At 41.0% G+C, this 72089-nt stretch overlaps 2 protein-coding genes across 7 annotated transcripts in view; both read left to right on the top strand.

Moving 5' to 3' along the window:
* SYNM (synemin) overlaps positions 1–1447 on the top strand; it is a 22032-nt gene extending 20585 nt beyond the window's left edge. For both annotated transcript variants that reach the window (XM_035130831.3, XM_088656719.1), the window contains one exon: positions 1–1447. This exon is cut by the window's left edge and continues 6888 nt beyond it. The gene's annotated coding sequence lies outside the window, so the exon portion shown is untranslated.
* A 15417-nt stretch (positions 1448–16864) lies between these two features.
* Positions 16865–68886, top strand: LRRC28 (leucine rich repeat containing 28). 5 transcript variants are annotated; one of them, XM_035130813.3, is made up of 10 exons: positions 16865–16934; positions 19541–19764; positions 22342–22382; positions 27218–27255; positions 28645–28782; positions 47569–47775; positions 54450–54552; positions 57786–57961; positions 59866–60025; positions 65644–68886. In XM_035130813.3, the coding sequence occupies exons 2-10, from the start codon at positions 19573–19575 to the stop codon at positions 65714–65716; spliced, it is 1128 nt and encodes a 375-aa protein (XP_034986704.3). In that variant the 5' UTR covers positions 16865–16934; positions 19541–19572; the 3' UTR covers positions 65717–68886. The 5 variants fall into 5 exon arrangements, with proteins under 5 accessions (XP_034986704.3, XP_060138654.2, XP_088512844.1 ...); XM_060282671.2 differs by having other exon boundaries at positions 16865–17145; XM_088656718.1 differs by lacking the exon at positions 22342–22382.
* Positions 68887–72089: the final 3203 nt, after the last annotated feature.

Raw genomic sequence — 72089 nt, 5'->3', positions numbered from 1 at the left:
CCACTGTACATTTAAAGCACTATTGTACCACTTGCAACAGTCATGGCTTCCCCACAAAGTATTCTGGGAGTTGTAGTTTGATAAGCATGCTGAGAGTTGTTAGGAGACCCCTAGTGGCCTCATGAAGTTGCAAGTCTCAGAGTGATTTAATTGCAGCTTTGTTGGGGGAATACGGTAGCAAGTCTCTCAATGACTCTCAGCACCCTGAACAAACTACACTTCCTTTGGGGGAAGCCATGCCTTTTGAAAGCGGCACGATACTGCTTTAACTGTATTTATTTCATAAGTTTTATATACTGTTCGATGGTAATAAAACTTCAAAGCTGTTTACAAAGCAAAGAATAAAACAGTAAAATTAACAGTAAAAAGCAATTAAAAACAATTGTCCAAAATATTAAAAATAATTGAAATCTATTTATTTCATTTGTATACTACAGATGAGGCCCCAGATATTTTCTGCATTCAAAACAGTTGTGGCTTCTGCCAGATGAATTTTGCAACTGGATGCTTAAGGCTGGACATGCACTTACAGATTCAAACTTAGAATCTTAAGCATATTTCATTACTGGTTTTCTACACCTAAAACTGAACCTTCACTTAGCACAAGCTGCTGTTTTGCTTGTTTTTATCCAGAGAGGATCTAACCTGTCACATATATGCCAATCTGTCCTATTTAATAGTTGTGTTTCAATAGCATCAAGCTAGAAAGATTATTAACATTGCCTCAGGCAATGTTTCTACTCACAGGCAGAGCTTATTCAAACATTTTTTTAAATTGAATATGAACTGTGGGAAGTTGGGAGCAGGGATAATGTTATGCAGTAGAATATATGCTTGTGGTAGTTTACCTCAGAAGCGGGGCACTTTTCTCCTTAATGCTGCAATCTTAAGCACACTTGGGAAGTGAATTCTGTTTCAAGTGACACTTTCTTCCAGTGCTTTTTAATACCCATTAATATAATAACCCAGGCCCCGATCCAGCTTATTCAGGACTTAATTCCATCTAAAGCAAAAGGAGTCAAGTTAGCAGTAACTGACTTTTTCCATTGGCTTCAACTGTAGCAGGATTCGGGCCAAAGTCATGGGAGTATCTGTGTCACTTGCAATATCTGTGCAAATGAAGTGGAAAGGGCATTGGAGTTCCAGTGTGAGAACTGTAGCTCTAGGTCACCCACCCCTAACCTGGTGCCAGGGGCTGCTGAGAGTTGGAGTTCAAAATGTCTGGAGGGTACCAGGTTGCAGAAGGCTGCCATAGGCAAAAGATTGCTACAGTAGGTGTTTTCAGAGGTCGTAGACATGTTGAAATTGGGTGGATTAATGTCAGGTGGGATTTTGTACGCCATTTTTGTATTTGTTGGTTAAAATGCGGTGTGTGTTTCTGTGATGGTTTAAAGCTATTGTGACTTTGCACTTTTTTCTTTATTAAGTATTAAACATTAAAAATGAATGTGTCTTCCTCTTTTATAAACATGTTTTATATTATTTTTAGAAATAACTTTTAAAAATACATATGAAATGAACAGGTTTTATCTAGGCCAGTTTCCCAAACTTGGGTTTCCAGCTGTTTTGGGACTACAATTCCCATCATTCCTGTCCACTGGTTCTGCTGGGAGTTGTAGTCGAAACACAGGTGGAGACCCAAGTTTGGGAAACCCTGATCTAGGCTCTGAGGCATCTTTATTTGGACCAGTGGACACAATTCTGCAAGCACTTAAAGGACACAGTTCAGCACAGGTATATAAAAAGCAGCATGCCTTCTTTAACTGTTGGATTGCGGCCAGAAATGCATTCAACATTATTAATTACCTTTTTCTTAAATCCTGCCTTCTGTCCAAGGGGCACAGGATGGCAGGTATGGTTTTTCATCCTCTCTCTTTATCTTGACAACAGTCCTGTGAAGTTGGCTAAGAAGAGAGGTGATGACTTTATCAAGGTTGCCCAGGGGGCTATGTGACAGAATTTGAACCTGTGTCTCACTGGTCAGACATACTTAACCGCTACACCATACTGGCTCTCATCGGGATACAAAAGCAAAAAAATTGTTCTGTATACCATTGTGATATTTTTCCTATCATTATTCATACCTGTTCATTTTTCATCTGGGTTGTATCCTGCCATATGCTGCACATGAAGAAAAGGAGAGCTGGCAGTTAGGAAAAAAAATGTTTTTAGGAGGGTTTGGAGTGCTTTCAATGTTATCACAGGTAACGACAAAAGAAGTACAAGTGGGTTGTGTGCCTCCTCTTTGCTGGCTTGTTTTATGTTTGAAAAGTGAAAAATCTGTTCTCTGACTCCATGTGACCTGCTTTGATTTGGCCTCCCCCAAACCTAGGCTGTGTACACATAACCATTTATTCTGGTTCCAGTGCTCTCCCACTGCTGTTGTTCGAAGCCCTGTACACTTGGTGTTAACCACAATCCAGATCTAGCCTATAGTTTCTTGAGAAACATGGCAGTTTGAGACATTTTCCCTGAAAACAGCTTCCATCCAATTTGAAAATGCCCTTTGCAGTAAAGTGGAGGTATATACATTTGAGATAGCCACTGCACATGCACACACGACAGCTTCATGAATAGAAGGGGGTTGGGGGGTGTTTTGCACATGCAGGGAAATCAAAAAGGTAATAATGCACATTGGTGAAGACACCTACCCCCTCTCCAGTGTGTGTAGCCATGTACAAATGCTACTTGAAATGCAATGTTGGGGAGAGGACCTTGCTGTGTCTTAAGTCAAATATGTGTACATAGTGCTAGAGCGCAGAAGAGAGAGAATGAATGGAAGAGAGTGAAAGGATGGAAGAAAGGGGTGAGATGTGCCTTTGAGTGAATAGATGTGTTTGTGTGAATGAGAGGGATGAATGCAGAGGAGAGAAGGGGCTGTTACCTATTGGTTGGCCCTGCCTGCCACCACTGGTATGTATAGTATGTAGTCCTTGACGTCAAGAAAGGTGGTCCCCTTTTGGAGCACATGCATCTTCTCAAAGGATGGGGAACATGTGGCCCACCAGATTTTGGCCATTTAACGGGCTGATGGGAGTCCAAAAACATCTGAGGAGCCACAGGTTCCCCCATCCCTGTGCCAAAAGGTTGGATGCTTAAGCTTACATTTCAAATGCAGAAGTACAAATATAGGCTGTCCCTTAAATAATTGTAGCTCTCAGGACCTCAGGAAGGGCTCTTTCCCATCCCTACTACCTGAGACCCTATAACTTGCCAGGGATTGAACCTGAGGCTTTTATACATGCAGAGTCATTTGCTATGGTCCTGCTCTTGTAAGTGGATTGTGGTTTAAACTGCCAGTACAAAGTCTAATGTAGCAGAAGAACAGATAACAGAAGGTCACAGTTCTGCTAGTCATCTTGTCTTCCTTTCCCTTTTAAGGAGTCCATGCAGTTTACTGAATAAACCATCTGATTATCTCTGACAGCTTATTGTTTTTAAATAGTGAGGTGAAGTGAACTGAGTCCCACTTGTTTGTGTTGCAGATTTCTGTGAGATGGGAAGGAAAGGACAATCTCTATGCTCATACTTCCAAAAACCTTTTTCAGTAACTGTCATGCTCAGCAAAATATAAAACTGCATTGTGAAGTATCCTCCTGCAGTGGTCAGTGATGTTCAAGACAGAGGTCACTACCAGAGAAGGACAAAAGTCCAAAAGCTTGTACTAGTGTGCTAATGTATGGAGTAGTGACCTTGGGATCTTTTTGACAATGACTCATCTGTATTTTCCAGGAGGCACTTTTGTGACATACGCTGTCTACCAAGCTTGCTAGGGGGCATGTAACTTAAAATAACAAGAGCAGCTGCAGAGAGGTCAGGATGAAAAATTATTGGATAACACACATCGTCCATAAACACCTCTCCTGTTAATTATTCAGTTAATGGGATTATATGCATGATGAAACAGAAGTATTTTATAATTCACAGACTCTGAAATACATCCTGTCTGGCCAGCATCTTAGAGAGCTCTGTAACTTGGTCTCTCACGTTCCTATTTGTAGGTGAGAGAACTTAATAGCACTGAAGTACTGAGTTGACACTGACTGCAACCTACATTGAAACTCGAAAGCCAGCTCAGTTGAGAAAAGGAGCGACCTCATATGAATTCTTGGGGTTCCATCCACACACTCTGTACCATAAGTTCTCAAACTGTGGTCTACAAATCCCCATTCATCTGATCCATGGAAAGCTTTTGGAACAGTTGAGAATATCCACTTGGCTCTTCTAAAACTGGGGGGCGGGGTGGGAATTGCACCAGACTTCACAGAACTTTCCATCACTTTAGAAAGTCAGGGCTATTATACTACAGTTTATGTATGTGCTGTGTACATTAGAACAAGGACAATGAATGTTGATTAAGTGGTACACCCAAGAACCCCAGCAATTTTCAAGTGGTCGATGATAGGAGGAGAGTTTGAGAGCTATTGCTCTAGTCCATACAAATGGAAGTGGAACCCCAATGGAGTAAATGGCATTGTGGGAATGGCTGTGATGTGACATACCTTTGCTATACCGGGGTGGCATTATTCAGATTAGGGGTAGGCAACTCTCAGGAGTCTGTGAAATCCTATGGGACAAAGTAAAAGAATAGCAATAGTTAAAGGAGGGACAAGAGGTAGGTTTACCCTTGTGGTGCTCTTCAAATTTTGCCTTTTACTTGTCTCATGTAACTGAACTGTTGCCATTCATCATATGGAGGGAAAGTGTAGTGCTGCCGTTGTGGGAAGTGGCATTGGGAACAAAATGTCCATCCATTGTTGGTGATTCAGCTTTCCGCTGAGGTGGACTACATGGGGTGGTGGAGTAATGCCCCTTCTCAGAAAATGCTTTAATCAGACATAGTAAACTTGGCAAATGGTGAGGCCTCAGCATCTTGGCAGGACCCCAGGCTGAAGGCTTCGGTGGTAGTGGTGGGCAAACATACAAATTTCCCACAATGATACAGCATGGCCAGTGCAGCATAACCCCAGGACATTGTAGAAAATTAAAATGGTGCATGCACACACACCCTGTAGGGACATTTAAATTTCCCACAGTGCACTGCAGCAATGATAATTCAGGCAATTTGGAGCATTGTGGGAAATTGAATCGGCCATCTGTCAAATGTTGGACAGGGGGGGCACAACCACAGGGCACTTTGCCAAAGGCCTCCTCAAATATGGAGATAGCCTTGACTGTGATGTATAGGTCCCTTGCTGCTACTACTGCACCTGCCTCATGCTGGTGTGTTGCTACTTTAATACTAAGGAAGCATACTGTAAAAATAAACACACACAAAAATCTCAGCATATCACCTTTCTACAAAGCAATGTAAGACAGGAAGAATGTGGCTTCCTCCAGAGATCCCTCCCAAGTGCATAGGAGTCAAACTTTTGAGAACTGAGATAGCCAACAGGCGTGTGGGTGACACTTGGGCCCTCCTCCACTCAGTCAAACCTATCTTCAGAAATGTTCCAGCAGCTTCATGTGTAATGAAGATAATATAGTGTGGCTGTTAAAAATAGGGCTGCTTGTAAATTCCTTCAAGAAATGTTTGACAGGGCTAACAAGGGATGCAGCAAAATAAATACATAAACCTCTTCTATTTCAGCCGCAGTCCTTTTTGAGCTGTTGAAAAACAGTTCTTATAGACCAGCTTTAAACTGGTGGTAAAATGTGTGGAAAAGATGGTATCACAAGAAGGGACCTGAAAAGCTACCACTATCATGTTTAAGGTTTTTGTTGAAGTTCTCCTACTTATGTTGCTGGGTGGCCCCACTTCCCAAGTCTGTAGAAATTCCAGAAGCAGTACTATCCCAGTGTGGCTTGCTCTGAATGTGGGCAAACTCACAGCATTTTTTGTATAATTTGCTTTACTTGCAAACATACAATGAAAATGTTTTTCACAAAGAGAAGAGGGCATTATTTATGTATGCTACTACGGCGGCGAGAATTCTGATAGCACAAAAGTGGAAGACTGGAGAAATTCCAACCAAAGAACAATGGCAAGAGAAATTGATGAACTATGCAGAACTGGAAAAATTGACGGACAGGCTTCAAGAAAAAGACAACAATGACTTTGAAAAAGAGTGAGAACCATTTATAACATACTTGCAGAAACAAAGGAAGACTATTGACTTGATGGCAGGATTTAAGTAAACACTCACACCTTTATTAACAAACAACCCGCTCCCTAGAAGTATATATACTGGTATATAAGTATATATTTTACGTTAGTATATAAGTACACTTGTATAAATAATAATTTGTGGGACTTGATGCCACAAGACTGGGGTGATGGCCCAAAGTTCTATCTATCAATGCCTGTATATATGTCATGGGAATCTATAAAGAACCTCCAGATTCAGAAGTAGTATGCCCTGCCCTTCCTGCCATTGGGGAGCAACAGGGGGCTGTTGCTTTCAAGGCCTGCTGGTGTATTTCCTGGAGGCACCTGGCTGGCCATTGTGGGAAGGATGCTGCTGGAATAACTTTGGTCTGATCCATCAGAGTTCTTTTTAGGACAAGTGGAGGCAAAGAAGCACCTCTACAAGTCAGCAAATTTGCTATGTCTTGAGCTCACCAACCTTAGGCCTGTGGGCACATTTGGATTTTAAGAAAGTACTGTGGGTGCCACTCCCTCTGGTCTCTTCCTTCCAGTTTTGTGGGCTGCGGCTTTTGTGGGCCACAGGGGGAAATATCAACTGCACTGTTGTGCCTACAGGTGTGACTTTGGTGACACCTGCTATATCAGTTATCCACAGACAGAGCGCCTGCACCCTCAAGTCCACAGCTTTCAATCAGTCCACAGCTTGCTGCTAAGAAAGAGGTGGGGTGGTGGTGGAGAGAAAATGCTCCCCCAAGTTCTGATGGGTGTCTCTTATTTGGAAACGTAAGATTTCTTACTATCCTTGGCTTCCACTAAGGAAGAATTAACCAATAATTCTGTACTGTTAATCAGCACTCCAATCAACAAAAGTTTGGGCCAGCATAATCCTAATGTTAGACCATAAAATGATAAAAAGACATGATAAACCAATTCCTTTCCCTCTCCCTCCTATTTCTTTTAAACAAATAGAAAGGAAACTGGAGGGGGGTATTTAGTTTGAAAAATCAGAATGACTTATCTGAAAGTTGATCAGAGTTCTCCTATTCCATGTCCATGGGAGTTCTTACCCTGAAAATACATATGCCACTAATAATCCCCATAGACTTCAGCATGTTGCAGAGATTTCAGGATGTGAGCCCAGGAGGGGAATATAAAAATAGTCATGTTAGCTGTAGAACAACAAACTTTGACAAGGAGTTCCAGGGACAGCTGTAATACTTAAAAAGGCTTCATGGGCAAGAGAGTTTACTCTGCTTTGGGCAAACTGCCTTGTGAGCGTCACTCTCTCTTTTGTCATGAGAAGGTTTAGAAAGGAACGCAGCAACTAATAGTTGTAAAGCTAAATATTCAGAAAACTTCAAGGGAATTACACCCCCCTGCCCTGCACCATTGTAGCTCAGGATATGTTCACATTACTACTTATTCTGCATGCAGTGCACTCCCACTGCTAATTTTTTAAGACACATTCACACCACATTAGCCATAATCCAGATCAATCCTGTAGTTTCTTGACAAATACCAGTGTTTGGTGCTGTGTCCCCCCCCCCAAAAAAAAACAAGCTTCAGTTGTGACATTTCTCCATGAAGCTTGCAGTAGAGTATGCATGGTTACCAGGAGGCCTCGCATCCAGGCTCTGGCCAAATCCAGATCTGCTCATCTTCAGTACTGCTACGGCATCACATGGCTAAAGATCATAGTATCTCAAGAAGGCACCTTTATGGAGGTTATCATAATATGTAACTTCATTTAAATTCAAAGAAGGCAGCAGACTAACCAAGTAAATAGCCTTTTGTTAGTTGTCAGCCCTGTTGTTTGGAATGACAGCATAAAAGATGAGAGGTCCAAATAAGGATACAGCTGACTGGGTGTCTCTTGTTCCAGTTCTAGCTTGCCCTCATTTTCCACTGAAGCACCGAAGTTCCTTTTTGAGTGTTTGCTGTGCACTTTCTCATCCCAAAATTTAAGTGTTTTTTTGTTTTTTGACTTAATGGATGAAAAGAAAACCTAAGAACAGCTGCTTGTGTGTTCTACCAACAGTGATGGATGAATCTGTCAATTTCAGTTTCTTAATTTTCCAGTTTTAAGTTCAGTTCTCCACATGTCCACACCAGTTTGCATTAAAAAAGAAAAGCCCTCATGAAAATTCTTAAGCATTTTAGTGCAAATTTCTCCTGATAGGCATCTTTACAAAGCAATTTCCCTAAACATACTGCACTTTTGTATATTATATTCATTAACACGTGTATTTTTATGTACATTTTATCCTAGTCTGTGGATTTTTGTACATATTACTTGGCTAAAAAACTGCATTGCAAAACTCAGAGAAGTGCCAATTTTGAAGAATGGGTGCATTTTGGGTTTCATTTTGTTTTGGAAAGTGCAAATTACCAGATTTGTCATTGAATGTGAACTAAATTGAATTTATTTCCCATCCCTACCTACCAACCTGTGGGTGCACCAAACAAATAAAAAGAATGTGACCTTGGAACATATCCATGAATTAGCAAAGAAGCGGATAACTGAACACAACAACCACAAACAAACAAAAGGTGTATTGGATTTTTGCATAGGTAGATGTACCTTAAATTGTAAATAGGTATGTCCTTCAGCAGGGGAGGAATAGTGGGGAAACAATTCAGCCCAAGGACATCCATTATGTTTGGGTGAACAAAGATGAAGAGTGTTGTGGTTGATGTTAGTTTTTCTTTTTGGATATTCTCTGTGTATGAGAATCATTTGTTCCAGAAACAGAGAACAGAGAAGTTTCAAGAAGCAGCAGAAGGCTGAGACTGTTTTATCTATGCAATGACGTTTTCTGTGGGAACTGTTCTATGGACATGTGCTATGTGACAGGAAGTACTGATAACAATGGTTCTGTGTCACTTGTGTAATTTGTGGTGAGTCTCTGGCTTGCATCTTGCGGTGAGAGCAGAGAGAGAGGCTTGAACCCTTGTTGGATTCTAAGCATGCCTTGACCACTGCAGTGGTGAGTGTCTGTATATATTTGCTACCAATATGCTTTTATGCCTGTCAAGTTAACCTCTACACTTGACTGAATCTTTATGGCGTCCATGAGTGTTAATTGCCTACTGTGTGTACCTTCAACCCCCGAAGACAATAATTCCAAGGAAGGAGCTGCGTTGAGATGTAACTCTGCTGAGTATGGATACTGGCACAAAACACACAGCGAAAGTGATGCCAGAACCAATCCTTCTAAATCATCCACCAGAGGTTGATGGATTGATCCAACACTTATTTCGAAGGACTATTAACTTTCACATGAAGAAATACAGAACTAATTTCATAATTAGGGACAAGATTTGGGATGAGATGCAATCAACTAAACTGGCTAGTTGTTTACACACGGAAATAAAGCAGCTGGTGTAAAGGGAGTGTCCAGGCTGTTGCTATTTTTGAGTGGCATTCAGTCACCAGCAAATTCAGGTGGTGTCATTAAATTTGTTTTGGAACTCTTGCACAACAAACCCACTTTTCTGCAACCCTAGGCTCTTTGCAATAAAGAAAGTGAGGGGGGAATGCCCTAGAAAGTGTGTCATAAGAACTGCTTGATGCAATTACAGTATATATCAACTCTCTGCAAACAAATAACAGTGAATACTCAGTAAATAGTTGCCATCATCTACTCCCCCCCACCCCCGGCCAAAAAAAGAAAACCCTTTGTGTAAACAAATCAATAAACTGTTCAATAAACAGTTCATCTGGAAGCAATCAGAGAATGTCCTACAGTATTTTATATGAGGAGTGGAGAGGGGAATTTCAGTAACAGTGTGCTTAAATGTTATCATTTGTATAACCTTGGGAGTTCAGTAGCATTCCACAGTTCAGTTCTGCTGCTCTGTTGATTTATTCACTCATATCATTTTACAAAACTGTTTTAGCTCAGCAAAGCAATCTCTATTAAGGTGTAACTTACCTATGTGCAAAATGTTCCTGTGCCAGCTCTGTTGTTAAGCAAATTGAGCATGTTAATGTCTTACATATATTAAATGCTAAATATGCACCTCTCTGCCAGATTTCCATCCCTCAGCCTGGAGCCAGTATGTCTCTGCCTCTTTAGGGCTGAAGTCCTTACACAACAACGTTTTTGTGGCCAGTGACTCCATCAGCATTTATACAGAGAGCCGTGTCCAAAAGAAGAGAACACGGTCCAAAAAGTTAAAAGCAGAGGTCTGAAAGTGCCAGCTGTTTAAGCCATTGACAATAGTCCGGATTTGTTTTTAAGCAGAGGAGTGGAAGTGATTCCTTATTAGAGAATAGCCAATATTCATCCTGAAATTAGTCAAGATTCAGGCTCACAACTCAGCCAACTGTGCAACACTATGATATACTATCATTACCTATTACATGTTTACCTTTCCGTTTCTTCAAAGAGCTCAGGATGACATAAATGACACACCCCTAATTGACACAACTCTGTGAAGCAGGTGAAGCTGAGAGTTACTGGGTCTAGGACACCCAACAAGCTTGGGTGTCCTAGACCCAGTAACTTGCCAAGTACAGATTTCAGCCTAGATTTACTCATTCTGAAGTTCGACACCCTATGCCAGGCATCCCCAAACTGCGGCCCTCCAGATGTTTTAGCCTACAACTCCCATGATCCCTAGCTAACAGGACCAGTGGTCAGAGATGATGGGAATTGTAGTCCAAAACATCTGGAGGGCCGAAGTTTGGGGATGCCTGCCCTATGCCATACTGGCACTTGGTATTCCACTCCTACAGCAGGTATGCAGAAACAGGGATGTCAGCAGTTCACCAGGATCTCTTTGATTATGCAACCCACAGTTTAATGTTGCCTTGAGCTTTTTATGAGAGAAGGGATATAAATTATTTTATTTAAATAAATAAAATGCTGATTAAACAAGATAGTTATTATCTTTAGTTTGTGGATTGATGTGAAATAAGTACTATGTTTGGACCTGGTCCTTGGGGCCATTTCATTTAAGGAACTTGCACCTGTTGTCCCAGAGCTTCTCTAAAGGTCCCAGGTTAATTTAGCACCACAAAGTTCCAAGCAAGGACAATTAGCACATTTCTAAAAGTACATGTACACAGAGTATCCCATTTAATAAAAAGCTGGCAGCCCAGTCCTCAAAAAGGGACTGTAGTGCCACAGTTATATGTTTCATCGGCTCCCATGGCACAAGCACAGCCAGGAACCATCAAATCTGCATGTATTTTGCACGTGCTTTACTGTCCATTCTCTTTTGTATTGTAAATAGGAATGAGCCTTTCCATCTGCTGTGCCAGACTTTAGATATTTGCACATCACACTTTCTTGCACATGACTTTTTTGGATTGGGGCCACTAAAAATGAAACTGCCATTTTAATATATTCTATGCAAGGATGTTATATAAGGATTTATGTTGGAGTGAATCAAATTTACAGTCTAATCCACTCAATGAATCTCCAATCTCGCTCTTCAGGGCTTCTGGTAGATTTCTTTCCCTGTATGGTTCTCACAGCTGGGACCTCATATAGCCATAGCAAGTGCCCCAGTAGAGGGGGCTTCCCCACCTGTTAATTATTCTTTTTTATACCATTATGTGGATAAATAATATTAGAATGGAGCTTATATAAGTGTTTTGCTTCACAAGAACTAACTAGAAAACTGGAAATGGTAGGTGAGGGGTAGATCCAACAGTTTGTTTGTTAAAAAACCTCTCTCACACTCTCTCTATATATATTTCTATAACAGACACAGTAAATGTAGGAGCACATTGTCACACTGCTGTGTTGGAGAACATAAGTTCAAAGAAAAATAAAACAAGAATTATCCCAAAGTATTCCTCCAGAGATTTCCATGTATGGATGGGGAATGAATCTAACCATCACTTTTGTTTATTTATAAAGTCAAATAAAATCCTACAATGTTGCAAAAAAGGTGTTTGGCTCTGTTTGAGTTTTTGTTGCCCATATTTGTTTAGTTTTCCTGATAAGGCTATATTCCAGATTTGTTGATGCCACCATTCAGTAGATATGCCGGCCCTGCTTTTTCAGTTTCTTGCTATCTGAATACTGTATATTCCTGCGTATAAGACTACTTTTCAACCCAGGAAAATCTTCTCAAAAGTTGGGGGTCGTCTTATACACTGAGTTGTATTTCTTATACGGTGAGTATATCCCAAACTCTATATTTTAACTGGAAAAGTTGGGGGTCGTCTTATACGCCCAGTCGTCTTATACGCCGGACATGCTTAAAATGTTAATTGTTCTTAGTATGATCTATTTCCATCAAAAATAGACAGCAGATCTAAATGTGCATCTTGCTATAAAGTTTGTCCAATTAATGTCTCACATTCCTTAAAAACTTTCACCAGAACCATACTATCACGTCACATTCCCACTACATATGTAAAATTGTGTCCATCTCTTCACATCCACTCCTCTATTAAACATAACGAAGTTCTTTCTTAGACTCATAGGTTGGGATCCACAAGGGGGTACATAACTCTCTTACCTTGGCTAGCATCATCACCACTTTCTTTTTGTTGTACAGCTTAAAACAACAACATGGAAGTGTAGCATTGCAAAGTAGCATATGTATTTCAGATTTGTGGCAAATTGGATATTGGAAGGTTCATCTTTTCTCCCTCTGTAAGGGAAGCTGTCCCTACGCAATGTAAAAGGTGAAGGCACTCTGTGGTCTTCCTTTGCATCTGGGTATCATGGAATCATAGTTGGAAGGGAGCCTGAGAATCATCTCTAAATGCAGGAATATGCAGTTGTCCCTTACATCAGACATAAAAGGAGAAAAATGGACATGTGCAGAAAATAAACTGGGTCCTATGTCACATGGTTGGGATTAATCAAGGTTGAAGACTACTGTTGAAAATCACACCTGGACTGGGTAATTATTGTAGCTATAGGAGACCGTTCTGAAGAACACTGTTTTTCCCTAAATCTCTGTTGCAGTTGCTGCTGACTGTGGCAGGAAAGGTAGCTAAATAAAGGTCTTTACAATATCTGTTGTGTGACATGCAGACATCTGCATACTTTAAAAAGCACACAACCTTGAAATGGTTCAGCGGTGGCCTGCAGAGAGCGAAACAATTCCTAACAAGGCTGCCTGTCTCCACCTTCTGTTTTACATTTTGGCCTTTAAAGGTTTATACTGAAGTACACTTTGCCCCCCCAAGAGATTCCATCTGAATATCATTTATGTAAATGCTGTAAACAAAAAGGAAATGTCTTGGATACTTTTTTTATACTGGGGAGAAGTGTTAGCATAAAGTTTGACAGTGGCTGTCCTTTCAGGCATGCCAAGCTTGGATTATTTTCATACCGCAACACAAGTTGTATGCAAGTTTATTCACAGTATTCAGTCAAATCCATGGCATTTGTTCTCAGGAAAGGCCTGAACTGGAGCAGTTTTGACACCCTATTTTAAAAGGGTAACTATGTATACGCGTAACACAGAAAACTGAACTCCAATTTCCTGTTTTTTAACTGTGTCTGTCTCTGTCATGAGTTTGTATGCAATGGGCATTGTTTAAAATATTCTTATGTATGAGTAAGTTTTCAAATGTACTTCTTTGTGAACTTGGGAATTGTGGAAACATCAGAAGCAGTGTAGTTGGAGAAATCCAGGTTGAAGTTTATCAATAATGTTACATTATATGCCAGGAAGAGGCCAGGCATATTCCTTTTGGGAAATCTCATCACTCACTTTTCATACTGTATATAACTGGCCTGCTTTTAAAGGACAGTCAGGGTTTGAAGCTGTTCCTGATCTAACCAGAGTCTTCCATGAACAAGCATCCATACAACATCTGTATGTTTCCCTCCATAAGGCAAGTAGCAATTGTGGGATAATTTTCTAGCATTATAATCTCAACCAAACTGAGGAGCCTCTATGACTCTTGATGAACACACACACACACACAAGAGCCTAATTACATCGAGTTATGCCACCTAGTTCATTATACCACCGTATATATATATATATATATATATATATATATATATATATATAAGTATGGTGTTCTACCTCTTCAAATTGGACAATAAATATGCAACAGCGCCACCTGCTCTTCAGTGTAGAGTACTGTTCAAAACACAGAAAGTGACTTTAAAACTGGTCAGTGTAAACATTGACAGTTCACTGTTCTTAACGCTCAGTTAAGCACTGCTGCATCAACAACAAAAAATTAACAACATAATCTAGGCATTACTGTATTAAGTTAAAATAAAGAGGCACTTGCTCTTCTGTTATATAGGGCTTCTATCCAAATGTAAAACTACAGTATTATGTGTTACTGTAAAAAAATGTATTAGAAAAAGGGAACTGGGTACTTTATTTCTAGCTCAAAGAATAAACTTTAAGCGTTGTTCTGGGGTTTTGAGCCATTCTACTTTATTGATCTACAATTTGTATTGAGATGGAAGGAAGAAAAAACAACAACACACACATACACGATGTAAACCCTATTTTAAAAGTCTTGGTAAAAGGTATTTAACAAGAGCTGTGAAGTAAAAACTTCACTATCATGACAGTCTTGAATTGCAAAGTAACTTCAGGGAAAAGGAAAGGAAAGTATTACAAGGTGGATTTTAAAATGGTAGATGAGATAATGGAAAACTCCATATAGTATTTCAGAAAAAATATGTGGCATTAGCCCTGTTCATTCCTAGTGACCTAGCATATTAGGATTCAACTCTAAAACTAGATGTTGTGATAATGTATTTTTAATCATCTGCATCTGTAGAACTGAAGGCAAATCTTATTTCACTTCTTTTATCTATTTCTCCTTTTCAGAATACAGTTACTAAAGAATTACTACAAAATACAGTTTATTACAGATTTTATAAAGTCATTGGAACTTTTCTCAAGCTTTCTCCATTCCAAACCTGAAATTTACCTATCTTACCGGTAGGTACATATAGGTTCAATTCTAGTAAAATCAGTGAACATCATTTACACAATTAGTTGAATATTAAATGAGGTAGAAATGAAAGTAATTACAGTGGTACCTTGGTTTTCGAATAGCTTAGTTCACAAACAACTTGGAACCCAAACACTGAAAAACTGGAAGTAGGTGTTCCGATTTTCAAACTTATTTACATTTTGCATTATGTTCTTTCTATGGAAAAGTGCACCTTGGTTTTGGAACGCTTTGGTTTTGGAACAGACTTCCGGAATGGATTAAGTTTGAGAACCAAGGTACCACTGTATTAGTTTGATTATTTAAAATGATAAAATTTTATTTGATTGTGGTTACGACGACCCAGATAAATATGAAAAAAGTTCAGGCGATAAGAGCATGAAACTCTTAAACTCAGGTCGTGGGTGTGAGCCCCATGTTAGGTAAAAGATTCCTGCATTGCAGGGGGTTGGACTAGATGACCCTTATGATCCCTTCCAACTCTACAATTCTATAATTCTCAATGAGAAGGTTCAAGCTGCCTCAGTTCTCCTGGTTCGTATAAACAGAGAGACCAGCAAAGATGATGGCATGCTTAGCATGAAGTTGCATTATGGCTTCACTCCAGGTACTAAACGAAACAGAAATAACTCGTCATCCACGTGGTACTTGCAAGATCAAATTTCCTGCTACTCAACCTTACATGTAGTTTATGTGAGTGTATATAAAGCACAATAAATCCAGTGTAACTGTCCTGTGGGCAGCTAATTGAGAATGGATGGTGAGGCAGTCCTGTGGGGCTATGGTGATATAAAAACAATAAGGAAAATCTCAATTTCACATTTCAGCAACCTAGTTACTAGGTACTCTATTCTGAAGAACAGATGAGAATGAAAAGGAATCGGGGTGCAATTGACAACCTTCTGGCTTAAAATATTATATTTCATGGTATACATTTATCATATGTTTAACACATAAATCCTAGACTTCTGTCTTGAAAGAAAGACTTGTCAAATTTTAGGGAAATTGTTGTTTGAGTTCCTTACCGGTATTTGCAGTTTCCAGTTCCTTATTCAAGTCAGAGGTGCAGATCTTCCTTGCTTACGGAAGAACTGGCAGAAATGTACTGTATCAGCAAAAATATTTTTAGTTTTTCAGAGGATTTCCCCCTTAAATTCCCCTTTAATTGTTGGGCAATTTCCATCCCCACCCCGAATATTTAGTGAAAGTATCCTTATCCCAGTTTTGCAACCCACAACAGAAGGTGGAGACGGGCAGCCTTGTTTGCAACAAAACACACCTGAGGCTTGCATACACACCATGCATGTGTTATTTGCGGAGTTTGAAATTTTAAAGCATATTGGAGGGACATTTTCCTCCCCATCAGAAAAATCTGTGCTACAATTCCCAGCAACCCTGAACTAACTGGTGAAGGGGCAGCAGGGATGTGCTTTAATGGCGTACCGTGTATCCACAGCCAAGTCTTCCCCTCAAGACAAACTGGAGGCCGCGCTTGCTGAGGGAAACGGGAGGTTATGGGAGTGGCCCCGCACGCACGCGATCTCACACTCTCAAAAAAGGCGGGAAGCGCTCAGAGACAATGCGAGCAGGACAAGCTAGGTAAGCGACCTATGGAGAAGGAGAAGGCAAGGGCCACGCATGCGCCCGTCTCTCGCCCGTGCCCCCATTCAAGAGCGCCGCCCGATTTACTCATTATGACACGGAGCAGAGGAGCGGAAGAGCCGGGCGACTAAGCTCTCGCGCGACTTTCTGGGCCCGCCCCTTCCAGCTTCCAATCAGCGTTCTCTCCCCACCCCCTCTTCTTTCCCCCGCTGCTCCTGTTCGTTAACCGGATGTTGATGTTAGTTGGTGTTTCCCCCCATCTGCCCCGCCCCTTCTCTCCCTGTGTTGTGCTGAGTGAGGGCGCTTCCTATTTTGACCCCCCTCAGCTTAGAAACGCAGGTGAGTTGCGGCGCCCCCTTCGCTGCCCTCTCTTTCCCAGCGGCATATCCAGCGAAGTGAGGAGTGGAGAAGAGACGGCTTTTGCTTCTTCCTTCTCTGCCTCCCGCTGTCGGGACAAAGGCGTTGCCATGGAGACGTGTGAGGGGAATTATGGTTTTCCCACCTAGGCACCCACCCATTCCCGTCCCCCAACAACGGTCTCTCTTTGACGGTGATTAAACCGCATTTAGGACATAAGCTCTCTTTCCTTCCTTCCAGGCTCCCCTTCATTCTCATTGTGTTTTCTCCCTCAGTCCCCCCGCCCCTCGAAAAAATATTATTATCCACTTCAGTAGTGTGTTAAATGTTAAATCCTTAGCAGCTGCGTGTGGGGGGACAGAAGAACTATAAACTAGAGAGAGAAAATATATGCAAGCGGTGCAGGGAGAGAGACAATTGGACTAAAGCTAGAATTTATGCAGAATAAGCATGACGACTTTTACAACATTATTGATGGGCAAAAATAGTCACCTTGGCAATGCTGAGTTAATATTTGTAGTGGGAAGGAGGAAAGGAAACTATTGACTCTGCAGACAAAAATGAATAGAGTTGAACTTCCTGAATAATTGTAGTTCTCCAGATTCACACTGGAGCTGCCTTCTGAAACTCCTTTGTTCAAGTATGGCCACCTTCAGACCAATGGTAGAGTATCCTAGTAGGGTGAAATGTACTCCTTCTGGTTGAATTATGTCCAGTGTTATTTCCTGATTTATGAATATCTTATAATAGTCCTCAGGTGGGATTGTCACATGTCATGGAACAAATGAAGCTGCTTTATACTGTGTCTGAGTGTTTGTCCTTCTGCTTCGGGATCCCTGTATAGTGTATACGGCAGGGATAGCCACCATTGTGCCAAGTCCTACAGATATTTTGTACTTGCTGTCTTCAGCCAGCATCTCCAGTAGTCAGAGATTATGGAAGCTGTAGTTCACAACATCTGGAGGGCAGCAGTTAGCTATTCCACTTTACTCTTGACTGACATCACCTGATGATGCAGAGAATTGAATCCAAACATATATACAGTACACAAAGCATATTAGTGAACAGGCAGATGCATCTCCTGGGCTGCATATAGGTTGGAACAGAAGCTGTGGCCAGTGTTAGTGTCATGCCACATATGCAAAGTGTGACATATATATGCATTCATCTTGTGACTTTCATGTAGACATTTTTCCTCTGCCTGGAGTGGGGCCTAGCCTAGCCTAGTAACTGGGCTCTCTCAACTATAGAGGTTAGGCACTATTCAGAGGCTGCCTACCATGCCAGCCTTCCTTTTTGAGTTGTTTTAGGCTTGCATTGATATCTGCAAAACATGAAACTATGCCCCAGAATTTATCAAGAAGAAACATTGCCTAGAGTGGCAGGAAGGCTTCAGCCATTCTTATCACCGTTTCTTCTTCCTTGTTATGCAATGATGTTCCCTGGTACCCTACAGACCCTGTCCCTCTTGCTATTTCTGATTTAGGAGAGTCTTGTAGTTAGGGCTGCCATCTGTAGAAGTTCTCCATATCTGTCTTAGTCAAAAAACCAGCATGAACTACTTTTCCTGATTTAAATTTGCTGTGGGCTAAACCACAGAGCCTAGGGCTTGCCGATCAGAAGGTCGGCAGTTCGAATCCCTCCGATGGGTTGTGCTCCCCCTGTTGCTCGGTCCCAGCTCCTGCCCACCTAGCAGTTCGGCGTTTCCGTGTGCTGCTCTGGTTCGCCAGAAGCGGCTTTGTCATGCTGGCCACATGACCTGGAAACTGTACGCCAGCTCCCTCGGCCAATAGAGCGAGATGAGCGCCGCAACCCCAGAGTTGGTCACGACTGGACCTAATGGTCAGGGGTCCCTTTACCTTTGCTCCTGAAATGCACAAGTTTGTTCAGATAAATATATTTTGGAAGTTTGAAGCCTTAATATAAATCTCCTGTGCCATAACTCTGCTTGTATTAGCTTTTATGCTTGCATGGTATAATATAGTCTGGAGACAGCTTTTATCTGTCTTGAAAGAACTGAAGGAAATTACTGTTCATGATGTGTATGCTTACCCCACTTTCTCTGCTAATAAACAGGCTTTTGTATTGTTTTGGAAAATCTGCACAACTTATTTGCCCAGAGGCAACAGTGAAACAAATTAAGTGTGCATGTTTAGGTACACATAATGGGAATGCATCCCCTAAACCATCTTCAGGAATCTTCAAAGAGTCTTGTCTTTCCAGCCATGCATTACTTTCCTAGGCAAAATAATTTATGTTGATGTCAAATACTAATACTGTAGTTCATTGATTGAAAAGTGCTTCTTGCTAACTAGTCGAATATCTGTTTTCCCTAAAGGTAGATAGATATACAGTACATGGCTTTAGATTTGAAATCTTAGTGCTGTGTGCGCACACACACACACACACACACACACACTTCTTTGGATTTCATATTTATTTGGTTTCTATTTTTGTTACCTGTCTTTTGTAATACAGGGGGATGTAGGAATGTTTAAAATAAACAAGCATGTTTCAGAAAAATAGTGGTATGGGAAAACCAAGTAAGAGCCTTATTAAAACACTTTGTCTTTTGCTTTCCCTTTTAGAAATGAACTTCTGTGATGTGTAGAGTTCTAACATGGTGGCTGGGACAAAATCTGTCATGGCGTCAGAACTCTGTAAAACAATATTGGAGGCAAAGCTAGAGAGGCACAAGAACTTATTCTTAAATTACCGAAATCTCCATCACTTCCCTTTAGAATTGCTGAAGGATGAAGGACTGGAATACTTGGAGAGACTCTATATGAAAAGAAATTCACTGACTACCTTGGTATGACTTTTTTAAATGTACTGTACAACTAGCAAAATATTTGTCATGTTGATGCTTAGGGTCTATATGTGGAGGACATTGTCCTTGAGTACACTTTAATTTTTTCAATATACTGTATGTAAATGATAGTCATTCATTGATGTGGGCGACAGTATTTGCACTTGGCCATTAACACATTAGGGACCTGAAGTTGGAATAAGGAAATCTTTTCTGTCTTGCCCTTGCCATGCTCTCACTGAAGTGGTTGGAGGCCTATTATGAACCGGACCACTTCAGACTGTAGGTAGAAGCTGACATGCTGGAATGTCCCCTGGGTGGGAGATCCTACACTCAGAGAATGTTGCCATTTTTACTAATCTCCGGGTGCTCTTAATCATTTTGGGCAGTGCTGGGGCACAATCCTACACTGTATGTGTTTTTCACTGCAGATATAACTAAATTCTTCTAGGACTACTCAACTAGCACAGTAGTAACCAAGTCATCAAATTTCAGCTACTTAATTCCTACAGTTTTCATCCTGTATGCATGGCATATGGGGTATAAAATACCCCCAACATTTCAAATTATTCCTATGTTTCTGGTGCTTCTTCATACCAGTCAATATAATGTGTTGGAAAATATTTAAAAGAGGGAAAACTTTGGGAGGCATGCTGAATTTTCTTTCTGAAAAGTTAAAAAGAAGAGCCTGGAATAAAAAAAAAATTCTGCCAGTATATTTTATTTTTCCCCAGCTCACAGGGAGTTATTTTTGTTAATTATTACAACAGCCTTGTAAATTACGGGCTAAATCCAATGAACTGAACTTCCACCCCCTCCTCTTCATCATATGTCCCTAATCAGATTGGGAATTCCCCAAACCCTCCAGAGTAGATTTGGTGAAGCTGCAGGATTAGGAAAGGAAGGGGAAGTTCTGTTGCAGGAGCAGAAATTGTACTACGAATGTAATATAGAAAAATTCCTTCAGTAGCACCTTAAAGACCAACTAAGTATGTAATGTTTTTGTTGGTTTCAATACTTGTTATGCTTGTATGGCAGATAATTATCTACAGAAGGATAACTACTATGTTCATGTAAGAGGTGAGATATTAACCAGGGACATCCTGAAGCATTGTAGGAATAAAAAGGCAAGATTCTTAGGTTTCTTAAAATAGCTAGTGAATATTGTCTATTAGGCTGGTGAACACATTAAAGAGTTCATTAGAATTTATTCAGACTTGGTTGCTTATACAATTTATACAAGTGCTGGTAAAGTAACTGAGCTAGTTTTTGTCTTCTACACTAGTTTTATCTTCTACACTTACATGATTGTATTTATCTATTTATCAATGTATATATTTTTAAAAATGGAACCTAATAACGACACTAGGTGCTGCTAAGGCTACCAAAATTGCTTAGGAGGGAAATCATTGTGTTTTAGCATTAATTCCCCAGTAGGTGGCAACCACAACTCAAGATTTTTGCAGCATGGCATGGAAAACAAGCAGAAGAATTTTGAGACTGCTTCTGGCTAAGAACTATACTGCATATGCTGTGTTTGAAAACAGCAGGGAAATGCTGGCCAAAGGAATGATGGCAATCTGAGTGTTGAAATGGGCAGTCCTACCCTAGTTGAACATAAAAGCTAAATTTGGTATAATGTAGAGCCACTTCAAGTCTGACCTTTTTCTTGCTTGAAAACCACTATGTAGGAAAGGGCCGCAAACTATCATGTATAAATTGGGGCATGAAAGGCACACAGATTGGACGTGCTGCCTTTCCCAGTGAAAGTGAGCTTTTAAGACTTTCAAAATATTATCCTGGAATCAAGCTCCAGCACCACAGTAAAGAAAATATCTGGCTGTCATTAATACATTGGCAATCTGTTTGTGAAATAGGACCCCTGCAGAGTTGTGTAAGACAAAACTAGCATCATGCACTTCATGTGGAAATTGCATGACATGGCTGCTGTAACATGATCTTATAAAATGTTGCTTTAGAAGATCTCCATATTTAGAAGACTTCTGGCTGTCTGGAGAATGCATTATAGTAATTGAAAAATATTGGCATACTGACTTAACGTTAGGGTAGCTAATAGGACTCTGCCTTAGGCTATTGCAAAGTCACCTGAATATTCAGTGGGCATTTCTAAGTTATTACACGCTAAAGAATGTATATGCTATGTGAGTTTCTCTGCATTATCAGTACATGTTGAACTTGGAAGATGCTAATCACACTTGTTAATATTTTGGCACCTTGATTCATTAGTGTAGAAGGTGTCTGCTGTTCTTCTAGAGCCCAATTTGGAAGCTAGCTCCACCCTCTGTGTGTTGATATCTTCAGGCCTTCTTGGCATATTGAAATTCTTTCATCTTTCCAGTGACAACAGTCACTGTCATCCAAGTCTAGGCTCTAAGCCAGATTTCATTATCAGTGCCAGATGGGTTGGTGGGCCACATAAAACAGTTGTTCCCTGTTTTGGATTTCTGACACTCAGAGCCTCATGTTAGTTTCATGTTGAATTTGGCAAACTGGTTTGCCAGTTGGATATTGAGTCTTTCTTTAAAAACTAAACAAAAACTTCACAATTTTCTTTTTTAGCCGGAAAACCTTGCCCAGAAGCTTCCAAACCTTGTGGAACTGTGAGTCTGTAGTGTCTTGTTCCTTTATATTCTGCCCTTTAGTTTAATAAGTTTCTTGAACATAGGGTGCTGAAGTTATATAGGTAAATATCTTACAATTTGTTTTGGAACAAGCTGGTTTGTTAAAGAGCTAGTCTGCTTTGTCCTAGTGCCTTTCCATGACCTAATTTCACTCATGTGCTGTCTCTTCATATGCTTCAAGATAGTGGTTCAAGGAACAGCTTGGAGGGACCACCATGCCAAAGATTTGCTGCACTCAGCCTGTAGCTCCTAGTTTGTTTGCTCAGAGAACTGAAAAAGTCTATCTTTTCATAGAAATATAATAAAAGTAGAATCCCATTCTTTTGTTAAAAGTATCCAGAACAAACACTAATTTTTGAATATTGCTTTTGTAAAATCTACTGGAATACAATATTATTTATTTTTTGTTTTGTTCTATTTGACAAAATTAATTGATTGTAATGAAACCCTAGGTCATTTACAAAAATGACAAAACATTAATATTACCAATAAAAGACAATTAAAAACAGGTACAGTATTAAAAACATTCAAAGGGGGATTAAAATGAACTGTAAGCTTAAAAGAGATTAAACTACATGTAAACTTTCTGCATGTCTGGATAGGCTTGCCTAAACAAAAACGTCTTAAGCTGGCGCCATAAAGAGTACAGCAAAGCCACCTGCCTAATTTCAATAGTCAGGGAGTTCCAAGTGCACATTTGTAATATGTTTTGGAGCAAGAGAGGGGTGTGTGTTCACAAATAGGAGTGCTGTTTGCATTGGCTATCTTCTATATTAGACTAAAGTTAGTCTCATCCAGTATTCTGCTTCCAACTCTGGCTTGGATGATGCATCTAGGAGAAGCATCTGTTGTCTGTTGCTAGCACCTAGTACTGATAAGAACCACCAAGTACAAAGGTGGCATGCCTATCAGCTATTGATAAGCTTACATTTTGCAAATAGTTAATGTTTCTTACTGCAAGGCTCTATATCTCCTTGGACTGTTTGCTTCTTTGGATTGCCATCTTTACCCAACAGCCAGTCCCATGGTCCAGCTACAGATCTTTCTGCCTGTTACCTCTCAAGGAAGGAGCCTAAAACCTTCCTTGGGCCTTCTGGCGGTTCCCTTGCTGCGAGAAGTGAGGTTACAGGAAACCAGGCAGAGGACTTTCTTGGTAGTGGCGCCTGCCCTGTGGAATGCCCTTCCAGCAGATGTCAAGGCAATAAGCAACTGTTTTACTTTTAAAAGACAACTGAAGGCGGCCCTGTTTAGGGAAGTTTTTAATGTTTGATGCTGTACTGTTTTTAATATTCAGTTGGATTATAACATCAACTGGATTATAACATCAACTGCCAGGGGGCAGAATACACTAGTAAACACCATGTGTATCCCTTATATACTCAACCCCATTGCGCATTTCATATGTAAACTGTTATAGAATCATAGTTGGAAGGGACCCTGAGGGTCAACGAGTCCAACTCCCTACAATACAGAAATCTCAACACATGGTCCACCATCCAATTAGAAACTATACTGGATCCTACTTAGCTTTGCAAATATGATAGCAGTTTTATTGCTGCACCACAGCTAATTTGTGACTGGAAAGCAATAAAAACCTTAAATTTTATTGAAGTAGGGATTTATATACCTCCTTTCAGTAGTGTCTCCAAAATCAATTTATGCACAAATACGGTACAACACAAAAAGCATCCTACAGGGATGTGACCATTAGTTGATGAAGAATTCCTTCAACTGCGGCTTCCTGACAGCAATTCCTGTAAGCATGGCAACATGAAAATGTGCCTTTGCAAATTTAAATAGCCAGTTTGGAATTGTCATTGTATCCAGGACTGTGTCGGGTCACATTTTATGTCCTCTGTGCTATCACGGGCATGTGTGGGACTAAAGGTGCTTTGGGTCACATGGCATAGAAGTGCTTTGGACCCTAGATAACCAAGGACTGAAGTCTAAACTTGAGCTTTTTCTTCTTTGCCCCCGGAAAGCTGCACCTTCCTGGATTGTGCATTTGCAGTGCAGTTAGTAGGCCTTACAGGTCACTATGGCCTGTAGCTTACTCAATAATTAATCTTGCCTCATCTTGTCTGAGGTGAATTCTATTTCATAATGAAGCTGAAGTACAGCTTTTGTGATATGCTTCGTGTTTTGCCACCAGGCACTTAAAAAAGATTATCTGATGAGGCCATAAGAAAATCCTGCCTGAAATTAAGGTTTGGAGGGAGGGTAATCTTAGAAGCTCTGAAAACCAGAGAGAGCTTGTTTAATACACATTAAATATTCTTGTCTTAATTATGTTATGCCCCCTAACCTTTTTTCCTGTGTCTTTTGCTGGATAGTAAAAGGTTGGGATCTGCATGCAGGATGAATCATAATAATAGTAATCTTGCTAATGTGTATCAGATCGTAAAACCTAACTGAGGAGCAGCAATGAAAAAAGGCACACTAGTTGTCAGCAGGATGAAACTCCTTGCTATAGCTATAATTTGCATTGCTTTATGGTAAGCTCACATATTTTGGATCATCAAGTAAGGGTCTGGTTTCTCTAGCATCCCTGGTATTGGGACCGATCTGGGTTAATAAAAATTAGTGCTGACTTCTAGGAATTAAAATTATGTAAAGTTCTTGTTGTTTTGGAAACAGCTCTCAAAATGAATAGAAACACTTAACATCGTGGAGCAGTTGCTTCTGATTTACATAATCTTTCTGTTGGTGACTATTTAGAAATATCCAAGTTTAAAAGGTGACATGCAAAGATTAAATCTAAATAGTGACATGGCTAGTTCCACATGCTCACTGGGTCTTTGAACTGGTGTTTCCTAAACAGCTGCACTCTTATATTTGGTAAAACAGATCCCTCTGCAGTATCAATTTGTTTCTGAAACTCCAATGAGTTTCAGCTAACAGTCTAAAAAAAAAAAACCTACACCACTGAGCACATTCAAAACTTTTGGCATGCTTGATGTAATTCTTGGGATCCTGATTAAGAACATATGAGAATTTTGTTTGGCCTAATTGATCCAGAGTTACCACATGGTCCTTAATTTGTGAATGTACCTTCTACTTCCAGGATGGCTATTTTTAACAGGGGAAAAAATCTCCCTTGTTTTCAAACTCCATAGTACTGTCTAGAATGTGTAATATAGATTCCTTTAAAAAAAACTACTTCAGCTTGGAACTCTTGACTATTAGCCATAATTTCTCATCTTCTGCCATCACAATACCTTCAATTTTGAATTCTCCTGAAGCAAGAATTCATCTGATACTTCCATCATGTTACTTATCCTGCACACCCCTTTTATATGTTGAATGAGCAAAAGATCTAATTTTCAAGCAGGAAATAACATCTAACTACCTTGAGACATCTAGTAAATCTCAATTTGAAGAGAATAGCACATATCTATTCCTGAATAGCAGTAACTGCAAATATTCACCACCAGAGAGCACTATATAAAATTTTATCAGCCCTATGATGGTAAATATAGACCAAGATCCAAAGAACCACACAAGTTATTTGGGCTTGTATTTCTTGAATACCAGCCTCCCATGCCAGAAAGCAGAATGCTTTTGAAAATAAATGGACCTTCAAAAACAGATTGTAAGATGGAATGGGGCTCATGCAAACGCTCAGACAAAACTAAAATAGCTTTCTATATCCTGACCTCAACTTGCCTGGACTTGTCAGTATGCTTTTACTTGTTGATTATTTTTTTATAGAATATTATTTAAGTTTCCATGTTTTACTTTAAACAAGAACATCATTTGTACAGTTTGCCAATGAACGTTGACATTAGAATTTTTAAAATATTGAAATAAATCTGAGAAGACGCTGTAAAAATATAAAATGTTCTGATGATACCTGCACCTCTGACTCTTGTGGTGTATGAAAAAATTGTCTAAAATGAATTTTCAGGACTCTGATAAGGCTGATTCCATGACTGATTTTTTACACAGTCTCCCAAGTGCTAGAGGGCCATGTGAAAGCTCTTCTTGTGAATGGTCTCCCTATGGGCTGCTCCATCACATTCTCAAACCTACTTCTGAGAACTAAATAGGAGGCATGCTTTACTGAGTCACGAATGAATCCCACAGGAATCCTTGCTGAGAGGAAACTACTAAAAGGTTCTAAGTGCCCACTGACCCTGGGCTGGTTTAGAGCAGGGAGAAAGTATCAACACACTCACCTCATGCTACTTCATTTCAGTCATACGTCACAGCTGTTTGACATGACTTATTTATATATTTATCTTACACCTTTGCCAACAAAGTGAGTATTAGGTGTGCATATTGTGATTCTTCCATGATCCAAAACATATATTTATTTCGTAGATTTAACACCCAGCTTTTTAACGCTCACAAGTTTTATAAAATGCATGGATTAGTTAAAAGCCAGACATTGGAAACAAAACAAAAACTAGCCCAGTTGGGAGTAGGTGAAGATGTAGGTCTTTGCTTGTCTGCCTCTCTATTCTCTTTCCTGGATTCCTTCCCACAAGACATTGTCTTGGAAACCATATATGATGGTAGTTGCATTATGTACAGAGCAGCCTGGTAACAAATGTGAAATTTTTGATCTAATCTCAATATGAAAGAAGAGGAAATCTGATTCAGGAAAACTTGGAAGTGTGAGTCCTGTTTTAGGCAGAGTGATCAGAAACTCACAGTAATGTCTATCAGTCATAGTTTGCCATATGAGCATTACCTTTTCAGAAATGAAGGAAGAAAAAATACAGCGTGCTGTCTTTGATCAAGTTTCACGTATGAATATTTGCCACCTTCCCTTATCAGCCAGCCCTTGAAAATGTTCTGTTCTCTTCCAGATACCTCCATTCAAACAATATTGTTGTTGTACCTGAAGGTAAGTGCCTTTCTGGGTTCAAAATATCTTTAGTTTCTGACATTAATTTTAAAGGAAGACATTGCATGAATGAAAATCTTTAAACTCTCAAATACCTAAATATGTGTGTTGCTTCTAATTTGAGGGTTAAAAAAACCAAAGTGTAATTTACTACCGGTAGTGAAACAATACTCCTAAGTGAGGCAATGACCACATCCGTTGTATTGAGTTAAGACTAGATGGATGATTTTAAACCTTATTAATCATTTATAAAGCACCTGTGTCTCTATTTCAGTTGTTTTCCCAACAACTCTTGGCTGTGTAAATTGCCTTTTCCTTGCCTCAAGCATAATGTAATACAGTATACAAACAAAGAATGTAAACCTATAGGTTTTCACTTCTCCCCCTACAGAAATGGGAGCTAACACGTGCTCAACCCTTACAAGTGAATTTTAGCTGCAACTTAATCTAGGGTACCTGCTCTTGAATCTGCTTTGCTATCTGCTGATAGGTCTTTATTATTGTAACATAAACTACCTTCAAAGTAGAATATCATGGGGTGTATGATTGAGTTCCATCCCAACAAGTCAAATCCTTATCTACCCCCATGGCCCAAGCACAGGGCCCACAAAGTACGTTGTGCCTGGCTTTCAGCATTTTGGAAAGTGCTGCATAAAGTGCTTTGCAATATGGTTCTTGGACACTGGGAAGCACTGCACAGTGCCTGCAAATACCCATTCGGCCAATCCTCACTCTTACATACAGCATACAGTATAGTGTCAGGTGTAGGGTAAGTAGATGTGGCTTTCCGGAAACAACCTCATGGATTAAATGGGGAGGCCTGGGAGGCTGGATTAGACCTACAATCATACAACATATTTTAGCTCACTCCTCAAAACTAAATTGCCAGTAATATTCAGTTCTGACATGGTTTTGCCACCTATTTATTCAGCATGCAGGGATGAGATACTGACTGTGTTTCTATGCCATGTTAAACCACGACATGAGCTGAAATGAACAAGAGTGGGCATTAGGCTTGTGCACTGCTCTCCTCTCGCACATCCGGCAGCAGAAATTTGGCAGCACTTACTCATTGCTTGAAGCTGGCTTGTTTTAAAACTGACAAGTGTTTGTTGCAACCATGATCCCTGGTTCACATGCAGTGACAAGCTGAGATTACTTGAAAATGAAAGTAAACGTTGCCAAAGTCCTCCTGGAACCTTGGAAGGGGGTGGAGTGCATGAACCTGAGATTTGCTTGGGCCTCTTCCAACTCTTGTACATTATGCAGAACCATGGTTCAGCTTTATGTGTGAATGCAGCCATCATAGAAGTCTATCTCATTATTTTATTTAAGTTTTAGTGCTTTTATTGGGTCGGATTTATTCCTTGTCATTTTTCTTCTTTGAAGCAATTGGCTCCCTCGTTAAACTGCAGTTTTTAGACTTGAGTGACAATGCTCTTGAAGTTGTATGCCCAGAGATTGGCCGCCTAAGATCTTTACGCCACCTTAGATTGGCTAATAACCAACTGAAGTACTTGCCAGCAGGTAAGGGATCAGCAGCTTTCTGGCTCAAAAAACTGATACGATTATTCCTGTTGATGATTTACTGTGTGCATTTTCAATTCTGCTTGTATATAAATGGTTAAGGCATGTTGGTTAAGCCTGTTAGGTATTGTACTTGACATACTGGTTGCTTAAATTATAAGCAATAACTTAATTCATTGCTTTTTACCTATGAGATGAATATGGGGTTAAAATTAAATTATTGTTTTAGTAGTGAGTTTGCTGAAGGCGGAATATCCATCACAATCATCTTTGAGCGTGCCAAGCCTTTATTCTGTACTGCAGCAAATTTCTTATTATCTGGCAAATTAACTATATTTTTAAATGGGAACTTCAGAGGGAATTTGGTCACAATGAACAAAGGCTGCCTCAACTGGAATTTACCAAGGACAGAATTTACCAAGACAACAGCATAGTCTTAAGCATGTTTGCATGGAGTCTCAGTGGGGCTTACTCCAGAGTAAGAGAGCTTAAGACTACACTTTTAAGTTTTGGGCTTTAAAAAAAATAATAATAAGTTGTTGTGCATTCTTCATACAGGTGCTGCAGCCCTGTATTAAGTGCAGAAACAGAGTTGACTATGTTAACTCTTCATTGAAACAGGGAGCCAAATGTGTGGTGGCAATAATTCAAAATGTATCATATTGAGAAACATTCCATAAATCCATAACATTTTTTTATTGAAAACTGCTAAGAATTATCATTAATGTTTCAGAAATACCAATTTCAAAAGAGAATGTCTGAATATTCTTGAACTTCTAAAATTTATGCTGTGCATGCACACTATAAAAGCAAGGTTTGTTCAAAGAAGAGCTGGAGTATTTTTTACAGCACTTAACACATGACTTTAACAGATTCCAAAAAGGAGAACTTCAGAAAGAATAATTTACATTATGGAATGATTGACTGCATGTTCCTTAGGAAACTGTCTTTACAGTACAAGGAAGCGGCATTTATTTCCTCCATTTATATGAAAATGGGACATTAAACTTTCTCCTCTTGTGTGTTCAAATCTTTAGGTATGTGGACACTTCTTAAATAGCTAAATATATCACCAGTTGTTAACCATCAGACAGTCTAGCAAAAGGTCCAGTGTATATTGAAGTGCTGGTGCAGAGTCAGCTTGTTTAAGGACCTCTAACCAGCTCTTTGTTTTCCCCAAATGCTGTCAGTTTTTCATTTGCACAGTGTGTATTAATCTTGCCCAGCCTGTGATAATCTTCCATTTCTGCTAGGAAATTGACTCTGCTGATCTGTTTTCATTGAGTGCTTTCTTTCTGTCATTACTTTGCAAGCACTTTTCAAACAGGTTTCCTTTCATGGTTGCAAAGCCTGTGAGTATTTTGGCTCATAATCCCTCTTAAGTAGCTTCTCTTTATCAAGATCATGAGTGGGATGGTTGGTATTGTGGCAGCTTTTCTAAATAGCTTGATAAGTTCTATTCGCTCTATTCTAGCAAGGGGTTTGGAGTGGGCTTACAAAGTACAGTATTCCTACAGCATTAATAAGACGAAGCTTACTCCAGTGTTAGCTACATTTCCATCAGCAAGAATGCTGATTTTGTGAAAAGGTTGTCGCTGCTTTTAAAATAGGCCTCCTACTAGGTGAGATGCCATGTTAAGCATAGAGCGCTCTTAAATTGGTGTTGCCAGAGATGCTCTCTGTGGGTTGTATCCCGTGCTCTCTGCCTGTCTGGTGCTAGCAGACAGGTGAGTTGCAGAACAGATGAAACAATGTAGCAGTTGTGTTAGTGGAAGCTCAGTGCGCAACAGATTACACAGTCTTTCGTGCAACAAAATTACCAGCAGCCTGCTTATGCATTCTCTTGCGTTGCAATGTTCCACTGGCACAAAACATTTTGCCAGTGGAACAAGGATACTGCGAAGTGTGTTTAACTTAGCACATTTGTGCAAAACTGTTTAGGAGCAGAAGGACCAACTTTGGCTCTAACTCGATGTTCTTCTGTAGTTCTCGCAATAGCCCCATAACAAAGGTTGTTCTTCTCATATTGCAGATATGGGGTTTGTGGTTAAGGGAGTACTGTAGTAACTTGTGTAAAATCACTCAGTTAGCAGGTGCCAGAGGGGAGAACTAGGGTATTCCTGATTCATAGCCTACTCTCTAATACCACTGCTAGTAGTAATAATAATAATATGTACATATGTAAAAACAAAATACGGTGGTACATTGGGTTACAGACGCCTCAGGTTACAGACGCTTCATGTTACAGACTCCGCTAACCCAGAAATAGTACGTCAGGTTAAGACCTTTGCTTCAGGATGAGAACAGAAATCGTGCAGCGGCAGCGGGAGGCCCCATTAGTTAAAGTGGTACCTCAGGTTAAGAACAGTTTCAGGTTAAGAACGGACCTCCAAAATGAATTAAGTTCTTAACCCGAGGTACCACTGTAAAACATTGAGCCTTAAATAGCTTCCCTAAACAGGGCTGTCTTCAGATGTCAGGATCCTCCCTCCAAAAACCTATAGGCCTCTCTTATATAGTCTACCAGAAATATCCCCTCACTTTCCCATTTTTGTCTCCTGGGCTTCTGCTCCCAACACCTTAAAAGCAAAAGGTCTTATTTTATGCTCCTTCTCCCTCTCTGTCTACATGGTGTCATTTTCCACAGTGCACTTTCTTCACCATCTCCTAATTTTAGTCCCTCTGTTAGCATCTTTGTCTCCAACCCTGATGAGAACTACCCTCCTCCCTGCTCAGAGCCACTATACTGTTCCATAAAATATGTTAATAGAATTGTAGTGTGTGAGTGTTGCTGTCTGTAGGGCTATTGAAATATCCTTCATGATTTTAGAAATGCTCTCTTCTTTGCCCCATAATCTCCCAAATCTTAGCAGTATCAGATTTGGAAGTTTAACAGATACTGAGCAGCTATTGGTTAAGGTTTTTTTAATTATTACTTTTTATTTATACTCTAATTAAATGCCCGTGACATACATAAGTTTTAATTAAAATGCTATTAAAGAGATGAACTGCTCTATTTAGGAGATGGACTGTGTCTTTGTTTAGAAAACACCTAGCACATTTTGCCATGCTTGCAGTATAAATCTTCCCTTTGATAAATATAAAGACATTCTTGTCAGCCAGTGATTAGATCATAGGATTTGGCATCAGGCAAGCAGAGTTAATTCCAGGTCCTGCTGTTGAATCTGTGTGGCCTCTTTTTACCCATCTTTGAAGTGTTACATGAACTTTATACATTCCACAAACTAAATCTTGAAAAATTCCAAACCATTACAAGTTCAATAGTGGAAAAGGAAATATGGTTAGCCAAAACTGAAACACTTGGATTAAATAATCTTTGTGTATTTCAGGGGAAAAGAAAAACTTTTGAGGTTATTACACAACATTTTTCCTTCTTGGTTTCTGAATAGAGACAGTAATTACACTGGCTCATTCAAATCAACCAGAAAATTTTTGGATTCACTCTTCACTCATACAAACCATTGAAAATCATTATTTTATTCTTTATTTTTTGCATTGAGTGAACTGTTTCAAGCCATCAGTGGTTATGTGAAGCCATTTTTAAAATAGATGTTGTAGGGCAATTTGTGGTTTTCTCTGGCAGTAATTCAATCAAATGATTCTGAGTAAGAACCCGGAATTTTGGTACCTTCAGGAATGATTCTTTGCCTGGCTTATTTTGTATTTTCTCCAATATTTTGGATACTAATTAATTTCTGTTATCTATGTTGTTTCCTCTCCCAAATTTTCTGAGTACTACAAAAGTAGTCTAGACCGCACAATCAATTCCTTGTTTTCTAGATGTAGCAGGCCAACTCTTTATGACATTTTAGTTGGTCCTAATAATAGATGTTAATCTTCCTTTTGGATTTTGCTAATAAACTTAACAGGTGTGTGAAACCCTTGTCTCTTTCACCAGTTTATGACATATCAGTGATGAACCTATTTATTTACCAAAAGAAATGTTGTGTGCAAGGCATGTTGAAAAGTATTATTAACCATTTAGAAAGTTGGTACATATTAACTATGCTAATAATATCTCTGTGTGCATTGCTCCTATCTAGATGTTTTGTGGTTTTATTAAAATATATTTTCACTCAGGATAAAATTAATTTTTGAGATTTGATCTCTTTGGATATGGAGCTTAATTTGTTACAAATTTCAGAAAGAGTAGTGGGCATTTCCCTGGGAGAAATGGAGTTGTTTTTTAAAAATAAGTTTTAATAAGTTTTACATAACAAATTTAAAATCAAACAAATCATCCACATCATCATTTAGGATTCCCTTAATCTATTGACTTCCCTATGCCCTTCCATGGTTACCATTATCAATCATTTCCCCTGCTTCCCTTATTTTCTCTATTTTTAAAAAGAAAAATAATCCTTTTTTCGTATATTACAAGCATTACTCAAATACTGCCAAAGTTTTTAGTTGTTTACAGTGTTCTCTTAAATACATTATAAATTTTCCCCAATCCTTCTTAAAATTCTTCTCCTCCTGTTTTCTGATTTTCCCATTTCGTCATTTCAGCATAGTCCATCATCTTCATCAGCTATTCATCTCTGGTTGGAATGAGAAATAGAGTTTTTATTCTATCCCAACTTGAGTGTACTATATCTTACTTAGGCTTTGATGTACATTATGTTCATTGCCCTCAGTAGAATAACTGCATGTTACTCCTCTACATTATGAAACTGATGAGTGATACAGCAACCTCATATAGAATTTGGACATCCTTTGGCAACGTAAAACAGGCTTTCAGCTGTATAGTCCTGCTAACTTTGCCCTGCTGACCCTGGAACCTAAGACATGAGTAATTGTCATCTGCTGATCTATTTAATCTTTGGTTAGATTGCTCCTTAAGATTCTTATACAGCTTTGTTAGTGACCTATGCATGCTTCCCGTGAAAAAGCCAAACAAAGGAAAAACTGATTTGTCCAATCTCCCTCCCTCCCTCCATGGTTTCTGCCCAAAATGGCTGCTGCCAACCAACAAAACACAAACAAGTAAAGAAGTGCGCAAACTCCAGCTGTTTGGATATCTGAACCAGTTGTTTGTGAGGCAAGGTTTGGGTATAATTCTTTGTGTTCAGATAACTGAGATTTTGGATAATGAGCATCCCAACAGTGGGACCTGTGTGTATAGGGACTGTGTGTATAGGGATTATTCGATTCTGACTCACGTTAATTAGTACAGCTGTTGAAACGTAGGAAAGACATGGCAACTTCAGACATAACTTTACATTCATGTCTTAATACTCCATTGCTGCAGACAATGCTTCTGTCAAGATTAGATTTTGTGACAAGTGAAAAAAGCTTTATGCTTTTTTTATCTCATATCTTTGAAAGAATGTTCTGACAACTAGGTCTTATTAACATATACTGATTTTATTTATAAGCACAATAAAGTTAAGTTAATTTTTTAATGTCTAACAAGATTTGAAAGTTCTTAAGTTTTTGTTTCAGAAGCATGTTGCTTATAAAACTTTGAGGTTATAGCATCTTACTGTAAGATTTAATTAAATATAGGCTTATGTTTACTCAGCAAACATTAACAGTTAATTATAGATTTACTAAGTGAAAAGCTTCATGTTTTGCCAACTTTTATGGTAAGTGAATTAATTAAGCAGAGTTGGCAATGACTTAAGCTCCCAAGCCATTCTGTGGTAAAGTTGCCTTTCAAATACTATTTGTATTACTGCCTTAAGAAAATAGGACTTTGAAAGCAGTCCTGAAGCAATATACTGTAGAATTTAGCTAGGCTACTTCAGAGTAAATGCCTTTAGCCCAATTGGTTATAATTAAGTAGAGGGAACTTGAGATGAGCTGCCCATGATTGTACCCCCAAGGTCTTTATGCGTGCAAATAAGAGGGTTGATGCAAAAAGCTAGTTTATGTGTAACTTTGAAAAGCATATTTTACATGTTGTGGGCCAAAAGGGGTCACAAACCTTTCTTGGGTGTCCTTTCCTACCCATGCAGGCTTTCAAACGGTGTGGACAGACAACCTAGTACTAAATACCATGGTTTAGTGTGACGTGAACAAGCATAGCCACCTCCCAGGCTCATGAACTCCTCTGTCCTCTCCAAAATGACTGGAAGGAGAAGGTAGAAGCTTTTGCTCTCCTTAAGCAAAATGCATGACATTAAGTCATTCAAAACTTTACATATCCTACACTGTGTCTTAGCGTTATACTTTGCCTTCAACCAAAACTAAATTGTCTTACAGGCTTCCTGTAGTCAGCTTCTATGTTGAGTCTAGTTATAAAGGTGAAACTTTTTTTCCATTTTAAAATACCTATCTGGTTATCTAAAGGAGTAGATGAATCTTATTTTCAGAACAGTGTATTTTATAGACCTAAGAAACAGAGGATACCACTTCTAAATATAGAATCCTGTAGTTTTGTATTGCATCTGATTTCATCCTTCCTTGTACCATTAATCTTGCAAAGCATGTTCATCACTGTGAGCATTTATAATATAACCTGGGAATGATCATTCATTATGACAAAATCTGTTTTGCTTAGCAATTTGCATTGGTAGTTTGGATCTATTAATGTGCTGGGACTGAAAAGTTCTATTCCCTTCTTTCTCCTCATCCCCATCAGAACTTTCCTCCTTGGTTGCCAAGAAATACAACATATGTGTTTAGTGTTCATGCAGATGAAGATCCCTCTAAAATGCTTCCCAGTTGCTGTTTTTCCCCTGTTCAAAAATTCCTCAATGTGCTACTTATTATTTCTCAAGAGAGCTAAGTATTAACTATGGCAGCAATGTTGTCATGAAGGAGTAGTACTTAAAACCCTTCCCCCTTTTCTTGGCTAAACTAATACATTTTCCATTTGCTTTTCAAAATGTCCAACACAACAATTTAATATTCTAGTTCTATAATTGGGTAGTTAAATGATACAGTAATCTGTACTTCTAATATGTGGTTTCAGTAGTGTGCTGCAGAATATTCCTGGGAGTGAGAAATCTTGATTATAGCCTTTAATTTTCTTGTTCTGTGTGTGCCATTGTATTTCATTGCAGCTGCATGCACCAATAAAGATTATATATGCCAGCCTTAGAAGGATTTTGGCTTAAAAGAGAAGCTGTAAACCCAGGGGTAGCCAGCATGGTATCCTCCAGATGTTGTTGGACTTCAACCCTCTTCAACACCAGCCAGCATGGCCCAATGGTCAGCGAAGACAGGAGCTGTAGTCTAACAACATCTGGAGAGCACCAGGTTGTCTGATCCTGCTGCAGACCAATGATGCTGACCCTTTCTGTTTCACAATTGGCACAGACACAGTTCCCTCTGCTTTCCTAATTTAGTAACAGGCATAAAAATATGTGCAACAGGACGGGGTTTGGTATGTCAGGCACACTTCCAGGAGTATGGTGTTAAGTGAATGGACTTGTGGGGGTTTGAGGAGAACATTGTTACATGAGCATTTAACTCTTGCCAGCCCCTTGCAATGTTTAAAGCAATGCTGTGGTCTAAGCAAGTAGGTTGCTTTAAACATGAGTACTTGCTTTCAAAGGGCTGTATCTAATTGCTACATTATTTTTTTTATAGATTATTGCAGCCAGGAAAACAGCCGAAAGGAAAAAGGATGCTTCTATGCTATTTGTCTTGAACTGCCACAGAAATCGGGATGGAATGGGAACATTTTCTTAGCTTGCTGATAGAGAACATTATGCACTTTGATTACCATGTTGAGCTAGTTGACAGTTTTGACAGTATGCAAAACACAGATTGGCATAGTTTCTAGAACATATTTCCCCCTACATTTTGTTCTGTTTTTTCACTTATTTAAGGGATTTCTGAAATCGATGCATCCAGTGCATTGATCTTGGTTTAGGTTGTTGTCCAGTATGTTTTATTCATAAATACATTACAAAGAAACAGTTTAATAATGACATTTATTTAATAATAATAACAGTGTGTGTTTTGATTGTACTACCAATCTTCCTTTTAGCAGATTTGCCAGTGAAAGCAAATCCCAACTTAGCCATGACAGGGTTGTTAGGATAAAATTGAGAAAGGGGAATAACCATGTATGCAGCCTTGATCTCTTTGGAGGAGAGGAGGGTTAATAAAAGGTCTGAAATGCCATTTGGATATGATGTAGGGGATACAATGTAGAGGAATTATCTATCTACTTCCCCTTCCTTTACCCTGTTCAGTAATTTCTGGTGTGGTCAATGAGTCTTTGAATGGAAAGTGTGTAAACCTGTTGTGTAATTCCTTTTGGTTTTAGATTTTGAGCTCACATACACGTAGGGCAAACACTAACAAATGTGACTAGATTGCAGAATTAAATTGATTTGCATAGCCTATAGAAAATGCTATTAAATCTTCTAGGTTTTTTTACAATAGAAACAGAAGACCATTTTCTATCAAAATCCTGAGCTATCCTGTGTTTCAGAAGTCATCTGTTTATGGAACTGTGCTGTAAACTCTTTGCCTGATACAACTTGTAGCACCATGTTAAATCTTGCTTTTGAAAACCCCTTTTGTTAATGTCATGTTGTATTTTGTGGTGCATAGTAAAACCTGTAATGCCACTATACACTAGCTGCAGACTTTTTTGTCGCTATAAAGTCTGAAATAGCTTAGTGTTCCATTCTTTTGTTCATAGAAAGGGGTTTTTTGTGTGTGTTGTGATGGATATGAAAGCACATTCAGATACACTGTTTAAATTATACTTTACCATTTTTCTTTGCTTTTGTTTCACACGTAGAATCACCTAGCTTCAGTACCAGTATGTCTGGTAGAAATTATATACAAAAGAAAAGCAATTTAATTTGTTTCTGTTTCAATATGGGAACTTAATTCAACATTGGTTATGTAATCAACTAGTGTGATTTATTAATGGGTTTAGGATTAGGATTCAAGTCCTCTACTTACAGAGTTTATGTGCAAAAGGAAGAGTGCCTTGAGGGAAGTTGTTCTGATAAATCTTATTCCCATTGTCTCCTCTAGTGTACAGTAATGCCTCATGTTGTGTCCGCTTCAGGTTATGTGTTTTCGTATTTCGTCCCGCGGCAACCTGGAACGGGTTACTTCTGGGTTTCGCCGCATGTGCAGAAGCGCTAAATTGCTTGCCTCAGTTCCGTGTTACGGATGGGCCTCCGCAACGGATAACACGAGGTTCCACTGTATTCCCTATTTTAATAAATAAAAATATAATTGTTGTTGTTGTTGTTTAGTCGTTTAGTCGTGTCCGACTCTTCGTGACCCCATGGACCATAGCACGCCAGGCACTCCTGTCTTGCACTGCCTCCCGCAGTTTGGTCAAACTCATGTTCGTAGCTTCGAGAACACTGTCCAACCATCTTGTCCTCTGACGTCCCCTTCTCCTAGTGCCCTCAATCTTTCCCAACATCAGGGTCTTTTCCAAGGATTCTTCTCTTCTCATGAGGTGGCCAAAGTATTGGAGCCTCAGCTTCACGATCTGTCCTTCCAGGGAGCACTCAGGGCTGATTTCCTTAAGAATGGATAGGTTTGATCTTCTAGCAGTCCATGGGACTCTCAAGAGTCTCCTCCAGCACCATAATTCAAAAGCATCAATCTGTCCTTCCAGGGAGCACTCAGGGCTGATTTCCTTAAGAATGGATAGGTTTGATCTTCTTGCAGTCCATGGGACTCTCAAGAGTCTCCTCCAGCACCATAATTCAAAAGCATCAATTCTTCGGCGATCAGCCTTCTTTATGGTCCAGCTCTCACTTCCATACATCACTACTGGGACCATAGCTTTAACTATACGGACCTTTGTCGGCAAAGTGATGTCTCTGCTTTTTAAGATGCTGTCTAGGTTTGTCATTGCTTTTCTCCCAAGAAGCAGGCGTCTTTTAATTTCGTGACTGCTGTCACCATCTGCAGTGATCAAGGAGCCCAAGAAGGTAAAATCTCACACTGCCTCCATTTCTTCCCCTTCTATTTGCCAGGAGGTGATGGGACCAGTGGCCATGATCTTGGTTTTTTTGATGTTGAGCTTCAGACCATATTTTGCGCTCTCCTCTTTCACCCTCATTAAAAGGTTCTTTAATTCCTCCTCGCTTTCTGCCATCAAGGTTGTGTCATCTGCATATCTGAGGTTGTTGATATTTCTTCCGGCAATCTTAATTCCGGCTTGGGATTCATCTAGTCCAGCCTTTCGCATGATGAATTCTGCATATAAGTTAAATAAGCAGGGAGACAATATACAACCTTGTCGTACTCCTTTCCCAATTTTGAACCACTCAGTTGTTCCATATCCAGTTCTAACTGTAGCTTCTTGTCCCACATAGAGATTTCTCAGGAGACAGATGAGGTGATCAGGCACTCCCATTTCTTTAAGAACTTGCCATAGTTTGCTGTGGTCGACACAGTCAAAGGCTTTTGCATAGTCAATGAAGCAGAAGTAGATGTTTTTCTGGAACTCTCTAGCTTTCTCCATAATCCAGCGCATGTTTGCTATTTGGTCTCTGGTTCCTCTGCCCTTTCGAAATCCAGCTTACACTTCTGGGAGTTCTCGGTCCACATACTGCCTAAGCCTGCCTTGTAGAATTTTAAGCATAACCTTGCTAGCATGTGAAATGAGCGCAATTGTGCGGTAGTTGGAGCATTCTTTGGCACTGCCCTTCTTTGGGATTGGGATGTAGGCTGATCTTCTCCAATCCTCTGGCCATTGCTGAGTTTTCCAAACTTGCTGGCATATTGGGTGTAGCACCTTCATGGATCAATGCCTTGTCGTGGCGAAGGGGCTTGAATAACTCAGAGAAGCTATGAGCTATGCCATGCAGGGCCACCCAAGATGGACAGGTCATAGTGGAGAGTTTTGACTAAACGTGATCCACCTGGAGAAGGAACTGGCAAGCCACTCCAGTATCCCTGCCAAGAAAACTCCATGGACAAAGACAACAGGCATATAAAAATATAATATGGATACATAAATCTGTTAATGCATGCCAAATCTAAACTTGAAAAAGATATTATTGCTAGTTCCAGAATAAAGTGAATATCTCTTATTTTATTTGTTTACCTTGAAAGTAGGGCTTATTCCTACCTTTATAAGTAGTTGTTCTATCAGCTAATATGCTTTTCAAGTAGTAACTGCTTTTTCATAGCACATTGTAAATAGTTTAATCTCCTCTTCAGACATTTACCCCTCATTGTGTCTTTATTCTGGGCTGGACGATTTGAGTCTCCTGACCTTTGATGTTTCCAATGGAATATTGAGCCAAAGGCCAAAAGACCAGAGGGGAACTTATGCAGCTATACTTAAGTTAAAAGAACATTAAGTTGTCAGGGCTGCTTTGATCATTTTATGAGAACACTGTGATAAAATTCAGATAAAGAGCCCCAGGCTGTAGCATGAAAACAATACACTGGTGGTGGTGTTTTTAATGTAGATGTATGCACTTTAACATGGTCCGAAGAAGAAGAAGAAGAAGAAGAAGAAGAAGAAGAAGAAGAAGAAGAAGAAGAAGAAGAAGAAGAAGAAGAATCTGCCAGTGAGAATTGGTTAGGAATGAATGGCATACGTACCTAAAAATGATCAAATTGGGTGGTTCTATATGGTGTAAATAATATTTTATACAGTATTGCTATTATGATTATAATTGTATTGAATTGTGTATGTATAATTGCAGATAGACACTTAAAATAGTTAGATTCAGCGTGGTTTTGTTCTGTGCTTCAACTTGTAGTAAAGATAACTTGTACACTTGGAATTCTGAGTTTGCATTCACACCAATAAGTTTAGTGTTCTTCAGTGAAAGAGACTCAGAAGGGAAGCAAGTAAGGGCATCACCATTACATATTGTGTTTGTCCACTTGTCTTTTCCCATCATCAGGGCCATGGAATAGCAGTTGCCCTGTGAGAAAACTATAAGAAAGAAGTAAATGGGAACAGCTGCCTGAATTCAGTGGGCTAAGTAGGGATGCCCCTGTCTCTGGAATTGGGATCATGCAGCTGTGTGCATAATTCTGCAAACTCATACAAATTCAGGAGACTTTCCAGTGCAACCTTAGTTGGAGGAGGTAGAGCTGTTATTTGCTGTTTCCCTTAGCATGACATATGAATGTGGATGTTTTCAGCCAAAATAGCCACGTCAGCTAAGGAGTCCAGATCAGCAATTGGATGTCTCAGATGGTAGTTTTCACAGAGAATAGAGCTAGGTAGGTGACACTCTGGACATGGAAAACAAACCTGGGTGGAATCTACACACATATAAAAACACATGGTTTTCCATAAGGCTCACCATCGCCATCTACAGTCACATTGTATATTGTGTTTAAAACACACTTAAACATTTTTTTGCAGCTGTATAGCTGAGTCCCTGCTGTAATATCAGTGACTTGAAGAAGCAAAGCAAATGCAGAGGGTGGAAGAGGAGGGGAAACAGAAATGCAGGATTGGAGCAAGATCAGACAGCTGTCAACCTGCTCTATGAAGAGGCCCTTGCCTAACTTTCTGAAGCTTTCAGGAAACCTAGTTTTGTCTCTAGCGTAGCACATTCCAACAATGCTTAGGGAAATACAAAGCAACTGAGTTTTTAAGCAGTTTTTCTGCAGCTGATGCAAGAAGCCAGCCAATGTCTTCCGTTTTTCCTTTCATGCGTATGATCTCACTAGTTCTATCATTGGGCTGTAGACTTTTATGTTTGGAATGGGTAAATGTAATTTACCAGTAGCCAATAGGTGACAGGGGCCCCACAGCACATGAACTTGAGTCTTTTGTTTCTTTTTAAAATTTTATTTAATGTATCAAAACATGCAGAAGTTAAAATACACACTCCATGCAAGAAGCACATTTCTGTACCATAAGAAGTATTTACTGCATGTTTCAATTAGTAATCACAAGCACATTAAATACAGCCTTGTGTTTAAACAAATTTAGGTATAAAGTTGAGTAGACATGAGGATCTATAAGTACAAAAAGTTAGTAAGAGTTGATATTGCTTGGAGAGTTGTTTTCCAGAATACTTGAGCATTCTAACAAATCTCAGTTGTTGGCACAGCACCAATAGTTAACTATTGCCAACTTTAAATATCTCTAATCTAATTTAATAGGTGTTAAATGGCATTACATTGCCATTTTTATACAATTGTCTCTTAACATTGAGCTCACAGTAAACAGAGTTCAAGCTCCAAAAGAAAAGACCGGATTTCTCAAGGAATTTCCTTTTGTAAATCCTTCCCCATTTTTGTGGATAATCTTTTGCATCAGTGCATATTAAAAATATATTTTTGGAGAATATTCACTTCTCAGGAATTCATGAAAAATAAGGTTCTGTATCCCAATGTAAAGAGTTTCACATTGCTAAGATTTGTATTATTGTTCATGGTAGAGCAACAAGCTTTCTGTAATGGAGGAAAATGGAAACCCTGTTAATTAGGAACACTGCACACACTACTATGAGAGGAGCAACCCAATGCGCTTGGTTGGACCTCACAGAGAAGCAATATAATGTGAAAAGCATATGGCCATGGGGTCTTGCTCTGCCCCCCCCCCAAAGCCAGCCTTCTTTGTTTCCCTGGGCTTACCTGGTTGATTGTCAGGTTTTGCTGGTTATTTTCCCAGCAGATCCTGGTATTGGCATTTCTGAGCATAATGGCAGGAACAATGCTTGATCCGTTACTCTAGTGGCAATCGGGAGGGGAAGTCAGGAGGACATTTGAGTTGTCAGGCTGCAGCTCCTCCTCTAGTGCTCTAGGAATAAAGCTGTTGGCAAGCCCCCAACACTTATGGGGTGTTGTGGGGAACCCCGTGCCCACCATCATGCAGCTATCAGAGATTAGTAACAAGGGTTGGGTAGGAGATGACTCCCTGTCTTTTAGCCATCATAAGGATGCAGTAGTAGACTGCATTCTTACAACTTCACAGGAGAATGGGCCATCTTTGTTTTCCCAGGGCCTCTGCACTCCTGAAATCTACATGTCAGACAGGAGTAACAGGTGCAGCATTCCCCATCTCTTCCTTGTGCTACCGTATGTATAGCTTCACCTGTTTACATTTCTGTCTGCCAAGTATCTTACAAAAGTACAAGAGCTCTAGGAGAAAAACAGTAGCAGCATTGGATGGCCAATGGACGGAAGATTTGTCCCTGGCCACTGTAGCTGCTGTAGAATGTGCTTGTCATCTGTCTACCATGGAGGCAAGTGTGGAGAACATCTTTTCTTATGGGTATGTTGGTGGTTTCTATGGAGAAGAGGGACATAAGGATTGTGAGGTATGATGGTCAGCAATTGCAACAGACATTGCATGTGACTGGGTCCCCATTGAGAAAGTTACTGATAGAAGGCATTTCCACCAGATGCTCTTCATTCTGTGTGCTACATCCAGTGGAGCAGGTGGCAGTGTTTGGGGATGTATCTTTAGGGGATGGTGTTGAAATTAAAAAGTTGCATTAGAACTTTTTTATTCAGTTAACTCTCATCCTATGCCTTGCCTCAGTGCTAGGAAGAACATACAATAATAGAATAACATACAATAATATTGTGAGCTTTTTAATTAAAGGGCTGGTGCCGTGCTATTTTTATTGTAATCATTTGTATAATGTTTATGTATATCTAGATATAGTTTAAATTTTATCAATGTTTAATTGTTTTTTAAAATGATGGTCCCCCCCCTATGTTTTGGCTCTTCTTATTTTTATCTGTAAGCTACCTTGAGTCCCTGTCAGGGAAGCAGACGAGGTATAAATAAATACATCGTCACCCTCTTCATCATCATACATCATACAGCCTTGGTTTTCAAACACATTGGGAGTCGAACATTTTGGCTCACAGACAATTGAAAACCGGAAGTGACTTCCACGGCTTCCGATTAGCTGCAGGAGCTTCCTGCAGCTAATCGGAAGCCGTGTCTTGGTTTCCAAATGTTTTGGAAGTCAAATGGATTTCCGGAATGGATTCCGTTTGACTTCCAAGGTACCACTGTACTGTGCTGCATTTTTTACTTTGCAGGTGGCCAGAATCTTTACTGTAAAGTTAATGGCTTCTAGGACCACTCATCAACTCCAGGAGGAGAGGGTGTTTTTAATTATTTGCACCACCTATTTTCCAGTTACAATGTTATTGTGTTGGGTGGGATGCCAACCTTTGAGCATAAGATTCTGTATAGGCTCTGCTGCTTCCAGCTCTGCCCGTTTTTTGCCCCTTGCCTAGCAGAGTTTCACTAGTGCAATACAATGTAAATCCACTATGATACAGTAATATTTTGTTCCACCAGCACAAGGGGATTTTACCGTAGTAGTAATCCAGTCCTCAAACACCTAATGTAATCTGAAGTAGGGATCACACTGTTTGTTTAGATATATGTGTGTCTTTAACACAAAGGATAAGAAGAAGATAGGATTTTCAGATATGAATGCTTGCTGGAGAGGCAGTGGTGATGAGAAATAGATCTGTCTCACCCTAAGATATGAAAAATACCTTGGCCTCTGCTGCTCCTGGGTTCCTGCCAGATTGCCAACTGTAGCTTTGAAGGATTTGGACCTGGCAGTCTTCACAAGACTATTTTTAGTGGCAGAGGAGAGGCTGTATCTCAAAATAGCTGGGCCTTTTACTTGCCAGTCAGCGGTTTTTGGCATTGTGTAGGAAGCTTCCTTCCTTCCACTGGCTATGCTCTATGTAAAAACAAGCCCATTCTATGTTTTTTGTTGCTTGGGGGCACTGTGCTTGCCCACCCTTTTCTTGCTGTGAAGCATCAGCTGATGTGACTCTGCATGTCTCCCCTTTGCCCCCGTTTCTTCATGGCTTCCCCGCCCTCCTCCAAAATATTTCCATGCCTAGCTAGCTGTAGGCCCTGTTCCTCCTTTCTTCTCTTTTCATTTCCTTGCTACTGTGTTTTACCCGCCCTTAGTCATACCATCTTGACTCTACCTTGGCTATTCTTTGCAAAGCTCAACCAACTTTCTCATAGCCTAGCTGCCAAGTCTTGATAGCCTGCAACATCGCCTTTCCCTATGGCATCCATTTCATAAAGGTATTTCTGAAGCAGTCAAGCTCTGTTGTCACTATCGTTTGTTGGTTTCTATCTGCACTTTATGGAGAAGGAATTCAAACTTTCAATTAACCTTCTTAGGCTCAAAAACCTGTTTTTGCTATTTTACAGTTTTGGGGGGGCGGGGGTAGTAATTTTTTTAAAAAAAGTTTACAAGAGATTCTGCAAAATACAGTGTTATCAAGCAGGTTGTGGTGACAAACATACACAGTTCATTTACAGTTATAGACCACAGTTGAATAAATACAGACATAAAATATAACCAAAATAAATAAACCGCAGGTTTGTGAATGGAAGGTAGCGACCAGAACTATTTATAACATAGACATAATGGTTAAACATTACAAGATTACAAAACATGAACCCTATTATGCCAAGGAAAAGCACGGTAATTAAAGTACAGTGGTACCTTGGGTTACAGACGCTTCAGGTTACAGACGCTTCAGGTTACAGACTCCGCTAACCCAGAAATAGTACCTCGAGTTAAGAACTTTGCTTCAGGATGAGAACAGAAATTGTACAGTGGCGGCACAGCAGCAGCGGGAGGCCCCATTAGCTAAAGTGGTACCTCAAGTTAAGAACAGTTTCAGGTTAAGAACGGACCTCCAGAACGAATTAAATTCTTAACCCGAGGTTAAATGCCCCGGGTCACTATTTCAGCCATCTTTGTTCATAGTTTTTATTATAAGTTGAGAATTGTGTCACCTTTCAGGGTCCTTCTGCCCCTACTTCCTCTCTCATACCCACCTCCAAGTGTTAAGAGTAACATTGTCTATAGACTTAAGGGTGATGGAGGAGTGGACTCAGAGATCCGCCTTTCCACTCAGTAAACTCAGTGAGAGTTCCACTGCTTGGCCTCTCTGCCTTTCCCCCCAGTTCCCCCATACCTCATAATATATCTGCCCAGTCTTCTCACCTGGTTCTACTTCAGTTCTCCTGTGTTTCTGGCAGTGTTCTAGTTGCACATTTTGAGATTCATTGTGACAGACCCCATGGCCAATCCCCGAGGAGAGTCCAAAAATGCAGGCAGCTGTGCTGATCCATTATGTTATTTATTTACTTACACATGCATGCACTTCACCAAAGGGCATCAGTGCGTAGCATAATACCCAATTCATCATGATAAGTATGAATGCAATCCTGTATATCATTTCCTGGGAGTATGTTCCATTGAACTAAGCGGTGCTCACTTTTGATTGCTTGGGTTCAACTTGTAAAATACATTGAGCTTTAAGGAAATACCTTTAGCCAATTGAAGTTCGACCTTTAACTTTCTTATTAGAAATGCAATCTGACAACAAAAAACTTTCACTATCTAAACTGCCAGTAGGAAGTAGGAACCTATCGAAGGGGAGAAGTGTCCAAGCGCTGCTTCATTATTTTCCTCATTATCTGACTTCCCGTACGCTAATCTGAAATGTGAAACCTCATTATCAGCTCAGGGCTCATCCATACTGTCGTTTAATGTGACATTCACTGCCTTCCCACACTTTCAATCTGGATTTTCTCATTTTCGGAGTATCCCTGGTATGAGAAGATCTGGACTGAGGGAGAGGAAAGTGTGGGAAGGCATTGATATGGAGGAGAATGTCCTTTGGACAACAGAGAATTAATGGAGGTACAGGAAGCTTGTTATCCACATTAAACGACAGCATGGATGAGCCCTCAGTCACTTGTCGGAGCAAAGAGGCTCCTTCAGTTATCCTGGTCCTCCAGCAAATGCCATCATCACTCTGAGAACGTCCCTGGAGCTGCACCCCACTGCGGTCCCCTTCCAGTACACTGCTGGTTGCAGATAAGAATCCAGCCCATGTTTGCTGGCTGTTAACCCACCACTTCATCACCCTGCTGCTGCTGCTTCCCCCAAGTAGTGCTGTCTACCTTTGGATTGTCACATCACAATTTGTCTTTACTTTTGTGTCAGTATCTTGAGGGAGGTGCAAAATTTGTATGCCATTAAAAGAAAAAGGTCAGAAGAGCCCTGCTGGATCAGGCCAGGGGCCCATCATAATCCAGCATCCTATTTTCACAGCAGCCAAGCAAATTCCTATGGGAATGACCCCCCCCCCCCATTTTGTATAGCGATTTTGTGGTTAGGTTTTTTTGTGTGCATTGAAATCTTTCTTCCTGCCCTACCATGGTCATTGGAAGCAATCTTACTTTAATCAAGATGTGATGATTGCAGTTTTTATTGCAAGGTTTGCAGAAAACCCATGAGAATTTACAAGAACATTTTCATATCGATTTGTGAGCCTTTCCCCCATTTAGGGAAAGTAGCTTCTCCTTGCACCTATCAGCTCCTCCATTGTGTCTAATGGAGCTTCAAATTAACATAGTTGCATGTGTACTTGTTGGAGGCAGTCATCATAAAAAGGAGTTAGCACAGCTTTGGGAACAGAGTCTTCTAGAAGCTATGGCAAAGGAAGTATCCAAGTTGCAAAGGAATCTCTTAAATGCAGTACTACCACATGCGTAATCCTAAACCATCTCCAGTAACCTGATTGACAGTATGTCATAAATAAGAGAGCTTAACAGATGCTGTGAAATTGTTCAGACCCTGCCATAGTCTTCATAGTGTAGGTTAGACCTGCACAAGTTGCGACCCACTTAGTTGGAGACAAGCTCTATGGTGTTCACTTGTATCTTGGGTAGCCATAACAAGTCTTGGGAATGGCGCTGTGTGACAGTGGCTGCCTCAATGTGCAAAATACATAAGCTCTTTTCTCCTTTTGAATAGCACTCCTGTTAAGCTGCTCTTTAAATATGTGGCGTGCAATGCAATAAAATTTGATGTTTTTGTTGTGTAGAGGTTGGAGACCTTAGGGAGCTGCAGACGCTGGACATCTCAACCAATCATTTGATAACTTTGCCTGAAAAGATGCACATGTGCCTCTCTCTTCAGTACCTAACTGCTGACCGGAACCATCTGTGGTATGTCCCTCGCCATCTCTGCCAACTTCCTAATCTTAATGAATTGTCAATGGCTGGAAACCGCCTTGCGTTCTTACCACTTGGTGAGTGATTCTCTCTTTCTCTCCCACCCCCTCTCATTAAGCTATGAAATTTGCTTCCACAAGATCTAGTGATGGCCACCAACCTAGATGGCTTTCAAAAAGGGTTAAACAAATTCACAAAGGATAAGGCTGTCAATGGCTACTAGCCACAATTGCTATGTTCTACCACCACTGTCAGGGGGACGCGGTGGCACTGTGTTCTAAACCACTGAGCCTAGGGCTTGCCAATCGGAACGTCGGCGGTTCGAATCCCCGCAACACGGTGAGCTCCCATTGATCGGTCCCAGCTCCTTCCAACCTAGCAGTTCGAAAGCACGTCAAAGTGCAAGCAGATAAATAGGTACCGCTCCAGAAGTGACTTAGTCATGCTGGTCACATGACTCAGAAAAACTGTCTCCGGGCAAACATCGGCTCCCTCGGCCAGTAAAGCGAGATGAGCGCTGCAACCCCAGAGTCGTCCGCGACTGGACTTAACTGTCAGGGGTCCTTTACCTTTTTACCACCGCTGTCTGAAGCAGTGTGCTTCTGAATTCCAGTTGCTGGAAATCAAAGGAAGGGAGAGTACTGCTGTACTCAGGTTCTGTTTATGGGCTTCCCATAGGCATCTGATGGGCCACCGTGAGAACTGGATGCTGTACTAAATGGGCCGCTGATCTATTCCAGCAGGCTCCTGTTATGGTATCTTTCTGTTTTAAAACTAAATTATGTAAATAACGTCACATAATATTACATACAGTAATAGATTAATATTGTGATAAAGGAAAATCATAATTATTTATCATGCCAGGTTAAAATTCCCATTCTTTTGTATTAGAAACTCCAAGGGCATCTGATGCATAATTGACCATAGGCCTTCAAGCTGAGCTTTGATGCACTGTTGGCTTAGCCAAAGTTAATAGTTCCCATCCAGTCTTCACTGGGTTATTTTACTTTCTTAGGGGTGATTTGTGAAGGGAGGGTAAGAAATGCAACTATTTTCATTGTTGTTGTTGTTGTTGTTGTTACTATTAAATATATAAAATGATGAGATATACCTTATTTTTTAATCAACTGGCCAAGAATGAACAAAGGCCAGCCACTTTTTCACTCTAGGACAGGCATCCCCAAACTTTGGCCCTCCAGATGTTTTGGACTACAATTCCCATCTTCCCCAACCCCTGGTCCTGTTAGCTAGGGACCATGGGGGTTGTAGGCCAAAACATCTGGAGGGCCACAGTTTGGGGATGCCTGCTCTAGGATAACATCGTTGTTCCAGTATTTACAGTAGTACCTCGGCTTACGTTACCCTCGGGTAACATAAACTTCGGGTTGCAAAAGCGGCAAACCCAGAAGTGTTTCGCCCCGCGCGCATGCGCAGAAGCGGTTCCTCCAGTTGTGGAAACCTAGGGATCCGACCAGAGCTCCAGAACGGATCCCATCCGCAACCGGAGGTACCACTGTACTTTCTTTTGATCTATCAATATTCCGAAATCCCTGTTTGCAACAACATTGACCTATAGTGTTCCAACTTGAGTCCTTTTGAGTAGTTGAGGTGACTTAAACTTAATTGTTGTTATGATTGAAATTATTTTCTTTCCATGGAAAACAGGAGTATTATTTTGTACCTGTTACAAAACCACACTCATATATTGCAGTGACAGAGGCATCATTAAGATGTCCTTTAAAAATCCTGTCCTGGAAAGCCCCACTTTTGAATTTTTGAATGACTACTGAAGCCTTGAGCTTTCTCTGAAGAGACTAGTTATGTCAGAAAATAATTACAGGCTGTGGCCTTAGGTTTAAGGGATATGCATATGTAAAATGCTGTCTAGTCTGGTGAATGAAATCTATGAAAGCCTTCCTTTTTTGCTGCCTTGTAGGAGAGATTTCTTTACAGAGGGCTTTGGCCATAGTTTGGTTTAAATGGTCACATACACACACAAGTTGTCTTAGCGCATGTTTGCCGTCCTAGATTTCATGTTCCACAAGCTGGTTGCAATTATGTCTACTGAATACATTAAAAAAAACCACATACTAACAAGGAAAAAAAGATGCTGTAAAATTAGGTTTGGTGGTTTCTGGATTTGTAATAATGTTCTGATTGAGTTGAATAAATGAATTCATCTATTTAGACTGGCAAAATTATACGTTACAACCACTCCATTTATTTAGTTTTAACTGTTGATAGCATCTCTTGATATATAGAAATGTCTTTAGAAATAGCTTTATAATGAGTCTGTATTTGACAAGCCTGTTTTAATTCTGAATAGACCGTTGCATGTTAATGTACCCATGTTGAAAATACACCAACTGGTAATAAACTGGAGGCAGGTGGTAAATGAAGGCAGTTTGAGAGTAAGATATATGCTCACGGGATGTGTAGTTGTCATACTTTCTTCATCTGGTAAACAACTTCTGTATTCTCTTTGTTTGAACAGAGATGGAGGTGGGACGAGAGAGACAGAATGTGGGTCTATGCTGGGCATGGCCAAACTTGGCCCTCCAGTTGATTTTGGACTACAACTCCCATCATCCCTAGCTAACAGGACCAGTAGTCAGGGATGATGGGAATTGTAGTCCCAAAACATCTGGAGGGCCAAGTTTGGCCATGCCTAGTCTATGCATATACACTGTGGGATGTAAAGCCACTTTCAACACCCTTAAAAACAGTTTTTGGTCTTCAGCCATAGTTGGTGCCCCACAGTATTTTGCAGATACCACATTAAAACTGTAATTTAACATTACATGCAAACTGGCGCAAACTATGCTTGCTACTCAAAAGGCTCACTTGCTCTCCCCCTATCCTTTATTCAGCCTACTGGGGAGGAAACAAAGCAGAGGCTCCCTTCACGTTTTCCTCCTATAAACTATGATCATAAGCCTGGGGGGTGGGGATGGCTTACCATGATTGTTTGTTAGGGAACAAACCATAAGTGCCAGTTCAAATGTAATGGTAAGCCAGCTCTGGTTTCTTTCCTCCCCAGCCTACAGAAGAAAGAAGTGGGGAGGAGCACTAACGCATTGCTCATTTGTTTTAAACCATAGTTTAGCTTAAACCATGGTTTAAAGCAGGGGTGAGCAAACTTTTTCAGAAGGGGACCTGTCCACTGTCCCTCAGACCTTGGGGGGGGGGCGGACTATATTTTTGGGGGGAAATGAACGAATTCCTATGCCTCACAAATAATCCAGATATGCATTTTAAATAAAAGCACACATTCTACTCATGTAAAAACACGCTGATTCCTGGACCGTCTGCGGGCCAGATTTAGAAGGCGATTGGGCTGAATCCTGCCCCCGGGCCTTAGTTTGCCTACCCATGGTTTAAAGCGTCATGTGAACAAGGCCATTGTCTGAGAAAACATTAATCACTTAACCGTTTTAGATCCCATCCACAGGAGGTGGGCTGGAGAGGAGGCGAGCTGGCAAATATGATTTTGGGCTTTAGTCAGCAAGGCCTTCCAGAAGCTGTAGACTCCTATGCAATGTGTTAGCTCTGCTGTTTTATTATATGGTTATATTTGGTCAATATTTTGTTTTTATTGTAGTTTAGTATTTCATATCGCAAGCCAATGTAAAAGTACAGTAGTAGTTACCTATTATAACTGAAACCTTACATATATGTGTATATGCACACACACATTTATTGAGGATTTGCGTGCCCATAGTGTTAAACAACTGGGCCTCATTCTTCTAAATGTGGTAAACAGAGGGGTTTATTGTCCCCTCTTTTCCCTCCTTCCTTTCACTGTAGGGTTAATGGTCATCAGTGCAGGCACATAAGACCTTTTGTTCCATCTTCAGCCATGTGGAATGCATATGCCAGTGCCTTGAGGTTAAAAGGGGGGGGGATTTCTTGAATTGGGGTTTGTTCAGGACTCTTACCATTTGGTCAGTTCTAATGGAAAGGCTTTGATCTTGTACTCTGGTAGGAAGAAAGTGGAAATGTTTTAGACAAGCTACAGTGCTTAAAGCCACATGAAAACTTTCTTTGTAGCTTCAGACGGGCAGCTTCCTTAATCTGTGAAGCTCAGAAGGAATGTGTTTGGCAAAGAACATTTTGCAATATTTATTATGTTATCTGATGCTTAAAACTTAATGGCAACAGAGGGTGGGCAGACCCACTTACAGGAGCAACTACTAAACATTTAGAAAATCTTTTGTGGTTTGGCTTGGCATTGCTTTTTGTCTTTTTGAGAAGTTCAGGATGAAAAGTAGCAAGTACTAATGCAACAAGTGCATTGATTTTTGTGGGTATGTCTACACAAGCTTCTAAGCTGCATGAGGACTGGTTCCTGAAAAGTCTTCAGCATTGCAAGGGGTTAGACTAGATGACCCTTGGGTCCCTTCCAACTCTAAGATTCTGTGAGTCTCAGTGGAAAAGAAATTAGGGTTATTCTACAGGTCTCAGAAATGACTCTTGTTCTTATCAATTCATTCGAAAGATTTCTAGACCGCCTTTCAGCCAAAGTTTCCAAGGCAGCATCCAAAACAAAACAAAACAATTTAAAACGCAATGATTAATACCAAAATTAAAATCACAGCACCATTGAAAACAGCAGCTGAAACATACAAGCAGCAAGAAACCAAAAACAAAAACGTACTTTAAAACCCCAGAAGAATAAAAAGTTTTCACCATGTGTCACAAAAACAAACTTAGGGAAAGCTCTCCATCACTACCACTCAAAGGACCCTCTCTGGTTATCATCCACTGCAGTCAGGGCGCAATAGCACCTGGAGCAGGGCATCCAAGGTATAGCTTAATAAATAGGCAGGTACTTTGGGAGCAGGTGGTATTAAGCAGGAGAGGGCTTTGTGGATCAGCACCAGCACCTGTTTTTTTTAAAAATAATAATAATGAGAGTGCTTTAAGCAGACAGTGCCATTCAGTAATCTCATCACCATATTTTGAACAAACAACTTTAAATTTCTGGGTAATTTAAGCGCAACCTTACACACAACAAGAAATGCACAGATAATCCTATTCCTGGCCTATTCTCTCCCATTTCTGCACTGATCTAAGATTTCAAAAGGCATATGAACCATTTGTATTTCTAAATACAGATTGAAATGCATACTTACAATACATATTTTATCCCCCAAAAGTATTTAAATACTACTTTTGTTTTGCATTTTGGTAAACAATTTTGGACACGGGTGGCGCTGTGGTTTAAACCACAGAGCCTAGGGCTTGCCAATCAGATGGTCAGTGGTTTGAATCCCCACAATGGGGTGAGCTCCCATTGCTCAGTCCCAGCTCCTGCCCACCTAGCAGTTTGAATGCCAAAGTGCAAGTAGATAAATAGGTACCACTCCAGAGGGAAGGTAAACGGCGTTTCTGTGCGGTGCTCTGGTTTGCCAGAAGCGGCTTAGTCATGCTGGCCATATGACCTGGAAGCTGTCTGCGGACAAACTCCAGCTCCCTCGGCCCTATAGAGCGAGATGAGCACGCAACCCCAGAGTCTTCTGCGACTGGACCTAGCAGTCAGGAGTACCTTTAACTTTAAACAATAAATTACCAAATTTGTATCATAAAATTCAGAGAAGTATGAAATCCAAATAATATTCATGCTCCATGCAGTGTATTAGCAGAATAGGTGCAAATTTCATCAGTTTGTTATAAAATGGGGAGACCCAGGTTTGTTGGGAGGATAAAATGGGAAGGGAACAGAAAGCTGCCAGACCTCCTTGGTGGAAAGCCAAAATAAAAATGGTGTAAAAATGCAATATATGAATAAAATAAGGCTAGTTTGTCCTGAAAAAAATGAATGATTATGTGAACAGACCCAGCATAATACACTTCTCAAAACCAGCTTTTTTTTGGAGGGGGGAGACATAACTTAAAACTCTTTCCTTGCATAAAAAGAGTCTTGCTGTAGGTATACATCTCCTGGCACGGTCCAAGCTTGACTACTCCAATGTGCTGCAGGGCTGGAGGAGGATTTTGTGGTCCACAACTCTCTAAATGGTACACCTCACCTAACTCGCAATGAACATCCATAGTTCCTTATTCCCCAGTGGATTATGGGCCAGGTCAGAATAGGTAAAAGGAAGTTGGCAGGCTGAAGAGGAATGGTTCTTTAAAGGTTTGGTTTTTACATCAAACCTATGCACCCTAGAAAAGGCATTTTTGTGTATGTCCATTACCGGGGTGGGAGCTGGAAAGCTAGTATTTCCTTGTAAAGAATGTAGCAGCTCGATTTGCAAAAGCATACTGTGTGTGTGTGTGTGTGTGTGTGTGTGTGTGTGTGTGTGTGTGTATCAGCACACTTGCACAGAGTATTTTTTTTCTTTACTAGTAACATCATTGTTTGTCTTGGAGTCAAAAAATCTTTGAGAGAGAAACTTGGCAACCCCTTCAAAAGGATCACTTAAGAAAATTGGAGCTCCTTTGCATCCTTTTACCTCCACCAATTCATAAGACTCCTATACTGTAATGTATTGAGAGTGAGTGTATGCATCATTTGCTTCCCAGACAAGAAATAGGAACGGGATTGACTTGAGGGTGAATTTACACTGGAGAATTCTCACCTTGCTTTGCAGCAAATTTCATCTATTTTCCTTATAAGAGATTTTTTTAGTCAACCGCCATGGAGTTGGGTGTTCATTGACGCAGAACCAAATAATGTGTCTTTAACTATATCGGATATCTCTGCCAGGGTTGTGATTCCTCCATTTTCTTTTCCTTTTAAATCCAGATTTGGGTCGTTCTCGAGAACTGCAGTATGTTTATGTGGATAACAATGTTCACCTGAAGGGACTTCCCTCGTACCTCTATAATAAAGTTATTGGCTGCAGTGGGTAAGTATATGAATTAAGTTGCTGTGTAGCCTCTTATCTTCTGAAGCTTCCCATAACAAGTATAGGCTGTCTCAAACTTTACTCTGGGTGATTTTAATTCATCACATCACATTACTTTGAAGAGATTACTTTGACTGCCAGTACCCTCCAATTGTGCTAAATCTCCTACATTAATTTGCTGAATATCCAATACTTACAGTGCTAAGCCCCTGACTGGTTGTCTGCTGTGTTTCTTGATGTTTTAGGACATTTGAGGTGATAGCGTTCAACATGAAGCATGGTGCCAACAGAATAAAAGTATTGACTCAAACATTTTCTAAATATTTCTATGACTCTGCTCTGTCAGTGTATTTTGATGCTTAGTGTTCTGCGGGTTTTTCACTACCAAATACCTCAAAAGTATAATGTGGACCAGACTTTCTTTCTACCTGTATTTTCCTTTTTAGAAAAACCACAACCCTATTCATGTCCTGTGGGATAGCGTGTTGAATCTTTTTATACTTGTTTTTCATATTAAGGCGGTAATTTTGTGGCAAAACGTATTCCCTTAGCAAACAGGATAGCATGCCTCTGTTTAATTTGGATTCATCTGTGCTTTAAAAAGCATCTCTCTGTGTGCTTTAGGCACCCCCTGGCAAAACTTGAAAAGATGTACATTAAAGAAAATGGTAGTTTCAGGTATAACCCGCTGTAGGTCTCAGTTGCCTTCTGTCAGGTGGTTATGTAAATTGATCTATATGAATACTGTACACTTTTCTTAAGCTTGATTTTTAAAAAAGCATATATCTGGCAAAAGAGGTAAATGCTGAGAAGTAGCAGCCACAGAGGTGAACACGTAGCCTTATTGGAACAATGTTGTAGTGATACATGAAAGGGTGAACTGCATATTTTCTTCATTAATGGCTGCCAAATATATTTACTATCTATGTAGTAGAAATAGCAAAATTTGAAACAAGGCGTTGCTTCTTTCCCTTTTTGTCTCTGAATCGTGAAGGTAAATGCATACCGTTCCTTGCTAATGCCTAGCAGCACCTTTGAAGACAGAATTAACTATGTTGTATTAAGTAATATTGTTGGCATGTAAATCTTGCAGCCAACTTGCTGGGAATTGCTAATGTGCAGCTGGTGTCAACCTAGAAAGTTCATATTTCTTTCATGTTCCATCCTGAGGGCACATTATAATATAACTTTATGATTTATCCTTGCCTGATACAGGGAATGGCTTACTGAAGGTTCCTAGTGAGCTTCATGGCTAAGCAGGGATCTTAACAGTCTAACTTAAAAGCCTTCCTTTCAAGAACATGGAACCAGTGCTTGACCTATCCACTCCTCATATTCTCCACTTAATTCGTTTTGAGTCACTTGGCAGAATGTACCAAACTCCAGAAAATCCACATTTTGCCACGTTGTTCTCTCTTTCCTGTTCACATACTGACCTTCGCTCTTCACTATGATCTATCTCTTTGAACTAATTTCCTTGAGTACATTGCCACTTCTGCTTTAAATCATTTGTGACCCTGGAGTTGCATAGTGTTCATCATAGCCTTCTGGGTAAGCCATCACACTAGTACAGTTTGAAGAAACGTTTGTGTGCAACTGTCTTGGCATCTGTTGAGGCTAATGAAATATGATGAACTCAAGTTGGGACTGTCACACTAGAAAGTCTTAGCATGCTTTGTTGTAAACACAGAAAACGTGTCTTGTCTGTGGAGACTCTGTAGTCCCTTTCTTGAAGCATGATGCTTTGTAGTCTTCATGCATGTGAGAAACCTATAAGCTGGGTGTCCTTCCTTGCAATACAATAAGTTCTCCTTTCCTGAGATGTAGGTGCAGACATTTCTTGTCTCAGGCTCTCATTTTTTGTGGAGCCCAGGAAACATTTTCTTAAGGAAAGCTCTGTAGGAGGAAGAAAATCCTGCACAACTATGTGGCATTGCAGTAATGCTTTAATAGCTCTAAGGTAGTTAGTTTTATTCAGCCTGACAGGTGGGAAATCAACAGTCACTCTAAATTGATTGATTCTAAACACAGAGACCTCTGATGGTTAGGTAAAACAAACACATGTTTATCTTTGGAATTGTATTGTACTAGGAAAGCTTGAGTTACGCTGGTATTCAGAATTTGGCAAGGAAAGACCACTTTGTGCATGTATGTCCTTAAGATGTACACAGGAGCTAGCTAAGAATGCCAATGGTAACTTCGAAAGCACAGCTTTGAAAACAGTGTATTAATGAGATATGTTTTGGGGGTGTCAGAAGTACCTGATTTCTTGTATAAAGGTACACACAATAAATTTGTGAAATGTCCCTCCAACAAGATCATCATGACAGATGTGCATTGTTTGTGTCCTTGGGATTCGGTTTTTGCTTATACCAGCTTGAAGCAATGTTCTCCCCTTGATTCAAGAACTTAATGTGGGATCTTGTTCAGTTATTGATACAGAGGATATGCATCCCATTGGGATCTTATATTGTTTAAAAACTACCGGTAATTAAAACAATTCATTTCTGTGCAAGGGGAGTTATTAAAATAATAATGATATATGAACAGTACTAATAGTAATAAAAAACACCACCATTTAACATTACAGATACAGTAACCATCAGTGCTTGCATCTTAAGTTAAACATATACATTAATACATGCCTTCCAGATGTCCTAATAGATGTATCAACAGGAACTAGTCATCTATATGAAATATGTTCATACATAACCATGGCAGTGAGCTCCTCAAACCATTTCATAATAGATAGTGGATATTTATCCTTCCAGGCTTGAAGTATAAGTCTCTTAGCAACCATAAGGGCTCAGAAATCCATTTTTCCTCCTACCACTAATCCCTGTGCTACAGGAATATAATTTGAAAGTACATGAACATCTGCAAATATCAGGGATTTCACTAGCACAAAATTGATGTGTATAACAACTTCAGTCCAAAAAAGAATATTTTATTGGAGAAACTCACACCATACGCTTCAATAAGGCATTCTCAGCAATACACCTGCCAACATCTATCTCTATTGAACAATGACTTCCTATACATATGTGGAGTCCAATATACTCAATATATTTATTTTTGTTGGATCATTCTTCTCTGACTTAATGCACCGACAGGCTGAAACAGGGGGTGGCGCACTTTCAAGTATCAAGTATCTTTAGAAGGCTTGGGTAGGATTTTTCATGATATTTTACTCCTTTTAAGCAGCTTTCCCCTTTCCTCAAATATTTTTCCAGCTGTGGTTCTCCTGTTCAGAAGTCAGAGGTGAAGCTTCTTACCTTTTCATCAGGACAGTTGACAGTTTTCCTCCCAGCAGAGGTGAAGTCAATTGGGTCAGAGTCGGACCGCGTTCTGCCCTTGCAAGAGATGGCCATGCGGACACTGTATAACACATACTGCAGGTTTTTAAAAGGTAGCTGAACGATGATAGCATTCCTGCAATATTAATGTTTATCAAGCACCTAAATATCTGGACTGTGTAGTGAAGCAACTATAAATGGACATCATATTTCTTTATGCCCTCACTGTCTAAGCAGTTGGGGTGCATAAAAAGTAAGGACAGAAGGGAAGGAAAAATTAAAACCAAGAAATGAGATGTCAGCCCCATAAAGATGAGCAGTTAAATGTATGTAGATGGGAGAGGTGTGAAATGAATTGGTGAAAGCATAAGAGAGTAGTTGTGTTTTGAGAACTTTTTTTTTTAAAAAAAAAGCTTGTAGATGGGAGGGGTGTGAAAATTAAGGGAGTAAATTCATTTCCAAGGAATGGAGACGGGAAAAGGACTAAAAGATGGTGTTTAATGAGCATATTGAAACTGCTGGAAGCAAAAGGAGGAGTATAAAGAGTTGGGTAGCTATGAAGTGTCTAGGACACTTGTAAATTAAACAGAGAAGCTTACAGTGAGAAGGAGAAGCTTATGGTAAGCACAGTACTTGAAGCATGTAGACTTTCAGTGTGCTGTGAAATTTGACTCAGGTTCTCAAAACTCCAAATCAAATGGCTTCCCAAGCTACATTTGCAATAAGAACAAGAGGCCGAAAAAGACAGCCAAGTGTTAGGTAAAAGGCATTTAGGAGTCTTTTCTTGCACAGAGCGTAGAAAAGGCCAGAGTCTTTTCACAGTCCGCAGCAGAGAAGTAACTGTCTTCTAATGGGAGAGTAGAGAAGCAGAAATAATAATATTCCTGCGGCAGGAGGCAATGCATCATCCAACAATGCAGCTCCTTCTCAGGCAGCCAGCTCCAGAGCTGGCAGGCTCGTTAAGCATGAGGCAGAAAGAAGCGCTTGCAGCCCGTTGGCCATTGCAGTGCAACGTGACAGCTTTAGTTCTGCCCCAGTTCAGGCTCTTTGTTGAAAACTGGCCCGTGGCTTGTCTGCATTTTGCATCATGCTGCCACATGGGGCTTCAGCTCCTAACAGGAACTTGAATGTCAAGCTATATCTCAAAAGTCCTTGGGAGCTAATGATCTCTTACTTTGGGAAGTAGGGAGGCTGGAAAAACATAAATAGGATGAATGTGAATGAGCAGATGAGCCCAAATGCCAAGAAAATGGTACAAAGTTAAAAGCCAGCATTTTGCTACTCCAACCATACCTCTTTGATGCAGTTATTTTTATTTAGGCCAGCAATGGAATGTTGGCCCAGAACTATGCACCATATTGCAGGGAATTTGGCGCTAATCAATGGGAGGAGGTATTAGTAATAATGCACTCGAGATCTTTCCCTTTATATAGCTAAAATCACTGTTAACTGCTTGATAATAGGTTTTATCACTACATTTCGGTAGCATTTCAAGCTTTTGAGTTGCTAGTCTAGAAGTTTAATGTTGAAGGGGTAGATTACTAGGCCCTGTATACCTACGGTACTTAGATTAATCATAGAATTGTTGAGTTGGAAGGGATTCGAGGGTCAATCTAGTCCAACCCCCTGCAAATGCAGGAATCTCAACTACAGCATCCATGACAGATGGCCATTCAACACCCTCAGGGATGATCTTGCTGCATAATATAACCACCATTCCAACTCTTATTCAAAATGTAAGCAAGATAGAAAGCAGGAGATATTTCATGATACTGCATCTGAAAACTGGAGAGGATTTCAGTGAAGAGGAAAACAAGAGAGCTTGTGCAAGCGGCAGTCTTATTTTTTTGTGAGCAGAGCTATTCCCTGTTACTGTGCTTTTTCTTTCCAGGCTACCATCAGAGCTGTTGTTTTTCCATTTCTTTGTTCAAGTGTGTCCAGCTTGGTTGTACAGTTAAAATAGCTATGAATTTGTTTTGTTGAAGTCACCGTCTCTGTGTTTCCCCCCCACCTCTAGATTTGAAGTTCCTGAATCCAATCTCATTACCCAGGAGTCTCTCGGAATTGCTGTACTGCCCTCTGGGACACTGCCACCGTTGCAGCCAGCCCATGTTTACTATTGTCTACCCAAAGCTCTTTCCTCTGAGAGAGACGCCAATGGCTGGATTGCATCAGGGGTAATTACAGGGAAAATTACATTGGGGTTTTAGACCTTATGCAAGGGCTTCGGTTACAGGGAAAGGCATCTACACAGGGCCATGGTTGTGCTACTCTTATGTGTTTTCAGTCTGTTGACTTCATATACCATATTCACTTTATTCTTAAGGCTCCAGTGCCTACTCTGATAGCAAGGAGCAACTGTACAACTGTATCAATCAATCAATCCCCTTTATTGGCATAAAAAGTGTGTTGTATACATGGATCAGAACACAACACAGTCAACGGAACATAGTAGGATAAAACGTAGTAGGATAAAACTGTCCAGACATCATGAGGTGTGAAGATGGCTCTTAGAACCTATGGTGATGACCTTTCATAGCGTCACTCAAAAATCTTGCCATATCACTGTACAACTGATTATGTAATATTTCCTCAAAATGATAAGTTTTCAAAGTGGTGAATTGCTTAATTGGCAAGTTTCCTGGAAGGTGCATTTCCCCCCAGTGTTGTGAGCTTGCTTGGTCATTGACTAGGAAGCAGAGTAATTTGGAATTAATTAATGTCCCTTTGAGAGCAATAGGGAGTGTAAGTAGGATATTGATATTTAAAGGGGAGGAAGAGAAGGTTTGCAAATATTCTTGCCACCCAAGTAGCCCACACCTTTAACACACTGCCAGTCTACCTTCAGTTTCCACCTTTGAATCCATGAGAGCTAGAAGGTTGCCTGTCTTTTTAAGAAAATGCTGGTATTTTCAGAACTCAGAAAAAGAAGCCATCCATGTCTAAAAAGCTCTGTTATGCAGCTTTCCCCCATGATAATCATCCTTTGATTCCCCATGACTGAAGAAGTAGTCTGTATGCATTGGTGACATTCGACTAACAGGTAAATTATCAACTATATGTTTCTTTCATCACTGCAAATCAGAACTGAATGGTGAAGGGCCAATACACCCAATTTGTAACTCGTGACATTGTGATGCTCAGCAGAGCCCAATGGTAATTAGCAAAGCATTGCAGCCGTTGGTGGCTGCCTTTCTGGCAGGATATACGATGAACCAGTTGCCCTTTCTGCAAGAAACTTTTCATCCATGCATGAAAAGAAAGCATGTCCACTTACAGTATTCATGAGCCTCTTTGTGTGAAACTCAAAAAGAGAAGAAAATCAAGAAGCCTTCTACAACTTGCCTTGTAATCTTGCGGAATCTAGTTTGGCTAAGAGAAAAGGGCAAACCTCTTCTTCTTCTTTTTGGTGTCCTGCTCAACTTATGATGAAGGACTAGCAATGGAAGATCTGGCCATTGCTATGTGGATGTGCACAATGAAGCCAGGAGGCTTTCCTCTCAATAAACTTCGTTTAATTTAATGAGAGCAACGTGAGAGCAAAGAATGGCTCTTGCAGAACTCCCTTTCCCTCCAGTCAGACTTGTGGCAGGAAAACTGATTTGCTAGCTTGGGGGGCCCTTAATATGCTGCTGGAAGTCTCCTTGCTGAGTAGTTATTACTTGACATTAGTTGTGGCAATCAGCAACTTCAAGGTGGTGCCTCTTCCTCGGCAACTGCCAAGGTCCAAATCTTGAAGGTCCTCTCCAGGAAGAGGAGGCATCCTGGTTCCTAAACTGCCTCTGCCTAGAGCGCTTTGGGCCAGTTGGTGCCCCTAAAGCCAAACATTTCTTTTTTCTTGTCTGACTTTTCCCCCTTCCTTGCAATCTGCCACTTTGAGTTAGAGATGAGGGGGGAAACCAGCAGCCACAGGGCTGTGTAGCCCCAGTCATCCCTCTCCCTTCTGCCCCCAGCCTTCTCCATAGTGGCTGGGAACAAGGTGGATCCCAGTTGGCTGTTTCCTGGCACTGTTAGCAATGAAGGAGCACAATAATGGCTAGCCTCTGGCGTGGATAGCAGCCAGCATTATGGAGCGCTTGAGACACGGTGGCAGGAGCAAGAGCACAGAGGAGGCAAGCAAAAACCCACAGGCTGTGCACTTAAATGTCACAAATTGCCCCAACTCTCTCACTTATTCAGGCAGAGTAGGAGGAAGACAGGATTTTTCATACCATGGCCCATAGCATGGAACAGGTTGCATCCAATAACATAGAGGAGGAAGGCCAGCCAGCGTCCGCCATGCCAGGCATGAGATTAGTGTGCCAAACTCCTAAGAGATGCCCAGAGATGAGTAAATTAAATCCTCCCTACTTCCGATCCCCACTTTCTCTCTCCATAACAATGGATCAGGTGCAGGGGCAGATTGCCCAGGGAACTGAAGAAGCCCAAGTAGGGGCAAAGAGACGGCACTCCCTACAACAGAAGGTGGTCTTTCCCCAAAGAAACAGAAGAGGAAGAGAAGCAAACACAGTTGCAAAACTGAGCCCAAAACAAGCAGGGAAAGGTGACAGATCCTGCTGCAGGGACTCCTCTTCTGCCTCCCAGGCTTCTTTGCCATCGTCCTCCCTCTTCTTCCTCCCAATACCAAGACACCCGAGTCAAAAGCTATGTCAACAGGCCCATAAAGACACAGGGGACAAAAGACAATGAAAAGAAGTACAGCTGGGAAAAAGTTCCAACAGAAGGGCCAACGATTCTTCTCTCTGTCTGATTCAGAGACATGGGAGGCCTCCCCGGGAACTTTTAGTCCTCCAGATTTGCAGAACCACTACTCCCATCAGCTTCAGCAAGACTGGCCAAAGGCCAGAGATGGTTGGAGTTGAAGTTCAACAACATCAGGACAGCCAAAGGTTCCCCATTCCTGCCCTAGATGAAGTTCTCATGGAAACCAAAGACAGAAAAGGGCCCTACCTCTGGCAGAGAAAAGGATTCCAGAACTATCCACCACTCAAAAGATCAGCTCTGACAGATGATTTTGATCCAGATGGAGCTGGTCCTTCAAACTGACAGTAAAGTGGTGTTAGATTTACTTATCTTGTGCTACTTTTCAGGACTAAGATCATTTCAGGTCGGCTCACAAGCAAAATCAATCAGCAAAATATAACAAAACAGTAGGTACATTAAAACCACATTTTAAAAAGAGCAAAAGGCATAATTTTATGCTGTAGGCCTGATCAAAAGGGTTCATCTTCACACCCCACCTAAAGTTCAATGAGGGAGCCAACTTTACCTAGGGGAAGAAGGTTCCACAGAAAGGGTGCCACAGCAGCAAAGGACTTCCATGTGCCACCCCCAGAAGCACCACACTCGGTGGGATTGCAAGGAGGGTTTACCAGTGAACATTATTCTATTGATTAGTTCCTGATTTGAATTGGGCCATCCAGGAGACTGAAAACAGCAATCTGCTGTAAGGAAATATCAATTCCATGCCCACCCAACCGTAGCTGCCTAAAGCCTTCCTAGAAGAAAAGTCTGCTGATACCAAGTAGATGGTGTAGTTTTCTTGTTTTCTTGTTTACAGCTACTGCATCTGTAGCCATAATGGGTTTTTCCTCCCCCTTCAGTAAGTAACAGAGCTTTATGAAGTGAGAACAAAATGAGCCTCTTAAATTTGGACAGAAGCCAGATAGCTTTGAACACACTGCTTTGGAAGAGCCCCCCCCCCTTCAGAAAGTTTATCTGATTGCAACAACCAACTTTCCACCTTGCTCATGTATATTTAAGGTCTCCTTCATAAAGGGTGTGGCTTCCCCCACGCCACATCTGGCAGCTTATTCAACTTCTGGTCAGGTGGCTAAGGTAGATTATGTGCTTTGTATACAGCGCTGGCATATGCCCTGTGGCAACACTCCCTTCCCCTCTGCCACCGAAGCCAAAGGGTACTAAATTCCCGTTAATCAGATCAATGTGTGTCTGAAATACTTGGCAACGACTTCAGCACTGAAATGAAGGAATGCCTAACATATATTTACCGGTAACACCACCAACAACAAACACAGTATTTGCACCCAAGTACCTGCCATTTTTCAGGGATGCTTCCTTACTTTGCTGCATGCTAGCGAACCTATCCATGCAAATACAGCAAAGTTTGTGTTGACCCCTGTGGAATTGGCATTCAGCTTTGTGTTGAAGAAATCAACCTGGAGCAGGTGGCCACAGTTGGGGTGTGTGTGTGTGTTTTAAATGTGTAAAAATTAAATGAGTTGTCACTGGCTAGAAAAAGTGTGGGGTAGTGCATTGAGAAAGGATTGTCAAATATAGAGTTGTCATATTTCAAATATAGGGTTGCCATATTCCCTGCTCCTCGGATGTCATTTCTGCTTTTGAAATCCTGGTAATGTCTGGGAAATCTCGGGCGTGTGGCAGCCCTGGGTTTTTAGGGCAGTGAAATGCCCATCACTGCTCCTGCTTTAAAAGAGCTTAAAAGGTAAAGGGACCCATGACCATTAGGTCCAGTCGCGGACGACTCTGGGGTTGCGGTGCTCCTCTTGCTTTATTGGCTGAAGGAGCCGGCGTACAGCTTCCGGGTCATGTAGCCAGCATGACTAAGCCGCTTCTGGCGAACCAGAGCCGTTTACCTTCCCGCCAGAGCGGTACCTATTTATCTACTTGCACTTTGACGTGCTTTTGAACTGCTAGGTTGGCAGGAGCAGGGACCGAGTAACGGGAGCTCACCCAGTCGCAGGGATTCGAACCGCCGACCTTCTGATCAGCAAGCCCTAGGCTTTGTGGTTTAACCCACAGCGCCACCCGCGTCCCACTTAAAAGAGCTTAGGATAAGGAATTAGAAAGGTGTCTTAGTACAAGAGTGTGCAGGCACACAGTGGTGCACATGCTGATGCCTACTCATCATTCAAAAGAAGGGGGAAGTTGCCTAATACTAAAGGAGGAGTAGGTGGCATCATAGCTGGGGAGAACAACTGTTCACACCAGTTGTGCAAAGATCTGCGCCTATGAAAGCAGGCATAGGCAACCTTGGCCCTCCAGATGTTTTGGAACTACAACTCCCATGATCCCAAGCTAACAGGGCCAGTGGTCAGGGATCGTGGGAGTTGTAGTTCCAAAACATCTGGCGAGCCAAGGTTGCCTATGCCTGGTCTAAAGGGTGGCAAGCGTTAGCTTCTTCAGGAGTCCTAGGACTGCATATTATAAACACAGGGCACAGGGGCATGAAGCACGCTAGCTGCACCCCTTTGTTTTTGTTACCAGAATCAGAATTGTAGAGTTGGAAGGGACCCCAAGGGGCATCTGGTGCAACACCCTGTAATGCAGGAAACTCAGCTAAAGCGTCCATGACAAATGGCCATCCAAACTCTGGGCTTTTAGGGGGGAGTTGGGGAGGACATGCTTTTTGTTGTTGTTGTTGTTGTTGTTTTTAAGCAATGTGATGTTTTAAAGGGGGAGCATGAGTTTAAAAGAGGGGGCATGAATAAAAAAAATACGTTGTCCCACCCTTTTAAGAAATCAAGGCATTCTCCATGTCCCCCATGCCCTTCATAGCTACAAAACCTGCAAAAGTTTTTAGCTGAATTTCTTTGTATGTTGACAGAGGAAAAACCTCTTGCTATTTTTACAAACTCAAATATTTTGTGTACTTAGTTTACCACGGCTTAATCCTCCCTCCTGGTTTGTTTGTTTTTTTAACTATCCAGAAAAGTTGTGTGTTGTGGACAAGGGCCAATGTTTTAATCTTGAGCTGACAACTGCACTCTCCCTCCCTCCCTCCCTCTCTTTTTCCCCCATTTTTCTATTCCAGGAGGACAACTGTTAGTTTTGTGGCATACTGCTGCTCCACCCAGTGTCTGCAGACTTTTGACCTATTGAGTTGATAAATACTTAAAGCTGTTCAGGAGCTGCGCCAGTTTAAAGCTGCATTAGGCTGTCTCCTGACGGTGCTGAGATTGTGTGTGTGTGTGTGTGTGTGTGTGTGTGTGTGTGTGTGTGTGTGTCTGTTTGCACACGTCAGTGTGCGTGTGTGCCAAAGCAGCCAGAGGAGTGCCCGGCAGCGAACACGGAGAGCCACTTCAATCCTGCACCCCTATCAAATTTGGATGAAAGGCAGAACTCTCTTGGAAGCCTTTTGATGCTCTGGCTTTCATAAAGGTGAACACCTTCCTGTTCCTCCCCAGGCAGAATGTAAAATGCAACAAACATCAAGCAGGCCAGCGACCTCCAGGACACACTCGTGTTTTTGCACGTATGATTCTAGTTGCATTCAAAGCAGCTTTCAGCCACTCGGATGATATAAACTGTTTTTTTAAAACCAACCATTTCCAATACTTTTAAACTTTTCTTTAACTTCCTCCTTACTTGGCTGTGTGATACTGCCCTCTTTAAGAGTAGCCATTTAAGGTAGCAGTTTATTTGTTCTGGCCATGTTGTTTCTCTCCACCACCACCCTTCTCTATTTTTACATTCAGGATCAAATGTGTTCTCCTTTTCTCTTGACTGCCTATTTGACAATAAATGAGAATTACAAATCTGTTCATGGAAAATAACTCTTGTCTGCATACCACTTGCTGGAGTCTGCTTGCAAGTGGGTAAGGAGAATTTGGAACTGACGCATGTGAGATTGGAAGCCTTCAAGGGACCACCACTGGAAGCGACGAGAAATCAAATATCGGACTTGTCCACTTGTAATCCTGAGTTGTTGCAGAGCCAATAAGGGTTAAAGGCAGCAGTAGGTTTGGATGAGTCAAGGGGTTGCATACTTAACCCTACTTACTGTGCACTTGGGGGGGGGCTTTAAAAGTAATGTGAATTGTGCTTGTTTTAAGGTGCAAAATGGTGCGGTCTTCATAACACTAGTTTCAATACCCTGGTTGATTTTTCCAGAATAGCTTCAGTCAAACATTCTGACATCTGGGGAGGCCACAGCAGGGAAAGTGAAACAAACTCACTTTTTCCTAACATAACTTTTAAAGGGCTATGATAGCATTTTAACTTGCTTGTGCTCAAGAAGTGCCTCACAAATAGCATTACTGCTCTGAGGATTGTTTCTTGGAACCTTTGATTGCTCTTACCAGCACAAGCCAGCAGGAAGCCCAGAATGTGGGTGTAACTTACTTTTTTTTCAACAAAGAAAAAAGAAGCATCAGCAAAACACAGTCCTGGGTCAGTGGTTTACAAATATTTATTTTCATGAACACATTGGTATTGGTATTCTTTTCCAGACACAAATCGGCTACAGGCATTGACCCAATGAGACTGTTTGTTTTGCTTTGTTTGTTTCAAAGTACCTAACTTTATGAAATACCAAAGCAATCTTTAAAGCAGCATAAGAAAGGAGGTGGCAAACTTATTTCATGTGCATTTGGGTGGCAAATGCAATATTGGTCAGAGTAGGAGAAGATACCTTAGTGTAGTTTGGGAAGCAGAGGGTGTTTTGCAATGTGCTGCAGGTGCAAGAAAAGAGCATCTCTCCCCTCTTGCTGGTTCTTCATGGGTGCTTTCCTTAAACAGAGCAACCCCCAGGAAGTGCAACCAAGAGAAGTTCTCTGCAGTTGGCAAGTTAGCACATCAGAGAAGGACTTGGATCTTTCCCCCCCACCCGATGCACGCATGAGAGTTGTTTCTTTTACTGGGGAGCATTTGAAAATGCTAGTTTCAAACTGCAGTCTGAAGTGACCACAATCTAGAATACTTTTGCCTAGTTCACTTCCTCAGGAAGCTGTCCGCCGAGAATTCTGAGGAGCCCATAAGTGAGTATCCCAATAGGCAGTGAATGCTACAGTGGTATGAATCCCTAGCTCTCCCTGACCTCCCACGTTGAGGGGAGGGCTCTGGTCAAATCAAAGTGCCCTCCAGTGGGACCCAGTCTTTCCCTGGTCAGCCTCCCCAGGTGTGAGCAGAAGAAACAGGTTAGGATGCTGAAAGCAGCAAAGCTCTAGCCACCCAGTATTCCTTCAGCCCAGGACTGGACAAGGCAGCTACAGCCTTTGTCACCACCATCAAATGCCTCTGGGCCCCAACCCTCACTCATAGGGGTTGGGCTACAGAGGTGTTGGGGATGTGGAAACTGATGGAAGTCTGTTGCAGCTGCCACACTCATAGAGTCATAGAATCATAGAGTTGGAAGAGACCACAAGGGCCATCCAGTCCAACCCCCTGCCGAGCAGGAAACACCATCAAAGCATTCTTGACATATGGCTGTCAAGCCTCTGCTTAAAGACCTCCAAAGAAGGAGACTCCACCACACTCCTTGGTAGCAAATTCCACTGCCGAACAGCTCTTACTGTCAGGAAGTTCTTCCTAATGTTTAGGTGGAATCTTCTTTCTTGAAGTTTGAATCCATTGCTCCGTGTCCGCTTCTCTGGAGCAGCAGAAAACACTCAGTACCGGGCCATTGTTTTTTTATGAGTTAAAAATAAGAGATGATGGTGCTGGCTGTGGTGGGAGCTGTCGTTTGCCCATTGATGCCAGGTCTGGACAGATAAAAGGAGTAATGAATCACTCCTTGTACAAGGGAAGGAGTTCCCTTCATTGCTGCTTTAAAACAAAAACAAAAACCCAACATTTAGAACTCTTTGAAAGAAACAGTCACAAATCTGGTAGAACCCATTGCAGTCTCCCCCAACCTGGCAACCTCCAGATGTTTGGGTGGGAGCTGTAGTCCAGAACCTCTGGAGGGCACCAGGTTAGGAAAGGGTGGTTTATTGGGGGGGGGGAGAACAACAGTTAATTCTCAAATTGCAAGCCTCCCCCAAAACCCAAAGCTACTCCTTGCTCCTTGGGCTTTGCCCAGGGCTTGCTTTGCTTTGGGTAGGCAGGTTCTAAGGCAGGACCTCGGCCATTCCTGCCTGTTGGGATATGTAATGGGAGGGAGGTCCTCTCATTTCTAAATGCCCAGCTGTAACCTGTAGCCTGTCTCTAACTACATAGGCAGAAATCTGCCTGCTTTGCTGGTTTTAAAGACGAAGCAACCCTCAAATGTGAAGCTTGCCTCTAACTGCAATTATTTCTGTACGCATCCACCCCAAAATAAAACAAAACTGAGGCATCCTGTCTGTTGTTTTTCTCTGTGCTTTTTAAACTGTTTGGTAGGCCAGTGTGTGTATGTGTTCAAAGAAGCCAAATGGTGGGTAACAAAGCTAATAATGAGCCAGTCTAATCCACAGCACTGAAAGAAATTAAACCCACTTGTATTGGTCAGGTTCCAATTCAGCATAAAGAAGGGATGGGGAACTCGTGGCCTGGCAACCTCCCCACCTGGCCCATTTGGCTCAAGCCACACCCACCTGTTAGTCACCTGACGTACAGGTAGGTGTGGGGACAGGTAAAGCCTTGTCTTCAAACAGTGCCAAATTCAAGCTGCAGCTGCAAAGGAACGTTAGATTTGTAGTTGTGGCTTCAATTCAGCAGTGTTGGGATTTTGTACTATATGACATCAGGTGATCTGACAGGAATGGCCCCATCCACTGTCAAAAGTGGCCTGTAGAGGGTTGGCTGGATCTGCCCCCTTCCCACATCCAGTTCTCACCCCTGGCCTAAAGAAAGTGAGGAAACTACCACACCTTTTCATCAAGAGAAGTACAAGCGAGCCCCACTATGTGAACACTTGTACAGCTCTTTGGTTATCCTCACATGAAAGATTTCTACCCTGATGTCACTACACAGACCTCCGATTCAGATATTCAAACAATATACAAATCAGCAGTTACTCAGCTCCTGGAAAGATTCTCCGACCAAACACAACTACTGAAAGTCAGAAACAGGAACATATTGGGATTTTCTCCATAGACAATCATGGAAACTGTTGGCTCACAATGTGAGCGCTTGCTTTACAGACCATTTCTCAGGAACCGATTATGTTCATATAGTGGAACTTATGGGTATTGAGCGCAAGTAACATGCTGTTCTATTAGACTGTTCCCTTAGAAACTCATTCCATGCTGGTTGGAGCTCATGGGAGTTGAACTTCAAAAATCTGTAGGGGCACAAAGTTGCAGGAAGGTTGTCTTCCCACACACCACTTGTAATACCCTTCTAGCAGCTTGTGGCCCTGACACATCGGCGCAAACTTCCTTATGTCCCAGGTAAGTGTATGGTCTCTTGCTTTATCCACAGTTCTCAAATGTACAGTACTGGATTCTTCATTGCTCACAGCTGTGGCCTAATTAAGTGTGAGGCTTTGGATGCTGCCATCAGCGATGATACTGTTTCCCATTGATAATAATCATGTATTCTATATGGTGGAACAAACTGCACAGTTAAGTCCCTTTGAGGAGTGAATCGCAAGAATGCAGTAAATGGTAAATGAATACAAAAGGAAATGGCCATTTTGCTAAGCTCAAGCCCATGTAAGTATGTTTCTATTGTTGTTTAGTTGTTTAGTTGTGTCCGACTCTTCGTGACCCCATGGACCATAGCACGCCAGGCACTCCTGTCTTCCACTGCCTCCCGCAGTTTGGTCAAACTCATGTTCGTAGCTTCGAGAACACTGTCCAACCATCTCATCCTCTGTCCCCTTCTCCTTGTGCCCTCAATCTTTCCCAACATCAGGTTCTTTTCCAGGGAGTCTTCTCTTCTCATGAGGTGGCCAAAGTATTGGAGCCTCAGCTTCACGATCTGTCCTTCCAGGGAGCACTCAGGGCTGATTTCCTTCAGAATGGATAGGTTTGATCTTCTTGCAGTCCATGGGACTCTCAAGAGTCTCCTCCAGCACCATAATTCAAAATCATCAATTCTTCGGCGATCAGTCTTCTTTACAGTCCAGCTCTCACTTCCATACATCACTACTGGGAAAACCATAGCTTTAACTATACGGGCCTTTGTCGGCAAGGTGATATCTCTGCTTTTTAAGATGCTGTCTAGGTTTGTCATTGTTTTTCTCCCAAGAAGCAGGCGTCTTTTAATTTCGTGACTGCTGTCACCATCCGTAGTGATCAAGGAGCCCAAGAAAGTAAAATCTCTCACTGCCTCCATTTCTTCCCCTTCTATTTGCCAGGAGGCGATGGGACCAGTGGCCATGATCTTGGTTTTTTTGTTTGTTTGTTTGTTTTTTGAGCTTCAGACCATATTTTGTGCTCTCCTCTTTCACCCTCATTAAAAGGTTCTTTAATTCCTCCTCACTTTCTGCCATCAAGGTTGTGTCATCTGCATATCTGAGGTTGTTATTTCTTCTGGCAATCTTAATTCCAGCTTGGGATTCATCTAGTCCAGCCTTTCGCATGATGAATTCTGCATATAAGTTAAATAAGCAGGGAGACAATATACAACCTTGTCGTACTCCTTTCCCAATTTTGAACCAATCAGTTGTTCCATATCCAGTTCTAACTGTAGCTTCTTGTCCCACATAGAGATTTCTCAGGAGACAGATGAGGTGATCAGGCACTCCCATTTCTTTAAGAACTTGCCATAGTTTGCTGTGGTCGACACAGTCAAAGGCTTTTGCATAGTCAATGAAGCAGAAGTAGATGTTTTTCTGGAACTCTCTAGCTTTCTCCATAATCCAGCGCATGTTTGCTATTTGGTCTCTGATTCCTCTGCCCCTTCGAAATCCAGCTTGCACTTCTGGGAGTTCTCGGTCCACATACTGCCTAAGCCTGCCTTGTAGAATTTTAAGCATAACCTTGCTAGCGTGTGGAATGAGGGCAATTGTGCGGTAGTTGGAGCATTCTTTGGCACTGCCCTTCTTTGGGATTGGGATGTAGACGGATCTTCTCCAATCCTCTGGCCATTGCTGAGTTTTCCAAACTTGCTGGCATATTATTGGGTGTAGCACCTTAACCTTACGTTTCTATTAAGTTTCTGTTTCTATTAAGTTCCAATAAACTAGAAATCTTGAATTTATCCTCTGGATCAACGTAGATCAAAATCCCAGACCTAAAAATGCAATAGATTAGTGCAGGGGTTTTTATCAGTCCCTGAGCAAAGACACTGATGTTTTATAAGAGGATGGAAAAGAAGCTCAGCAGGTATAATATTTCTAGCAGGAAAAAAGCCTGTTGGGCTTCTCCCTTTTTCAGAGCTCTTAAAGGCATAGCAACCCCCCTTTGAACCTAGCTAATGACAACTTGGGACCCAGGTGGCGCTGTGGTTAAACCACTGAGCCTAGGGCTTGCTGATCAGAAGGTCGGCGGTTCAAATCCCTGCATCGGAGTGAGCTCCTGTTGCTTGGTCCCAGCTCCTGCCAACCTAGCAGTTCGAAAGCACGTCAAAGTGCAAGTAGATAAATAGGAACCGCTACAGCGGGAAGGTAAA

The sequence above is a fragment of the Zootoca vivipara genome, chromosome 13 (genome assembly GCF_965207765.1).
Source record: "Zootoca vivipara chromosome 13, rZooViv2.hap1.1, whole genome shotgun sequence".
NCBI classification, from domain to species: Eukaryota; Metazoa; Chordata; class Lepidosauria; order Squamata; family Lacertidae; genus Zootoca; species Zootoca vivipara.
Note: the sequence above shows the minus strand (reverse complement) of the source record. Positions and strands in the feature narration are given on the sequence as shown.

Bases quoted from the DNA above. Each gene is read 5' to 3' on its own strand.
- LRRC28 (XM_035130813.3), top strand. From the start codon at position 19,573: ATGGTGGCTGGGACAAAATCTGTCATGGCGTCAGAACTCTGTAAAACA. The intron at 47,776-54,449 runs GTGAGTGATTCT...TTTTAAATCCAG, and splicing joins CCTTGCGTTCTTACCACTTG to ATTTGGGTCGTTCTCGAGAA. The intron at 54,553-57,785 runs GTAAGTATATGA...ATATTTTTCCAG, and splicing joins AAAGTTATTGGCTGCAGTGG to CTGTGGTTCTCCTGTTCAGA.